We start from the raw sequence: 72089 nt of genomic DNA on the forward strand, positions 1-72089 counted from the left end.
CACTGGAGTGGTCCCTATTTTTCTACTTGCATTTTTACGTGTTTTCGAACTGCTGGTGGGCAGAAGCTGGGACGAGTAACAGGCGCTCACTCTGTTATGCGGCACTCGGGATTTGACCCGCCAAACTGCCGACCTTCTGATCGACAAGCTCAGCGTCCTAACCCACTGAGCCACTGCGTCCTTACCAGCATATTTAAAATTACACGAATTTTTATTTTCTGAATTAATGTGTTCCACAGCTATGAAAAGTCAAAATTTGCTTCAGAACATCACCATAAAAATGAAAGCGTTTGCAGGAATATTTTCCAATTGCTGCTGCAATAACTTGCAGTGCTGTCTGCTCCAGAAGGTCTCTCCCATTTTGCTACTTTTCTTGATGGCAATTTCCTCCAGCTAATCTGGTCCAAACATGCTGCAAAGATGCAAACTGCTTCTTGTCATTCATAAGAATGATGTCATTATTATTTATTTATTTATTTATTTATTTATTTATTTATTTTATTCCACTTCTACTATTTTCACAGATAACTCAAGGGGATGAACATATCCAATATACCTTCCTCCTTCTATTTTCCTTTCTCTTTTGCTACCATGATTCCAAAGTGCTCCAAGCTTGAAATCAGGCACCATGAACCATACTTTAAACAGTGGCAGCATTTAACTACTGCTTACCCTTATGATACATCCCAACATTTATATTCATTTAAAGTAAATGATACGGGTGGGATAGCACAAATATTTTCCTCTGTTTTTTGTTATCTATGCTAGTTTTTCTATTATCAGATATTGTTCTTTTGGAAACGAAGGAAAGGAAAATATTAGCCAGGTTGCAATGACTCAAGATAACTTGCATACAATTTATACCTATTAGCTTAATATACTTTATATATTTATATAAAATATGTAGCCCATAAAAATATAAAACAAATGGAAAATATGTTTTATGGAATTTATGGTATAAAAGCATGAATATTTTCATGCTTTCAGCTGGAGAAATTATGCAATGCATTGCTTAATTATGTTGTTCCCATAGGAAACAATATCATGTAACAGCACCCTCCGTCTCAGAAAAAAAAGCTATGCTTTATTTTATCAAGAATGTTAAGGAAATAAAAAAAATACCTTTGTTGTTTGATGTCTTTATTTATTTAATATTTATTAAAGAAATCAATGACTCCAATTGGACTTCAGCCTGTTTTATGGATGTTATGTTTGTTTATGTTTGTTATAATTTATTTTACCAATAAATGAATTTCATTCTCAAGTGGTAACACATTTTTCTTTAAAAGAAAAGCATATGTTTAAAGGGAAAATACGAATACCAGTGTTTTTGCATTCCATGTTGACTTCTGAATTATTGCTGTACATTCAGAAGAATATGTTCGGATGTCTTCATCTTTCTGTTTAAAAGCGGAGTGTACCACAAAAGTTGGAAAAAATTAAATGAATGAACTGCGTGTCACATCTTTCTAAGGAAGGCAGGGAATGTAAGGCAGGCAAGGTCTCTTTCACATCGGCAATGTGGAGAGCAGTACAAGCACAGAGCAATCCAAGATGGAAACAAGCTTATCTCATGCCTTGACCAAGTTCTTTGAGGACCCTCAGTGGTGCCTGCCTCAAAGGCTCCTGAAAGATCCATGATACTAACTAGAGAAGGAATCTTCTGCACACCAGTAGACATCCAAGAGTTGGCGGATTATGTGTCATCCAGTTGTTTTTGGCCCCTAACAACCACATAGATAGATTTTCTTTGTGACAATCTATTCCTAACTTGCTGCTTCAGGTCAAGAGTTGATTAGCCCACTGAATTTTTTTATTTATAAATAACTACAGTCTATACAAGTTGCTGTGGTTAAAGAACATTGAGCAAAGTGGCAGCTATGTGCTCCAGTTCACAGAGATGACTATTTGAAGTGATGTCCAGTTTAGCTTGGGCAGCAGCTTGAGATATAGATCTCCAATTCCCCATTAAATTGCCAAAGGTGTCATAAAATTAAGGTAAATTTAACATGAATTTAACTGCTTTACCCAGATTACTTTGAATGCAACAAACTATCATTCATTGTAAGGGGTGGGCTGGATGAAAATTTAACTCATCCTCCTGAAATGTGCTGATCCATCATTAAACTGAGGTTTTAGTGTATATCACTGTAGTCCTTATTGAAGATATACTTTTCCTGAATAGACCTCAGGGCAGTCCTTTTGAAGGGGGAAAACTAAGGGTCAGTTTGATTGTCTAATGATATGAAGCTTTTCCTCCCATTAAAATATAAAACATAATCGGTTTAAATTATCAAACGATTATTCATTTTGACACCCTTCCGAGCATAGAAAAACTCAAAGAAATAGTGCAAGATTGGAAGATGTGGAGAGATCTGGCCCACAGAATTGCCAAGGGTCAGACTTGACTGAGATAACATCGTCATCATTATTCATTTTCAGTAATGAATAGGGATCCTGCTTGCTGTTGGATCTCAAGAAACAGCTGTGTGTTTCTCTATGGTTTTATTATATTTTTCTTTCCAATGTGTTCTTCCATTTTAACCTCCTCCTCAGAATAAGAGTTGATCTCCACTTGCCATAAACCATTCCTGCTCTAATTTAATTTAATTTAATTTATTAATATTTCTATACCGCCCTGCTGCTCTGTGCATTTACTGTATATCTGGATTGTTGTGTCTCCTCTTCCCCACACCCCCAACAGCCAGCTTTACTAGTATGTGGCCAATATCATACAAATTAGATCTTTTCCTCCCCCCTCCTTCTTTTTCATCTATGTCTACTTAATCAAGGCTGCATGAAACAAATACATTGGGGGTGGGTGGGTTGGGAAGCAAAACATCACGATTATGTTTTTATATACCACCTTTAGTGTAACAGATTCTGAATATGTAGCATCTTGCTTATATAGCTTGAGTTCAACTGTAGAATTCCCCCCACCCCCCTCAAATTATCACACTGGATTGCTTCATCCTAGGGCTGCACCATGAAACCTTAATTCCTGGGTTTTGTACATTTTATTTCTCCTATAGAGGGCTTAATGGTAAGCCACTTTCCCCGCTTCTGTGCAACATATACACGCGCATGTAATCCCCCAATTCTTCATCTTTGGATGTCTATGCTTTTGTTGGCATAATCAAGGGGAATGGTGGTTTCATGGTTTAAAAAAGGATTACTTTAATCCAGCCATGGGAAACTTCAATTAGCTTCTTAGTAACTCTGTCTTTTTAGGATGATATAATGTTACAAGCTGTGATCTGCACCTCTACTTTTGCAAAGCAGCCCAGGAGGCAAGATAGATTTTGTAGGGGAAATGTTTCAGGTGTAAGGATCAGGTATGACGCCAGATGCTGCTTATGCACCCCTTTCACAAGACACAACCATGCACAGCAAATCATTTTACTTACCCGCCCCCCCACCGTAGAGATCAGATTCACCGTATCACCACTAATAATGGTAGAAAAACAACCCTCTGCTATTATTTGTGGCGGGGAAACATCACTTTTAATCAAGATCATTTGACTGTATGGTAGAAATGAAGTTAAAGTCTGTGCCTGCTCTTTCAATGATCCTGATTAAAGTTGTTGGTCTCTACCACTAATACCAGCTGAGTGCTGCTTCTCTATTGCTTTCAATAATAAGAGATAGCGATCTGCTTTGTTGTTTTCCTACTGTCAGTAGCGGTAGTGTACCAGCTACTAACATCTTCATCAGGATTATGACAGGGTCTTGTTAACGTTATGACGTGGAGCAATATGTATGAGCTGGATGTTGATTGGCTACCCATTTCTCCAGCAATAACAACTGATAGATTTTCAGGAGTCTGATAATATATAGACAATAGAGCACATGCCTAGATATATCCTTTTTTTTTCAGGATGATGGCAGCAATGCAGTTGTAAGGACCTGCCCCAGCGGGTCTCTTCGAGGAAAGCATGACTCTTGACTCTGTAAGATTAATCAAAAGAGCTTTTACTGAGAGAAAGTGGTTGCAGTAAAGATAGGTGGAATCTAATGGTTCCACGCAAAGTACAAAACAACTTTTCCCATTCCAAAACCCAACCCCCCCTGACCAATCCATCAGCAGCCAATACAGTGCTGCAAGGTTGTTTTGAGAGCACTGAGGTACAAGCATGTTAACAGGTCATCCTCAGGCCACAGCGACCTTGGAGTCAGGCTGGAATTGGCTGAGAGGGAGTCCATCTCGTCTCTGAAGACAATCCCCCTCCTTAATTCCCATGCAGTTATAGCAAAGTGAAAGCATGCAAAGAATGCTCCCCCCATAGCCGCCTCCTCCAACAGAATGTCAGGGCACCCAAAATGGGGACCTGATATACTCTCACCCCGAAAGCAAGGGATTAAACCTGCAAAACAAAATATAACAAAAGGGGAGTGAAAAGAGAGTATTAATAAATTCATTTGGGCTTATCAGAATATTGATTATGAAAACACTTCACCAGTCTAGATGCTCTAACATGCCGATGATCAACCCACTCATTCTGGGCTGAAGGGAAATCCTTCCATACTAATAAATATTGAAGATTTCCCTGTGCATACAGGGGGAGTCCAAAATCTCTTTAACCTCAAAATGTTGTTCCCCTTCTATCATTAAGGGTTCAGGAACAGGGGGAGATACTGGTCTATGGGGTGAAGAAATTTCTGGTTTCAAAAAAACTGCAGTGAAACACTGGGTGGTCCCGATGAAGGGACTTTGGCAAATCTAACTCTATAGTGGCTGGGTTAATAATATGTTTAATGGGGAATGACCCCACAAACCTAGGTTCCAATTTTTTGGACAGTTGAAGTGACTGTAAATAGTGTGTGGCCAAATAAACCCGGTCATCAACATGGAAAGGTTCAGGTTCAGTTCTTTTCTTGTCAGCTTGAGCCTTTGTGTGCATCTCGAGCTTCTGCAAGGCTCTTCCATACAACAGGCCAGGTTTGTTGTAATTGGGAGACCCATTCTTTCAGTCATGGCACTGTAGGGTCATCTGCAGGAAGTTCAGGCATAGGTTTAAAGTCTTGACTGGTAGCCACTTGGGAAGGGGTGAAACCCGTGCTGCTGTGTACAGAGTTATTGTAGGCCACTTCTGCAAAACACAAAAGGTCAGTCCAGTTATCTTGTTGTTAGTTTATAAAGCACCTAAGATATTGTTCCAAAACTGAGTTTGCTCCTTCACCCCCCCCCCACCCCCATTCATTTGGAGTTGATGACTGGAACTGAGTCCTTGGTTGGCACCAAGTAGGTCCAGAAAGACCCTCCAAAACTTAGAGGTAAATTGCACGCCTCTATCTGATATTATGTGGTGGGGTGCTCCATGAAGGCAATAAATATGATGCAGGAATAATTTGGCAAGGCCCCATGCAGATGGGATCTTTGGGCATGGGATAAAGTGCACCTGCTTGGAGAACAAATCAGTCACCACCCAAATCACTGTATTTCCCACACTTCCGGGAAGTTACAAAATACAGCCCATAGAGATCTCTTGCCAGGATGCTGACAGCTCAGCCACCACCTGAAGGAGCCCTGGATTCTTCCCTTGCCACCACCTGGTTGATGTGCACACAGAGCAACTGGATACATAGATTTCCATGCCCTTTTTGAGGGATGGCCACCAAAATTGCCTTTATAGCAAGTATGGTGTTTTCACAAACCCAAAATGCCCCACTGTTTTGGGTTCATGGCAGTTTCCCAGGATCTTGACTCTCTGACCGGCTGGTATGCAGAGCTTTGTCCCTACCCAAGCTAGTCCATCTCAGATCAAGCAAACATTATGGTGTGTTTGAAACCACTTGTTGTCTGTTAGCATGACAATGATTTTGTGGGGTCAGGGTGCTTCAGAATGGGTTCAGCGGAGAACAAGCGTTTGAGCTTCACGAACGTGGCTTGACATTCCATCAACCGTTTTAGGGGCTGACTAGGCTTCAGTTTATCCCTTCCTTTAGTTTTCAGCAAGTTCATAATGGGAAGGGATATTTGGGCAAATGAAGGAATGAATTGCCTGTAAAAAGTGGCAAACCCTAGGAAACTTTGCAGTTGCTTCCGAGTGTGGTATGGTGCCCATTCTAGCACTGCTCTGCAGCACAGCTTGGCAGCTTCTGCAGAAAGGTCCTCACTAGTTTCACATGTTCTGCTTTGGTCTCAGTGTAGATCAAAATGTCATCCAAATACACCAGAACCCCTTTGTATAGATGTTACATGTAGGACCTCATTAATTAACTGCATGAAGACAGCAGGGACTCCCTGTAATTCAAACGGGCCTACTGCAATGAGGTCTCTGTAGGCTACATGGAGACGGTTTGTTTCTGTTTCAGGGGTATTCATTGCAGAAATCACCTGATTAATAACTACTTTCATGTTGGGCACTTTGATAGAGAAGAAGAGATCCATTAGGTTAGAAATCCAGGTTAGCAAGGATGTTTAATTGTCCACCACCTCTGGCCAAGCAATCAAGCCATTCTGGTTGAAGAAACCAAGAAAAGGTAAGTCAGCAGCTTTATTTTATTTATTCATTTGATTTCTATAAGTTCACAATTCAAAAACAGGTATTACAATTAAAAACTTTTCAAAACAATAAAAATAGTCAAAACCAGTAAAACAATAAAAAAACCCATTAAGATGCCTAATCCAAGTACGTACCAAGTGAGACATCTGGCCTGTTAACAATATAGCCAGGTGGTGAGGCCCTTGGTGAATGTGGCACCCAGAGCTCAGGAGCATAGTCAGGTTTTTGGAAGGCTTTATGGAAGGCTTTTAGAAGGAAACAAATGTAGAGTTACTTTTGGAGGGTTTTTATTGCCAGTTTCCAGCATTTATTTCCAGTTCCGGGGTGGGGGTAGGGGAAACACCCTTGTGAAAAATGGGTTCACTTAATGACCACCACATTAGTTTAACAACTATGGCATTCACTTAATGACTGCTACAAAAAAAGGTTGTAAAATCAGTTATGGTCAGATGGTGATCCACTTAACGACTGCCACAACTTTCAACTGTAATTCCAAGCTCAATTATGGTTGTAAGTTGAGGGCTACCTGTAACAGCCTCCACATTTCCTAGCAAAAAGCCTATAAGGCAGGCATGTCAAACTCGCGATGTCACGTGACGTCACACAATGTATCGTGAGTTTTTCCCCATTGCAGGCAATGGGGAGGGCATGGTTTCGTCGTGATGCATCCGGCCCGTGGGCCGGCGGTTTGACATGCCTGCTATAAGGGATGCTAGTTGATTTAACACAGAAAGTGGATGAATACAATTCAAAATGCTTCAAAAAATATATGGAAAAGGAAAAAAGCTCTCACTTTTCCACCTGAATTGACACAGAGAGGATTGTGGTGGTAGTGAGGCGAGAAAGAAGTTCCTCCTGGTCACTTGGTTTTTATAGCAGGGGAGCTGTCATAACTGGTTAGCAAATTTGGCCCTTCCTGGGGGAAAAAAACCTCATCTCATCATAATTGTAGTGGGGTTGTGGATTGCCGACAATATGAGTGGAGAAGCAGCCGAAACAAATTTGCACAAAGAGAAATATAGTCATGTCATCTAATTAGGTAAGCCACAGGGGGAAAGGCCAGCACAGAGAAAGTGGCCTGACTCTAGTTTAATTTAGACCGATGAAAGCATGTCCAGTGGCTGAGTTAACTTGACACCCATATATTTATTGTCAAGAGACTTAAATCTTCCCTAATCATACAGAATTTAAAAGCCTTGAGTCTATTTTTAGAACACTGATGGCTGAGCTAAGCTTCTGATTGTGTTGACAGAACCAGCGTGGAAGGGTAACATTTCACTAGCACAGCAAAATTAAAGCTTATGTCTGGCTGCAGTGTATAAAAGCTGAGCTGAGAAAGTTAGTGTGGTTCAAATTCAATGCCTTGCTACACCCTCCCAAAAACTTGATAAATTTCACAGGTTGGCTGCTTATACCAATTTCAAAGAGCCCTCAGACCTCTTACTCCCCACCACTGTTTCCCCAGAGACGGAACGAAACTGCAGTATTGTATCATGTGCATAAGATCCCCAAAATAGCAGAAAAGCCACTAAAGATATTCAAAAGTACCCGATAGCTGCTTTGAAATAGGTTTTCACTTTGGTTTGTAGATATGCTTTGAGCAGGTGGTTCCTCACATAGCTTTATAGAGCACCTACTCCACAGCGCAAGAGTTCACCACACCCAAAATGCAATTCCTAAAACTAGGAGCATTTGACATAGTAGCTATCTCCTGGCCACTCAGATCTGAATGTTCCATGGAGCCCAATTGTTTTTTCAAGTATTGCACAATTGATAGCACAGTTCTGTCCACACTGGCTTGGAAATGCCCCCCAATTGAGAGCAGTGGGTCTGTCTCAGGTAAGCATGTCCAGAATTGCAGTCTAAAGTACACATCATTATGAAGTCAGGAAGAACATAGTTTCAGACAAAGCAGCTGTCGGCTATACTCTTTTCCAGACAGTACAATTGCTTATGACCACAATAGCTATAACCCAAAACAAGAGGCTAACAATGGTGATCCTTTGCCTTACCGCTATTAATAAAGTGCAAGGAAAAATAATATAACTCTGGCCACCTTGAAAGTTAGGAGAAGAAAGGCAGCTATTAAGAATATTAGAAATACGAAATAAATTAATTCAACAATGTGAGTGTGCATTTCATTAAATTAATACACTTCAGCTTTTAAAATCCAGCTATAGGATTTGTTCTATGGAAATAAAAGAGACATCTTCCATTCTCAGGATCTTTGCTGATTAACTTGTTGTGTGTGCAATAAATGCACAGTTGTTACTAATTTGATTTGCAAAATTCCACTGTGTTAATTGGAAAAGGATTTGTGTTGCAGTCGTATTGCATCATCTCCAAATAATTAACTGCCAGGAAAATGTGATTCTCACCCTAGTTGTCCTTCACTTCATTGTGAGGGCTGGGAAGAATATGTGAGCTTTAAGAGTTTATAACTGGGACATACTGGATGACATCTTTGTGTTGTCAATAGTGCCTGGCTTCATTCCATTCCATTGTTCTAATATTTGAAGTTGTTACCATGTTTCCTGAAAAAAACCCCTCAATTTTCACACCTAACACACATGCAGTGTATTTATTGTCTCATTTGTTTTTATTCTTCCTCTAATTGTTTATAATATTTTATTTTGCTTAATTTGAACTCTGGAACAAACTATGCACATTTTTCCTTAGCTCAGTGAAAATAAGAAAATCAAGAAAGACAACTAATACTTTACTACAATCATTATGTAGAATAAATAGGGGAAGTAATTTTAACAGTATACAATTTTGCAATTAATTTTAGTTTTAGTGCCTACTCATTTGTGCAAATTAAAGGATTTTTTATGATGATCACACTGCACAGCTTTTGTTATCCTCAAAGTACAGGCTGCCCCCCAAAAAACAGTGCTGCTAAATAACAAATAAATCTTTAACTATTTAAAATGCAGGATAAATTAATATATTTTTCTTCTTTCATTAATATTTCTGTTATCTCTTACAGGAATGGGAAGAGGCTTGTAAATCATGTAAAATCATCCCAGGAGAGATCTAATTTCATATATACAAGAGATTTTTTCAGTCCTTCAGATCACTAATTGCCTGTTTGTTTTCCGTATAAGGAAATAAGAATTCAACACATAAGGCTGATGTAGTTATGTTCAGTATAACATGAACTCAGAAATTATATTCTGAAAGGCATCAAAATATTTAAAATGTATTGCTCTATTTAATAGGAACTTGGGTTTCTCATCTTTAGTTATTTTCAATTTGTCAAAAACTGCCCCGAAAACTGTTATCATATTCTAGATTCATATCCAGCTATAACCTATTCACAGAATTGAGGTTTCAATATTATTCTTCATGTCTGAACTAAGAAAATGGTAAAGGATGAAGAGAAAATAGCCAATTTACCCTCAAAAATATGACTCACTCTCATGGAGTTCAATCACATAGTTTAGAAATGTCCCCAAAACTTAGAATTATACCTTATGAAGAAGAGAGACTTCTTACGGTAAGTTTATATATTTGTGAAGTATCTTCAGAATGCATCTTCATTTGTTGTTTTATTGGATTGTGTGTTGTGTGATTTTGGATTTGTTGCAGAAAACATTTCAAGACTGTTAGTGATTTGGGTTTTTATTCCTTGACTGCTTTGCATTTTAACCTTTGTGATGTTTGCAATTGTTTTTATTTTATATTATTCTGTTCTCTGCCCAGAATCACTTATTGAGATGGCTTGCCATAAAAATTGGATAAATAAATAAATTATTTCAATCAATTTATAAAACTCCCCTGGAATATGTGTAATTTCTAATCCTTAATTCAGAATTAAATAATTTCTAACAACTATACTGTTACCTCAGAAACAAGCAGGAGAAACAATTCCATAACATCCTGTGTGTTACTGACATGTAGTTTCATAAGTCTCCTCCTCAGCTTTTACCGAAAGCAATGGATATTGATAAAATAAGGCTTGATTGTGATCCACTTCAGAAACACTCCAATGATGGCAAGGTGAAGAGACAATAATCTGACAGAGACATAATACAGAATAAATAGCTCGCCATTTTACAACCATAAAATCAAATTTTCTCTTTTTTGTACAAATACTAAGAAAAAAAAAATCATGTACATTCAGGACTAAGGACAATCTCAGTTCTCAGCTGTACAGTCCTTTCCAAGGCCTCTGGATGGCGAAATGCAAGCCGGAGGTCGCCGTGCGTATCAATCTGGAGCTCCATTCTCAGCTGCAGAGGCATTTCCTTCAGTTGTCAGTGCTGCTGCCACATGGTGAGACCGTGGAAAAGCCACCCCCGAAAGTAAGACTTGGTGCCTCTTTTGGAGAAAAAAATAAAATAAGACCAGGTCTTATTTTTGGTGAAACACAGTAGAAACTATTCCTCCCCCCCTGCTTTTCTTTGAAGGATCCATCAGCATACCAAAGAATTGTTTTCTGCTGCATGAATAAGGAAAGTGCAGTCCTAGTAATAGGATCACATGATGGTCCCATTGGCTTCATGACATGATCACTGGGGGTTTGCTTTGCAACAACCCTATATGCTAATGCTGCTGAATCCATAGGCAGGGAAATTCCATTTAGTATAATGAAGCTGCTTGAATCATTGCCTTGTGCTTCAGCAGTCACTATTGAAGGAAATTGTTGCCTACCTTGTAACTCCTACACAGCAGCTTCTTCCTTCATGCTTCAATTCATATTCATCCATTAAAGGAACATGCTGATATGGCTGGGAAAAATGCCCAAAGGCAGAATTATTGGCATGTTAGCATTACATGTCATACGATTTGGAAGGCAACAGACTTTTGCTGCCATGGTGACCGAGAAGTTCTTGAGTTTTTTCAATGCATTTGTTTAGATTGTTGAGCAATTGAGCTTCTCTCATACATTTTCCTCAAACTGCCTTTGGGATAATTTGGGGACAGATAAATGTTCATAAATACATATACAGAAATGTGTGGATCCTAGAAAAGGAAGGAAAATAGTAATTAATTTTACTTTATTGTTCTGAAGGGAGGAGGGTTGCTTTTTCAGTCACAGTGTCAAGCCCCATGGGCTCGACATCATGAAGGGTGTCCGGGGAAGGCCACACGAACCGCCCGCCCACACAGCCCCGTTGCTGAACTTACCTTGGGAGCGGCATACCCAGCAGCCGGTCAAGCGCCAGACGCCACGGGCAGCCTCGCAGGACCCGCAGCCATTTCCCCATCGAGCAGCCGCTCCAGGGCCTTCAGGTGCACCTGCATCTACGGGACTAGTAAAAGGCCCCGCAGGCATTCAGGAGGGCAGCCACCGGACCTTTCGCATCTCTGCAGCTGCCTGTTCCTCGGCAGAGACGCCGGACGGGCTGGAACTGAGATTGGACAACAGGCTATGGTGGGGCCTGCGGGAGGGGATTGCCGGGCCAGGTGGGCCCGAAGGGGCTGTGGCGGTGACGCGCTGGGTGGTGGAGGGGAGCACGACAGGAGGGTTAGGGGCACACACCTACCTGATGCTTGGCAAGGAGTCAATGTGGGAGCCCAGGTGCCGGGCCGCGCGGGGAGATGGGAACAGGGTGGGATTTATCCAGAACCAGCCGGATGCTGGTTTGCATGGGAAAGGGTGGGGCTGATTACTCACACTGTATTAAAGGCGCGTTGGGGCGGTTAGCTCCCAACGCTGATTTTGTAGATACCTGGAGTTTCGTGAGTAAAGAAATCCTCGTTGTCAACTGTACCACGTTTCATCGTCTGATTCTTTCAGTGCGGACGGCCTTGACACACAGAAGCTGAGAAATCTGAGAGGGCAAGTTTGACAACACAGCAAGTAAGTTATTGACTGGCTAAGAGGGTTTTTTTTGTTCTACTCTATTGTAGACAAGGATGGATTGGCTAACATTTCTGTACAAACTCTAGGCCCACCAGCATGTAAACGTGGCCCTACTTACATCATTTGGAAGCTGAAGCAAATGTTGCAAGTAAGTCAAAATAATAATAATATCAGTCTGATATTGTAGTCTGTTACAGTTCAGTACTCTCAGAAATTAAAATTATTCTACAATAGTAACTTGAAAAAGATCAAATATCTTATTTTTACAAGTACTAAGGCAAACTGCTTAAAATGGCTAAAAATGGAGGCCTAATCCAGAGAAGATAATTGTCTTCTGGTTTTAGTTTGTTAAATCCAATCTTTGTCTGATTGCTCAGTCGGTTAAAACTGCTTTGTAAATAATTCTTAACTGCAGTGAGATCGTGCTACTCATATTGTTCTTGCTATTTTTATTACTACAGGGAATCCACTTACAATTTATTTAGTGCCTGCTGAAATTTACAATGGCGCTGAAAAAAGTGACTTACAACCAGTAGTTGCACTGACAGCCATCTCAGCATCCACACAGTCATGTGATCAAAATTTGGGTGTTAACAACTAGCATGTATTTACAATGGTTCCTGGGGTCATGTGATTGCCAATTGCAACCTTCACAGCCAGCTTCCAAAAAGCAAAGTCAATGAGGGAAGGTGGGCTCACTCAACAACTGTGTGATTCACTTAAGAACTGCAGTGATTCACTTAACAACCAAGGCAAAAAGATAGTAAAATCAAGAGCCGCTCTCATAACAACCACTTTGCTTAACAAAGTAAATTCTGATCCCAATAGTGATTGTAAGTCAAGGACTACCTGGACTATTACTGGATTTAATTTACCTCAATGTGAATTTGCCATAATTTTAGTTAAACAATTCATTTTATGTACTATATTAATTTGCTTGGATTACTTTATAGGGACAATTAGGCTCTTCCCTTACTGTACATATCATATTAGATCCATATATGTGCACTGACTTGGGAAATAAAGTGTGATGAATTAAACAAAGGAGAATGAACAGATTGGCTGCAGATAATCCAAACATTTTTGATTAAAGCATATAAGAATTTGACTAAGAATGCATTGTTTAGAATATATATGAACCAGCTTCTAAAATATTATCTGGTTGCAAGCATATATGGTTTTAATTAACTGGTTAAGAATTTTTAAAAAGCATTGGTTAGAAAATTAATTCTTATAATGATATATTGTTAATAAATGTGTAATAAATTGCAATTGGATTTAATTGGAAGACTTCCAGCTCGAGCAAAGAACTCTGTAGTACTGGGTATGATTTGACCATATGTAAACTCTTGCACATTACGTTGCTTTCAAATATTTTCTATAGCAATCAGGTTAACCTAAAGTGGTTAATTTCTACTGAATTTTTAGGAAAGTTTGCAAAATCTGACTAAAGAGAGGTTAAGAGCAGAATACGTAGGGTAGGCAGACATTGTGAATTACACCAGACAGTCCAGATTTTTTAAAATTTGCCCTTCATCTTCCTCTGCTCTCTGGCAAATATACTTTCAGAGCACATTTTTGTTTGCCTTCCTTCTGTTTCTTCCTCTGTAGGGCTGTAGGGCCACCATTAGTATCACATCTGGGCTGATGTTCAGCAGACAGCAGGACAACAATTGGTAGGTCTTTACTTCCATGCAATGGTTGTCTAGATTTTTGTAGAACAATGTCTTGTGGGATGAGATTTGGAGTCAGTAACACTTCCATGTGTTACATCCGAGTGGCCTCTGAAGAAGGAAGTAGGCAAGGTAAAAGAAACAGACCACCTTTTTCTTTTTCTTGTTGGTTGCCCGTGCAATTTTTCTTTTAGGAGCCCTGATGGCACAGTGGTTAGAAAGCAGAATTGCAGGCTCACTGTCCACGGTCTGGAATTTGATCCTGCAGGGGTCAAGGTTGACTCAGCCTTCCATCCTTCCAAGGCTGGTAAAATAAGGACCCAGATTGTTGGGGAAAATATGTTGACATTTGTAAACTGCTCAGAGTACTGTAAAGCACTATGGAGTGGTATATAAGTCTGAGGGCTATTGCTATTGCTATTTTAAATCTACAAAGATATCTCAGGTGGCCATGGCATGCCAGTAAAAAAGTCAACAATCCCACAAATGTTTCTTAGCAAGGTTTGGATAGTGAGAGTGGGAGAAGTGGGGATCACGTGAAGTACTAATACCACTTTACAATGCCTTGGTAAGGCCACACCTGGAATACTGCATCCAGTTTTGTCACCACGATGTAAAAAAGATGTCAGGACTCTAGAAAGAGTACAGAGAAGAGCAACAAAGATGATTAGGGGGCTGGAGGCTAAAACATATAGGGAACGGTTGCTGGAATTGGGTATGTGTAGTTTAACGAAGAGAAGGACGAGGGGTGACATGATAGCAGTGTTCCAATATCTCAGGGGCTGCCACAGAGAAGAGGGAGTCAAGCTATTCTCCAAAGCACCTGAAAATAGGACAAGAAGCAACCGATGGAAACTAGTCAAGGAGAGAAGCAACCTAGAACTAAGGAGAAACTTCCTGACAGTTAGAACAATTAACCAGTGGAACAACCTGCCTCCAGAAGTGGTGAATGCTCCAACACTGGAAGTTTTTAAGAAGAGACTGGACAGCCATTTGTCTGAAATGGTATAGGGTTTCCTGCCTGAGCAGGGGGTTGGACTAGATGACCTCCAAGGTCCCATCCAACTACTACTTCTTCTTCTTCTTCTTCTTCTTCTTCTTCTTCTTCTTCTTCTTTTTCTTTTTCTTTTTCTTTTTCTTTTTCTTCTTCTTCTTCTTCTTCTTCTTCTTCTTCTTCTTCTTATTATTATTATTATTATTATTATTATTATTATTGAGAGTAAACTGGCTATTGGACTTTGGGGGAGAAACTGCATGGTTCTGGGGAGAACAATCCTAAAACTTACTGAGTTGGAAGTGCACTTAATTGGTTTTAAAAAGCTCTCCTTATTGAGAGAAAAAACGGGGGAGGGAACCCTCTTTACTTGCTACTGCCCTCTATTCCTACCAGTCACTCTTATCCTTTACAACATATTTTGTTACTTTTAGCTCGATTTGAAAAATGTGGCTGATTCATCAACGAAATTAATTTTATATATTGCATATCAGTACATGTAAAAATGAAAAACAGAGAAGAAAAAATGGAAAAGGAAAAAAACATTTCTTAGGAAGTAAGCAAAACTAGCCCTATATGTACATTAGGGATATTATTCAATTAAATTAAAATTTAAATTAATTAATTTAAGAATGAAAACATGTGAAATTAAACATATAAATTAATTGTATGTTGTCCAGATTTCTAAGTGATCGTCCATATGAGACTACTAGTGCTAAACTGTTTCTTCAAACATAGAAATAGACATACAATTTCGTAATTAGAAAATATACCCTTTGTAACTTCATACCAATCTTTTTTGTGACTGTAAACACACATAAAAGCATATAGATTTAGTTAGTTCTGCTACTGCTTTCCAAACAAATAAGATATAATGCAAGAGAACATGAGAATTTATAAAAATTAATTAGTCTCCAAGAATAAAATAATTATATGAAAGTATTTGTTCAAAGTGATTGATTGATTATGTATCATCAAGTTGTTTTCAACTTCTAGCGACAACATAGATAGGGAATCACTATAGCACATGAACAAATGTTTCACTTTGAGTATCCCAAGTTTAATATTAATTAAAGCTACCAGTTTATCCCCTTGAAATACATAGTTATACAATTCACATAAAACAATATTTTAATTATAATTTAAAATCAATAGACTACAATAGATAGGTAGCAAAATAGTTGTTGAAGTGCAGGTACTATACAATCCCATTTCTTATTTCATTCCATCCTTCTGTGTCTAACTTTATGAATTATAAAACCTGTTTGTCAATTAGCAAGTACCCATGTTTCCCAGAAAATAAGACTGGGTCTTTTTTTTCCCTCCAAGAGGCATCAGGTTTTATTTTTGGGGCGGGAGGGTGCCTTTTCCACTCACCCAACCAGCCCACGTCTTCTGGCCAAAGATGCAGCTTCATTCTGCAGCTGCATTCTGGCCTGCATTTTGCAGTCAGGCCTTTCTGCAAGGCCTATGCAGCTGAGTACCGGCTGCATAGGTCTTGCATTACTGAGCTATGGATTGAATCCATAGCTTGGTTCTCGGCGGCAGAGGCCTTCTGGAAAGGCCTGTGACTGAGAATTGAGGCCTGGCTGCAGAAGATGCCCCAGAAGAAGTGGGCCAGTGAGGAGAGGCCTGGTGGCAATGGTAAGTAAGTACTGGGCATGTGGGACGGCTCCACCCCCCACCCCCACCCTAATTTGATTTTTAGGTGTGTGCCTCGCCCCCAAACTAGGGCTTATTTTTGGGTAGGGCTTATATTAGGCCCACCCACCCCCCAAAAATCAAGCTAGGGCTTATTATCGGGGTATGTCTTATTTTCGGGGAAACTGGGTATTGTGGGCCCAACTGGCAAAAGAAAGCTCAGGACCATATTGGTTGGAAACATGTGGAAGATGCCTTCGTTCTGCAGTGGATAGACAATGGCTAAAATGATTGATGATGAAGATGATGATGATGACCTGTTCATTAATACCTATTATGAGCTTATTAATTTGATAAAAATATGCTACATCTTCTAACACTAAAAGTGATCCTGAGGCACTTAGGGCTGCCAGATCGTTCGCTTTCACTCTCTCTTTCTCTCTCACACACACATACACAAACATCTATCTATCTATCTATCTATCTATCTATCTATCTATCTATCTATCTATCTATCTATCTATCTAATCTAAAGCTGTTTTAATCAGAAACATTGCCATTTTGCATATTTTGGAAAACTATACTTACATTACTACTCATCACATTTTTAAAAAATCTCATCATCTGGTTCTGCTAATCCAAGGGAAGGGCTCCACGCTTTGCCCAGATTCTTTAACCCAAGGATTGCCTCTCTATTTCTAAATTTGCATTGCTAACTTTGTATAGTGGTATAAATGTATATTGTATCTCTAGGAAAAGAGAATAACACCAAATATAGGTTTTTTTTAATAAACAAGTTTTTTTTCCTTAAAATGTTTTCAGCTAAATTAAGGTGTACTCTCCAAAGCTATGCAGATTCTGTAATTATCATGAGGACAAGTTTCCAGTTTTTACATTTTTAACGGCTGTCACCTTGAAAAATAAAATATGACTTATTATGGATTTAAAAATAAAAATCTATTCTGACAATTGGTGTTTCTTGAGTAAAAACCAAGGAAAGTTTCCCCAATTAAACCTGCAAAATGATACATAACTGAAAATAACTTTTAGGAATAAATACAAGAATGTCATCTGTGGTATAAATTGCCGGTGGCAAAACATTTATTTTAAAAGCATTAATTTTCCACAGATACTGAATTTATATGAAGCCTATCAATCTAAATCCATTGCTATTTATAATTTTTAAATGCAGGACATGGGAGATATTTCTTTAGGTATTTTCTGACAGTTGATTTGGGACATTATTTCAACTGTCCAAACAAAGGATATCTTGATAAATCAGTAGTCCCCAAAGGTTTCTTTTTCATTCTGACCAATTTACATTACACTAAGAAAAATTCATCACTATGAATTAATATTATTTACTATGGTATGGTCACATTCAGTACATCAGTAAATGACAACTCATCATCTATAACCAGGACTACTTGCTTGGGCTATCATGAACCTCACCATACCGTGTAATCTATCTGCTAAAGATCCCTCAGCCCAAGATCCTACAGGATAGCCCTGCTATAAAATGTCTTCCAAGAAGAAAAATGGATTATATAAGATCATACTAATGCTCATTTGTATTTTGGGAAAAGAAGTAAAGTTTGAAATTCAAAAAAATGTTCAAAGAAAATGTTTATAGCTGGATACATTTTCCATTTATCTAAGCTACAACCAAAACACATTGATAACGGTGTTTCCAAATTAAGGATGGTTGTTTACATTTCCAATCTATTTTTCCTCTGTATTATCCATTTAGAGAAGAAAAATAACCAGAGCTTTTAATGGATGAATTATGCTGGGAAAGAGGGAATCAGATGGGGATATTTTAATTCATAGTATATGTCCTGCAATATTTCTCAGAAATTTCTGCATAGACTGAAATCTTGGTAGCATATGCCCTGAAATATATATGAATTATTTGTGAAAACAGTGAAGCACAAACATTCAAGCACACATCCCTAATGTTGAGGATCATCAGCATTTAGAATCTATAAATGCCAATACAAGGTCATAGATTGTGCACATTGTGAGTATCTTAATATCTTTTGATGAGAAAAATTGTTGTAACAGGAATTGGCAATGCACATATATTCCATATCCTTAAATGGCATCCATGGAAGAACTGCAACATTAAACATATGGCTAACATCTCACGAGATTGCTAAACCTTATGTTATACCATAGCATCAACATTTTCTGAGCTATTGGTAGTCTTTAATTCATCCTTATATAGGAATTATCAATCACATGAAATGTCACTAATTTTAAATTTTATTTTTGCATGTCTGCATCATTATGCAAGATAAACAGTAAGAAGAAGCTGAAAAGATGAATATTTGATATGCAGGAGACAATAGGATTTAAGAAGAAAAAGTTTGCAATTTCGACTTCATACTAAAGTCATGAAGTCATGCCAGTCCAAAGTTCCAATGCAAAATTAAAACCTAAATATGCACATATTTAAGTTAGATTCCACATCAAACTGTACTGATTGTGTATAGTATTTCAGATTGCTGGAATAAATGAACAGCAAGTACCTGTTGTTCCAAAAGGCAAGATATAAATTTAACATGATTATATAAATTAAAAACTATGTTCCAGCCTTAGATGAGTTACAGATTTCGAGTTAGAAACAATGAATTTTGCAAATTAAAAGCTTCAAATGAAATAATTTTTTTCCTGCAATGTTGTTGGTCCTCTTAATTGGATATACTGCAAGTTGCATATAAAATAAATACGATCATACTGACACAGAAAAAAAAAACCAAGACACAGATTTAATAGTAGTTTTATTAGGCCAACGCAGAGATTGTTCCAGTAGTCCTAAGGGTAGACCTTAAGGAGACGGTATATAATCTCCCTACACTCAGGACCTCCCTCATATACCTTTCATGATATCTGTACCAAATCCATCTTCCTGCTTGTAATACCTTGCTTTCTGAAGCTATCTGGAGATCTCATCAATTCATATATTTTTGGTGACCTTTGAGTTGACCTTAAAAGATATTATCCTAATGTAGATGTTTTGAAAATATTTTTCTTACAGCCAGCAAGTCTATTTTTTTCTCATTCTATGTACTTAAGATTGGGCATAGTATATTCAAAATCCTTCAGTCAGCTATTAGTATAAATGTATAGATGTCTACACAGAAGCAACTCTTATGAATTGACTGGAACTTTCTTTCAAGCAGATGAACATAGAATTGCAGGTTGGGCTTTGTCTGAGATGAATATATTAACTACAAGACAGAGGATTACTTTTGTTTCTATTTTAAATGAAACATGTTGATATAGAATATAAAATATGCTAAGCAGTACCCAATTCATACATTCAACAATTGCTCCGACTAGGCTAAATTACCCTGCATAATTCTGCACAGAAGGCAGAAAAGGCTGTTCTCGTATTTATACTTTATGGTCTAAATACATGCATTCCTGTCCCTAATATTTCTTACAAGACATTTGCAGCTGATATCACTAGAAGGAAGAAACCTAATAGTGGAAAAGATCTGCATGCTATTAAAGCTTCCAACCCATGTTGAGTTGCCCAGCCAGAATTGCACCGCAGCGATTGTTCTCTTGGTTTTTATCTGGGCTAAATATGAATCATCCTTCTGACAATCTACTCGGTACTTCTCCCAAAGAGCTGCTCTGCATTCTAATTGACCTTATTATTAGGAAATTGCTCATAAAATTAGAAACTCAGAGTAAGTACAGTAAGGAATTCAGGTTGAAAAAGAATGGCACATGTGGAAACCATTACAATGGAAAGGTCTCTGGTAAGGGTAATACAACTGCATCCAGATCTCCTTCTAGAGAAGAGCAAAAAGCTGAAAAGAAGAAGCCGAATGGTGGGAGAATCTGGAGAGCGCTTAGGATACAGATTCTGTAACCTTTCTGTGTCCTTGCTAATCCCTTGAGAAGATAAGACAAACTTCAGGAGCACAGCAGCTTTGTATCAGAAAGGTCAACAGTGATTTCCTGATTTGTATTTGATTGTGCATACTGTATGGATGTTTTGTTTTCTTACTCATTTTTCAATTCTGGTGGGAAATTTTCATCTAAATATTGATTCCAGTTCATCTGCTTCCACTAGAGATGCCATTTCTTTCAATGTTATTATTTGCTCACTGTACAATGCAAGATTTTCTACTTATTTCTAACTCAACTTGAGTTTGATGTGTTATGATGACATATTTATTTCTTCCTGGCCTTTTGACTAATATCAAGTGTCTGACTATATGTAAAAAGGGAAAATCAAATAATGTTGCTATTGTTTTATATCGTTATTGTTGTAGGAATTCCTGGAAGAATCAAAACAGAATAACCATTTCAGTTAATAAGTAGTTTCCCCGAGAGGTTTAGACTTTTCTTTCTAAATGTAGTTTCTTGGGCTGGATGAGAAACAGCTTTTAAGTTTCGAAATCAGTTTCTGATGTAGCATATAGAGTAGGAAGGCTTACTTGTCAAAGGAAAATAATCTGAAATAGCACTGACCAAAATAGAGCAGTTTTGGGTTCATACAATACATAATGATCTGTATTTTAAACCACTTCAAATTGTACAGCACTGTTACAATCTCACATTCTTCACCAAATTTTGGTGGACAGATAATTAAATTGGATTTTTTGTGAATAGCACTAGAGTATCTTATATATAGTAGAATGGTGACCCTGTTTATAATGGTTAAATTCTGTACAGGTAGTCCTTGCTTAACAATTGATCGCTTAGTGTCTGTTCAAAGTTATGGAGGACTTTTCCAGAGCTACTTATGATGTTTTGTCAAAGTTCCAACAGTTGCCCTCCACAGTCCTATGATCACATTTTGGGTGCTTTGCAACTGGCTTGCATCTACAGCTATTTGCAGCATCCCTTAGTCACATGACCACAATTTTTGGCATTTTTTCCAGCATTTACTTCCAGTTTCTGATTTTAAAAAAAACACCCATCGGGTATAATGGATTTGTTTAATGACTGCTGTGATCACTTAACAACTACAACATTTGCTTAACAACCACAACAAAAAACCCATGAAATTGGGAGTGCTCATAGTGATCTGCTTAATAACTGCCACAACTTACAACTGTAATTTCAGGCTTAGTTATGATAGTCAATTAAGGACTGCCTGTATTATTCTAATTATTCTATAGCCTCAGTGGTCAATGTTCCAGAACTGTAGAAGTGTATTTTATGAGTTACCTTGTTAATATTGTTAACAGCTCCTGGTCTACAAAACCTCCTTAAGTTTATTGCTTCCTAATAGTAGGATGATCTGTTATTTTCTTTCATAGGGGCTAATTCCGGGACACAAAACTGTATAAAGCAGGAGAAGACAACTGTGATGTCTCTAAGCAATCCTTACCATTGCCAAGCTCTTTGCTTAAAACCATTAAATGGTTGAACTGGATGACTATACAAATTGAAATAGATAGATAGATAGATAGATAGATAGATAGATAGATAGATAGATAGATAGATAGACAGATAGATAAATAGATAAATAAATAATCTTTATGCCATAAGAATATCAGTGAGACTCACATGAGAATTGCAGCTTGATGCATTGCTGGGATGTGTGCCAATCTGCTCCTTCATCACTCAGTGAGACTCTTTGGTTGCCTCTACTTTCTGATCTAGAACCTACTTTCCAGTAGTGTCTTCTTTGAGGATTCAACTAAGACTTCATAACTGGGTAGTAAAGATGTAATGGATGGATGGATGGATGGATGAATAGATAGATGGCAGCAAAGATATTAAATCCCTATTTATCTCTGCTATCAACTAATGGCTATTCTATTCTATTCTATTCTATTCTATTCTATTCTATGATTTTTTTGCAGTTCATATTGGATAACTTAAATTAAAGTGAATTAGGTAAATCCTAACTTAGATAAATTTTAAGTGTGGAAGATCAAGAGATTGACAGCACCTAGATTATGCAAAAAAAAAGAAAAGAAAAAAGAAAGAAATAACACTCTGACATTCTCACTCATTTTTCCTATGGAAAAAATATTTTACAGCCAATTGAATAAAGATATGATACAAAGTAGAGTAAAATGCTGACACAATACTAATTCAAATAGGCAACATAGCCACCCCAAATCCCTTACTTCTAGTAGTTTCTCTTGAAACTGCTCTTTGTTATATTTTACATGAAGTGTATAAAGTTTACCTTAAGTCTTACAAATACCCTACATTAGTATCATATTAAGGAATCAGAAATATAAAACCTGTGAGTGCTGATAATTAATTCTGCATGATAATTGTAGCAGGTACAGTTTCTGGATCCTTGGGTTTGCATCTTTAAGCTATTCCCTCCTAGTGTTCTCTCGCTTTTTGAACTTAAGGTTGGGTCTGACAATCCATGACATTCCAGCACAATGTATGGCCAATATATACTATATAACTAATACTTGCTAATATTTATATACTATCTTGGGTTCTCTAGACTTCTGCTGATGAAAATCAAGATTATTAATAAAAGTCATTTATTAAATCTTTCAGGAAATGTAAGACGTTTTATTAAATGCCATTTAACTGAAAGAAATGACTATAAAGTTCAAATGGTTCCTATTACATCATATATTATATTCTGACAATAAGAAGCCCTCAATAAATGGAAAAAGTTATCTTTCTGTTTTTGTCATAAATTCCTAAACCATTGAATAAAAGTTTTGAGGGTGGGATGAAAATCACTCTGTCCTGAATATTCTTAAAGCTGTAAAATAATATTTAATAGTTTAAATATTTAATAGTTAATAGTTAAAACTATTTAACTAATAGTTAAAAGCTTGATGCAAAAAAGAAAAAAAATCTCATTGTTAGCAGTTTTGATACAGATGGCTATTATAACAATAAAGAAATCTTGAGAATCCTCTCCTATCAGCCTTTAGGGGGCTCACTTGAGTCTGGATATTTTTTCATTATTTATGGCAAACAGATTGAAATGTAATTTACTGGAAATAGTAATAAATGTTAATAGACCTTCAACTTGGGTCCATGGTGATGAAGAATTCTAGTCTTCCTCACATGAAACACTTTTTGTCTTAATAGGAATTAATTTTATCATTTTCTTACGTTCATGGGGGGAAAAAAATCTGTGACATCACAAGGAGGTGACAGTGACCTGATGACACATAATAAATCAACTTGCTTACATACGGGGAAAAAAGAGGTATTTTGTAACACCTCCTCTCATTGGTTTCTATCCAACCAGTTAGATCTGGCAGGAGGAGTCCTGTTTGTAAGAGAATGTCACCATCCTACTGGGACAGGAGGAAAGCCTTTTCTGCCATGGTCCCTGCCCTCTGGAACCATTTCCTCCCAGAAATTAGACTTCCCTTGGCCTTGCTTGCCTTTTGGAAGGTGCTAGAAACCTGGCATTGCCATTGAGTCTGGGAATGGGTGAGCCTGTCTCTTGGGCAGTTTGCTTGTTTACAAATGTTCTTGGCTGCTATTTTTATGTAAACAACTTATAGCCTTGAACAATGGTCATTATGTTGTTAGATTTTTAAATATTATTTTTAGTAGTGTTTTACAAGAGAGTAACATCTGCATAAATGTGGAATTATGAAAATAGAAGAAAGATTAGTGCTATTACTGTACGTCCATTGTCCTGTTCATAATTCAAAAAGAAGAAATATTTGGAGAAGCACTAATAATATTGATAAATATTGAACTTGATATTCAAATGAATGTATGGGAGATTACAGCTAAATTAACTGTTTTCCTTTTGGGATTTACTATCGCCTAATAATTTATTCCACAATCTATGTAGAGAGATTTTTCTTTGCTTTTGGTTCAAATTCTTTTCCATAAAATAATAAAATGAAGATCTGTGTTACAATTTATTATTGTTTTGCAAAAGATTATACTACGTAATTAGTACATAATTGAACCTCCTTCATTAACTGGTAAACTGTGCTGGTGTGAACATGCTCTATATCTTGGTATTTATGAAAAAAAGTAATGAAGCAGACCAGGGACAAAAACTGTTCTTCAAATTCCACTTAATTGTTGAAGCGTTCACTTTTTCTGTGAGGCTCCAGTACCCATATGTTGTATTTAATATTTGGATATTATTTGTTTCCATGGTTAGCTTTTCCCCTCCTCCTTCCTGCATAACCCTAATTAGTGATCCCAACCAATCAAGAACTGTATATTGAATATGATGACTTGTTATGCTTTTTAGAAATCAGATCTGGCAATGTGCCAACACCACTACAGAAAGCAAATGAAATCAGTTTGGTGGAGGGTGAGCAATGCTTCCTGAGTAGCTGCTTGCTTTTGAAGCATTTACCCAAAAATAATTGAAAAGAGGACTGTTTTTCAGTGCTGCTGAAAATCAGAACTTAAACCTTTCGCTGTGCTTTGCTCTGGTCTAAATCTATTCCTGGTCCTAAAAGTTCCCATAATCATCAAGAATGGTCCTGAATGCACAGAGCAATTATTGCTCGGCCTCTTGATCATACCAACATAATGTCTGGTTAAATAATGATGGAATATTAAGAATATCATACAACTGGATTCATATGTATTGTCCACAGAAGAATGATGTTACTATTGATATTTCAAGAATGATGTTACTGATGATACTCAATCCAGTTTTTATGTTTTTTTAATTGGGGAAATAAACCTTATATGCAGCTTATTAATTATTTGGGTGTTCATTAAATTAAAGCTTATTTATCTGTATTTAAAACAAGGCTTTTAAAAAGTTAATTTCATATCGTATTTTTCATTGGAAATATTTCTAATATAAAAAATGTGGCGTGTGTTATATAATACGTACGCTGTGTTATGTCTGTGTGCATGTGCATGGGCATAATTATGAGAAAATAAAAAACTATGAGGTTTGATTGTTTAATACAAAACAACAGTTGCTGGCTGCAGTTCAACACACGGAGACAGACATGCTTAAATGCCTTGAAATCAATGGACTGAGTATGCCGAACTCCAGGTTGAATGTAATATAAAGTTAATATACTAGTTGCACTATGAAAAAAGTGAGGTTGCCCTTGCCATCCACATAAGCTGAATTTTCAGAATCTTGTTTTTTAAACAGTGCTCTGAGCAGTCCCTGAAACTGTGCAAGAAAATGATTTTATTAGAGTTTAGATAAAAATATTTGATGTTTTTCGTTTTGGAGAGCACCAGAGGTTAAAGTTGCCATCTGAAGTTAGTTTATGTTTTCATATACTTTGGGGGAGAGGGGGGAATCTGCTTATTTAAAAAAAATTGAAAGGTCATCAAAGCTCACTCAATAAGGTATTCGATTGGCCTCCATTTGGTTAAAAAGAAAAGGTCTCTTAAGCAACAGAAGCTGTACAATTTTAAAGCATTCCTTGGATTTTTAACTATTACTATTCCCAAACACTAAGTTCATTTGAAAGGCTGAACAGGTTTTTGAAAACAGTCTTTCAGAGATAGTTTCATTTATCAGTGTTCCAACATTATTTTACAAAATGGTCAGTCAGTCCTGGCTCTTTTATTGCAGAGGAGATGAAACAACAGGTGCCAGAATTCCTTTTTTCTCATAAATTTCACTATCCATAGTCATTTCCCTGTTCATTACAAGATGGATAAAGAAAGGTTCAAATATTTTTCACGGAGGAGGAGAAGGAGAAGAAACAGCCACCACTTCTCAACATCTTTGGGCAATTGTAGATTAAATGTCAGTTTGTTTCAGAAATATACTGGCCCACTGTTGCTGTATGTGCTTAATTTCTGTTTTGCAAATGAGGAACAGAAACAGGAGTTACTATGAATATTATAATAATGCTGACCATTAATAGTTTTTCAATGAAAGGTTTAGAGTAGGTTTGCAGGATTCTTTGAGCAGTTTTGCCGATGAATACTTGAATAATTAATGAAGAAGGTGTTTTATATGTACAGCTGCATGAGTTTTTACCTTTCCCAAAAACAGGCTATTGTCTAAAAGCTAAAACATGTAATCATTAAAATATTATGCACACCATGTTTTTTTATCTTTTATCTCTCTACTGTGATATTTTCCCCAGTGGGACTTAATAAAATGGCCCCACCCACTAAGAGTAAAAGATGCAGTTTTTTATTCCTTGCAACAACATTCTTTTTCCACGACAGGAGGCTTACTCAAACCAGTGGACAACTTCTAAAATGAAGGATTGTCAAGATGATTGACATGGCTGCTCTTACATATCCCTTTTTGCCTGGGGAACAGAAATGAAAAGGCAGCTGTGGAATGATGAAAGAACACTTGTGTCTAACCAAACACAGTTCCAAACTCTTGGTAAGTTTTAGGCTATATCCAGATGTGAGTATGCCTTATATTGCTTATTTTTGTTATTGATTTTGTTTCTCAATGGAAAGTAATATCTATTAATATAGAGTAATTTACTACAATAGAAGAGAAATGGCAGATCTCTTTGTGATAAAAAATCAATAGAAATTAATTTCTATTAAGTGTTTTATCACAAAGAAATCTGTCATTTTTCATCTGCAGTAGTGAAGTGCTCAAGAGAGATTGTTCTTAGATTTCTACATAGTTGTCAGGTGTGAAGAAGCAGACCTACATGTGCACAGTTTGAGCTAACTACTTCATTATCTTCTGCCTATAATACAGGAATCTTCCCAGTCTGGCAGCTCTCCCCTGGGAACAATTAGATAAGGCTCAGGGAGCATAGTGATTCTAGATTTCACCTATGCTTCATCCCTCCTCTCCACCAGGCTGAATAGTTCCCAACGATATTGGAACTGATCAGTGTCTCTTTCTTCCCTCCTTTCATCTGATTGGGCCAGGTAGGTGTCATTCTGTCCTCAGGGCAGTACATCAATTTCTCTTCTTAGGTTGGGAAGTAGAAAATGGGTCAGTGGATGCTGCAAGAAGATAAGTTTCAGTTTTCAGTTTCAGATTTATTTGATTTCTATACCGCCCTTCTCCCTAGGGACTCAGGACGGTTCACAGGGCATATATAAATAACAATACAAAAGTTAAAAGGATATTAAATCAGTGCCCGATTAAAAACAACAATAATAAATACTAAAAGTCAATTTAAAACCCATATTCCCCCGTCAGGCCAGACCAGCTAATTCAAATAAGTGGGTCTTCAACCCGCGACGGAAGGATCGGAGGTCTGATGCCATCCGGAGCTCAACCGGCAGTTGGTTCCATAATGCCGGAGCGCCCACAGAGAAGGCCCTCCCCCTGGGGGCCACCAGTCGACATTCCCTGACCGGAGGCACCCTGAGGAGCACCTCTGTGGGCACGTACTGGGCGGAGGGAAGTTGACGCCGGCAGCAGGTGGTCCCCGAGGTAACCTGGACCCATGCCATGTAAGGACTTAAAGATCATGACTAGGACCTTGAACCTCACCCGGAAGACAACTGGTAACCAATGCAGCTCGCGGAGCAAAGGTGTAACATGGGAGTACTGGGAAACTCCCAGGACAACTCTCGCGGCCGCATTCTGTACCAGTTGGAGCCTCCGAGTGGTCTTCAAGGGAAGCCCCATGTAGAGAGCGTTACAGTAGTCAAGGCGAGAGGTCACGAGCGCATGAGTGACCGTACACAGAGCATCCCGGTCCAGATAGGGCCGCAACTGGCGCACCAGGCGAACCTGGGCGAAAGCCCCCCTAGTCACGGCCACTATGTGGTCTTCCAGAGTAAGCCGTGAATCTAGGAGGACTCCCAAGTTGCGTGCCCTATCCACGGGGGGGTAAAAGCTCACCCCCCATAGAAAGAGATGGAACATTTTGGATGTCCCGGGATGCCGGAATGTACAGCCACTCAGTCTTGTCAGGGTTGAGTTGAAGTCTGTATTAAATAAAATGGAGGATTTCCTTAAAAAATGTGATGCTTATAAAGTTTGAGGCTAAAATTGACCCTTAAATGCTCATATTTGTTCTTTTTCATTGATTAGTTTATCTACCTAATTGTCAATAGGATTAGAAGAATTTAAAGCACACATTTAAGAAAAATGTTTAATTGCAACTGTTATATGAAGAGTGTCCTCAATCAATTTCTTCAGTTGCTGCCAATTCTCTGTAATAATTTATTCTAAGTATCTAAACCTGTTGGACAAAGCTCCAGTAGCTTCTTGAAATGATTTGTCTGACTTTTCTTTAGCAGTGTTGATTAACATGCTTAAAGATTTATCAAAATTAATGTTTAATTCTGCTATTGCATAACAACTTTTTAATTCAAGTTGCAGTTCCATGTTTACATTTACTAGGTTTTTTCAAGAAAAATAAATATACCATCTCCCTACCCCATCTCTATATGTTATTAAAGCGATCTCTTTTTTTTCCTTTTTAAAATATTTGTATTTATACTTGCTTTCCTCAGTCTTATGCAGTAAAATATCAGTAATAAGATCAAACAGAACAGGCAAAAGCAGGAATTCTCCATTAGTGCCTTTTTATTTTTTTAAAAAATAAATTGTTGATATTGATCCTTTTGTTTTGCAAAATCTAGCTAACTATTTACATAAATGAAGTAATGTTTGATTCCCGTTGTATACAATATACAGTATTTCTAAAACATCTGTATTCCACAGGGTCAAATACTTTAAAGAAGATACCAGGGCAAGTAGGATTTTGGAGTGTTAATTGGTTCAACAGTATTTCATTTGAGCAATAAATCCAGATTGATCAGAAGATAAGCAGATTTATTTACACATGAAGTTTAATCTATAGACCAGTCATCTTGATTTAACAATGCATTTGGCCCATACAAGGCATATGCAGTGGAACCAAACTGTTTGCAGCAGTTAATAGTTCAATCATATAAAGTTCTCTCTTATATTTCCCAAAATAACTGTAGTTAGCTGAATGTGAAATAAGGTAATCTATTAGGCATAAATCTGGGCCTTGAGCCATGCGCTATAGCGGAGCAATATTTTCTTAGTAGATTTCTATATGAAATATCTTGAAAGAATTTACAAACAAATCCCACGAATCTAGGCTATCCAAAAGAAATCGGTAGCTACATCTACATGCAAATTGTATTTCCATGTGTCAGAGCAAATCAAGTTCCAAAGAATTCATACAATACACTGTAGATAGAAAGGGTGTTAATCAATTACATACCACACATATTGATTTACTCATTTTAATGAAATGTAATTTAGAAAACAGAATGTAGAAATTAGCATGACAATTCAAACACTGAAAAATTGGGCGTTGTGAATTGGTACTTTTCTAACTACAGGGACCAGTGGGAGCTCAGACCTTCCTCTATTCTTGATTTCTGTTATACGAAGAAGCTAGAGAGTGGCTGGTGGACTCAAGAGTAATCCGAAGATTTCTGCAAGCAGTTCTGCTGCCCTGAGAATTCAACAGAAGTCTGCTGCTGGCTAGTCAAATTATGTGGGCTTAAGTCCACATGCTTAACAGATTGCAGAACTCTGCCAGGTTGAGTGTCTTCATATTTTCATAGTAATGATGATGATGATGATGATGATGATGATGAAATAAACATAGCATGTCTAGGCTTAGAAGAAAATGGTGAGCTAGTCTGATAGAGAATATTTAGAATATTTAGGGAACCCTGGAGGATGAGGAGTAATCTGAACTGTTTGCATTTTGGTAAATGGATATTTTATACCTGGCCACCCATTTTGTGCAAATGTCCACAACTGGCTTTCAACACTTCAAATATGTGCAGCATTTCAACAGCTTCACTGTCCCTGTCATTTATTATTATGCCATTTGTGCTAATAACACGATTGCCTTTCTTTCTTCGAAGCATGCCACAAGTAATAGAGTAGCAAGACTTCCAGAAAAATATAGAACAATTTCGCATAGGAACCTTGCTCCCACACACCCTGGTCTTTCTTTCTGGAAATCTGCTCTATGCCATTTCTTTCCTTTGGAAACCTGTAAAAACATGCACAATCATTTTTCTCAGGGAAAATACAACAATGAATCTATGCACCATGACCAGTGATGCCAGTCTGGAAGCCCATAAATTCATTTTGAAATAAACCAAGATTCACTTCCAGTCCTCAAGTAATTCTTCACCAGCATTTAACATTTCTTGCAAAAGACCAATTATGAAAGAAATATTATGCAGAAGATTTGAACAATATTTGTAATGATGAACTAATTTCTTGCCTCTTCCCCTTTCCCTGTGTAGTCTTTTTCTTAAAAAAAAATCTGTTAACTTTGGAGACCACACAAGTGAACCTGGTGCTAGCAAATAACTCCACTGCCCTCTGACTTCATTTTAACAGCCCTCTGAGGAAATAAGGTCACAAGTTCACTGATGGCAGGAAAGACCTACTGGTGGCCTGGGTTATCCCAAACATTTACTGTACAGTTCCCAATTTATAAAGAAACGACAGCAGGGTTTTGATTTTCTTCAGAGCCGTATGAGTTTTCCATATGTTTTATATTTTTGGTTCCTACCATCATCTTCAGAGGGTTGCAAACATATGTTATGGGCCTGCCCAGTGGCCCTATATTATGATAATTATTTTAACTGCTGTTTTGAAACATCGCAGTGGTACAACCCAGAAACTTCCTCACCGGTACCTGCACAGTTGGTTGAACAAAAAAATGGATCCCCGGTCAATCAAACACATCTAATAAGGTGTAGATAAATAGATGATTTCATCACTCATAATATGCACATCCAGAGGGCAGCAAGTCACCTCAGGCTAGGTGTTGATATCAACCTGTAATAAATGGGAAAGCTGTACCTTCATGCTAGGCAATAAATGAACTCACAAGGCATGCTGCTCTAATAAACTGAAACAATACAAATGTGCAGGAAGGAAAATACTACCCACGGTGAGCAAGCCTACTCAGAAACACCTCGTAACTGCTAGAGATATAAATTAGCCCTTATAAATCTCCCCAACTCTCTTTGCCTTGACATCCATCTCCTGCCAAAATGTTATATTCTTTGAAAGAACCGTTCAACTCGATTAAATGGTTTCTCTCCTTGGGAATGTGGAAGACTTTATTTGTTTTTGTGGAGTGACTTTTTAAATAACCTTCTATAATACGTCAAACAGATGTCCTGGCTACAATTCACCTGGTGGTTGTGGCTATTATTATTTTTGTGATTACTCCTATTTCTCATTCTCCTCCTCTTCTCCATCATCATCATCATCATCATCATCATCATCATCATCGTCTCAAAGATGAGAGAAGATGTGGATCCAATGCAGTGCAAGTTCAGAAAGGAAACGCTTCCAAAGGATTCCCTTGGATTTCCTGCCCTGTGCCATAGCTTCAAATGCACGGAACATTTTGTTGCCTGTTCCAAACTGGTCTGAATGTATTCCTTGCCACTCTATGTAATGGGAGCTCTTGTTATTTCAGGAAAGCAAGTGGCCAAAAAGGCAGATCTTCAGATTTATTGAGATATTTCAGTATCAGAGTAATGTCATTTAAAAATAAGGTGGTTCTTTCCAAGGATACGGTAACTACTACTACAATACCTTTTTACCTTTTTGGAGGGGTACTAAAACCTGGTTTCAAAAATGTTGAAGCTTTTGGTAGTGCTACCAAATCTGTTGTTGTTGTTAGTTGCGAAGTCGTGTCCGACCCATCGCGACCCTATGGACAATGTTCCTCCAGGCCTTCCTGTCCTCTACCATCTTCTGGAGTCCATTTAGGCTCACGCCTACTGCTTCAGTGACTCCATCCAGCCACCTCATTCTCTGTCGTCCCCTTCTTCTATTGCCCTCAATCTTTCCCAGCATTAAATTCAGACAAACTCAGGGTCAGGACATACCACAGACAATTATGACTATATCATGATAAAATTCTCTGACAACAACAAATTATCGATGATAGTTAAATACAATGGGTAAATAAAGAGTTTTGAAAAAAGGCTCTCCCAATGGAGAGAATGGACATTAAATTGACAATCACAGCTTAGCATAAACAAACATAAAATGAGACCCCCAAGATAAAAGAGCTTCTCACTTATACTAATGAGGTCTGAGCTAGTACCGATGGACAAGAAAATAATTCTTTGGTACAGTTAGTTTGCAGGTGCTGTACTTGAAAATGGCAGTTTTCGTTTTGAGGATTATTATAAAATTGTTGATATTATAATACCTCTCACAAGTTTGTGCAGAAAACAGCTCAATTGCAGCAGTTAAACAGATTCTGCAAAAAGGAAGGACAGAAAGGGGATATAGAGGTGTTGTTGTTTTTCCTTCTTAGCCGAAAACCCCTAAAATGAGAAAATGCCTAATGAAGTTGAACAGTGGGAAATTTGGGACAGATAAAAGTGCTTTCTGTTGTAGATAGTCAAACTGAAATGTGCTGCTGTAGAATCTAGTAATGGATGGTTTTAAAGGCAAATCAGACATATTCATTTGCTTGAGCATCTTGTCTAAAAACAGAAGAGGCCAGGGTTTTTTTTAGATCATCCAGGTTCAAGGCTGTTTTCTTCAGGAGTGATCATGGCCATACCTCAACTTCCTTTAAGGTATCTGGGACTTTTCCCCTACTTATTTTTCTTCTCTTTCCCCTACCCTTTGGAACTTCTGTTACTCTTGTTTTCCTGATATTGGTACAGTATGATGTTCCAACAAGTTAAAGAAAAAGAAGAAGGGAGGGATCGGCAATAAGGACATACAAATGTATGAGTGCTTTGACTTCCGGCAACTTCTTGGCAAGATTTTGGAAGTGGTTTGCCATTGCTTCCTTCCTAGGGCCAAGAGAATGACTGGCCCAAGGTCACCCACCTGGCTTTGTGCCTAATGCAGGACTAGAACTCACAATCTCCTGATTTCTGTTCTGGTGCCTTAATCACTACACCACATGTATGTGGAAATAATGTGGAATAAGCATGTCCTGAATAATTTTTTACATGTTAGATCTATATCTCATCTTTCTTTCAACAAGAACCCCACAACAGAGAGTGGCGTGAGAGAAAGTGGTTGTCCCAATGTCATCTAGAGTGCTCCATGACTTCAATGGTTATCTAAATCTAGGTCTCTCTAATCCCTCTCCAGCACTCTACTTACTGCAGTACATTTGTTGTCTCTGTGTAAGGATGTGAATGCCTCTTTTCTTTCTAAAAGAATATCACCGTCACAGAGAACCTAGTGTAGAATATTAAGATGGAAAGAGGGGAGCAGTCCTTGGGCACACAAATGTCTCCTGTGCATGGTGATTTGAAGGTCAGGATCACAGGATTTATAGGTGCAACTTTAATAGTTTATAGTTTTAAACATTTACTTCATCTGAAAAGCTGATATCTTGGAAAAATCAGAACAGTATTAACAGAACCTATTTTATTAAGTTGCCTGTGTGTCTAAATTCGCATAAAGAACACACTTTCACTAGATTTTCAAGCATTTCTCAAAGAAAAGTCAGATAATTTTGCTGAATGGATAATTTCGTTTTACCTCTTTGATAATATTTATTTACATACACATTAAAACTCTGATGAAAAATAGAAAAAGAGTCATAAAAAGAGGCACGATTATATCAGCAGAGACCGATCACAGTGAATGCAGATTTGTATAAACAAATTAAGCGAAATATTTTCAAGTGGCGTCATCTTGGCCTTAAATATTGCATCTGCAATCAATTGAGGATGCAAAGAAATAGATATAAATTATAGAATATTGAAAAAATATCTATACTGTTTCAAGTGAAATCAAGTCTATAGTTGTTCAGATTTAATGAACATTTCTTGAAAAATTATGGGTGTAAAATTCCAAGTGTACTCCAAAACACTATTCATGTGGTTAAAGCATATTTTATATATGCCAGTAGGAAATATCCCATTTTGTGGCTTTGCAATAATGATGAACTTACTTTAAATTTTTAATGTACATTTAATTTTGAAAAGGAGTCTGTGATCACTGGGGATGATGGGAATTCTAGTCCAGTCCTCTGGAGGGGCCAGATTACCTGTCTATGCTATAGTGCTATTTACAATAATGGCACTGATGGTAGGAGAGGAATCAATCACAATTATATTTCATGGAGAAATGCCACTCTGAGGTGAGAAGCCACTGGAATTTTTCCAGTGTAACTATAAATTCACCCCAGATGATGAAATTCAAGCCTCGTTGAGTTTCTGATTGGGCTTTGGGCAAATGCCTAGAGAGTTGCATAGGGCCACTATGAGGCTATTGGCCTATCCAGATTTTAATGGCATTAAAAACGCCTGCTCTTATGGGAGTATCTGTCTTCATCAGAATTCACAAAAGCAGAACAATTGGAATTGCTTCAGACATGAAAGTGTGGCTAGTGTAGCCACTCCCACACCCCACAATAAATCATACACAGCAACTGGCCTCTGTACAATACTTTCTGCTCACATGTGGCTTGAGACTTGAAACGTGGTCAGAGATGCAGTTTCTTATAAGCTGTTATATTGGACAAATGGTTAAGGACTGGATTAGAAACAGGAAGATCTGAGTTCTGGTGCTTTCTTAGGCACAAAACCCAAGTGGGGATTTGGGGCCAGTCATTCTTTCAGTCTGTGGAAGAAAGCAATTCCTATCACTCTTGAAAACTGTATGGACTTGTTAGAGCCCTAATAAGCAGGCATATACATAGAATGAAGGCTGTTGCTAAGCACATTGATTTGTGCTTTAAATTGTAAGCCGCCCTGAGTCTTCAGAGAAGGGCGGGATATAAATGGGATTAAAAAAAGAAGTCAAGATTGATTTTACAAAGCAGCAAAAAGAAAGAAGTTGTTGTATTCCTGTTTCACCACATGAGGGACACATTTGTAAGTGGAAAGTGTATTTGCTCACTGTTAGCTTTTTTATCACTAAGATTATGCGCTGGGATGAAGCAGTCCCACTGCACAAATCTCTCCCTCCTTTAGAGGGTAAGGTACTGCAAGAATTAGAAAGTCTTCAAGATCTCTACTTGGTTTAACTCCTTTCTGATTATTCTGCTGGAAATCAATGAACCAATATTATATTTTCAGCCCACAAGTTTTCTTTAGAAGAACTTAGTTTTTCAAGCAGTGGGGAAAAAGCAGAGTTACATTTTTAAATGAGATGCCTGTAGAAATACTACTTTAATACAATCTTCAAAGTGTCTTCCTGGTACCAACATTATATGAAAATTAGAAGCCTCTCCCAATATCTGCTCAACATTGCTACTATTTCATTAAGGAAGACTTTTACATCTCCCTGCTTTCAAATTATGCCTTTTACTGGTCACTGACCAAATAAACCTTACTATAATAATATGATTCTACACATAGTTATATATTTCTGTACATTACTATATATAACTATGTTATACTTACTATACCTTACTATACGATGCAGGACTTTTTTTCTTCAGGAACTTAAGAAGCTTCTTGGTTGAGAAGCAAAATGTCTTCAAGAAAATTAAAAAACAACAAAGTTGCCTTTTGAAAAAGCACCTTTGGGACAACCATGGCCTGGATGACTGAGAAACTTCACAGACACTATACTACAGTATATGTTACAAAATTCTATGTTACTGTATGTTACTATACTATATGTTACTGAACATTACTGTACATATATACTATGTTGGGATGTCAAACTTAATTTCATTGAGGGCCACATCAGCATTTTAGTTGCCCTCAGAGGGCCAGCAGGCGAGTCACGTGTTGGGGTGGTGGTCAGTCTTTCCCAGCAGGCAGGTCATGTGAGGGGATGGTATTCAGGTGGCTGGTCAGACCACCTTCTTCTTCTTCTTCTTCTTCTTCTTCTTCTTCTTCTTCTTCTTCTTCTTCTTCTTCTTCTTCTTCTTCTTCTTCTTTTCTCTCTCTCTCTCTCTCTCTCTCTCTCTCTCTCTCTCTCTCTCTCTCGTACTGTACTGCCTGCTGGGCTCTTCTTCCACAGCCTCTGCTCCTTCGTTGATTCCTCTGCTTGCCTCCCTTTCACACTCAAACTCTCTCTTTCAGGCTTGCCCTACAAAAGCCTCTCCTATCCCCTTCTCTCCCTCAGGCTTGCCTCACCAACATCTCTCCTCCTTCCCACCAAAACCCCTCCTTTTATATCCTCACCTCCCCTTCTCCATGTGTTCACTACTGCCTGGCTGGCCTTTTCACACAGCGCTCATCAGCTGATTATGGGGTCCCTACCAAGTCCCGGCAGCCCCACATCTCCAGCTGACTCTTGCCCCAAAGACTACTTGTGGCTACCGGCCACTCCCGAGTCCGCCAGAAGCCCCGATCAGCTGGAGCTGCGTGCACCGATCCCGGGGCCTCAGCAGAGCCCCAGCAGCACTGCAGCTCCAGCTGACTGTAACCCCAGTGGGGCTTGCGTTTGAACAATGTTTGCACTATGTCCACTGTATCTGTTGGAGATTTTGTGTGGATGTTTGGGGGAGGCATGGCAAACTGAAAACATCTCCATGAAAGCAGAGCTAACCACTGTGCTAAGATCCAAGAGCTGGTGAGGAGACTGGTTCTTCGGGACCTTCAGGAAAGGAAGAGAATGAGAGATCACCCACATATGCTTCGGGTGGCTGGTGATCCCAAGGAGACCACAGAACAAAATGGTCTTATGTGGGTCTGAGGACCAGGAGACAAAGGGATCGGCCATCTGAATTAAATTAAATTAAGTTTGTTAGAAGTAAAAGGGGGAAATATAAATTTGATTTATTTAATCAAGGCTAAAGTAAAGGGTTTTGGGGTATGTTTTTTTGTGTGCAAAATTATGTCAAATCTTTGTAGATTTTATGCTGAAACCAGGATTGAAATTTGTTTATACCTAAGGGATGGAATATGGGATGAGGAAGGATTTGTTATATGTTATATGAGGTGAAGAGTTATTATATTTGTCTATACTTGTGATAAAGATTGGAAGTCACTTCTTAATTTTTTTAAAAAAATCCTTTCCTTTCCTTTCCTTTCCTTTCCTTTCCTTTCCTTTCCTTTCCTTTCCTTTCCTTTCCTTTCCTTTCCTTTCCTTTCCTTTCCTTTCCTTTCCTTTCCTTTCCTGCACATTTTAGTCTTTGTTTCTATTCTATTCTCTTTTTAAAGTTTAATTTATACTTGTTTTCACTATTGTAATCAAAATTCTTAATAAAACTTATATACAAAAGAGATATTTAGTGTAAGGATGACTCTGTGCTGTTGCCAAGTGGAGGACGTCATCCATTACATCCTGTCCTTTCTATTATGAAATTAAGGGGAAAATACTGATGATAAACAGACTTACGGGTTTGACACTAAACTATTGCATTTCTCCTTGTGGATGTGATTCCAAATGTTAGTAGTCAGGTTGCTGTCTTTGCCGTACTTTCTTTTAAACTTAGAAAGTTTTAAGCTCTTAATTTTAGTATTAGTTCCATCATAACTCCCCTACATGCCTTTTCTTTGCTATTTTTTGCTTTCTATTTTCCTTGTTATTTTACTATTTTCTATTTTCTATGTAATGTTGTTACAATTTGAAGTCACAACAATAAATCTATTGACTGAGCAGAGAGTTATATAGCTATGTAACCTTTTTTCCCCCTGACAAGGTATTTCAATTAGCAGATGGCAGATGATTTTCAGAATGAGGGCAGGAGCCCCTTTAACCATCATTACCCTATAGTCTCAAAACATGAGATGTTTGTCCCATTTGAGCTTATTTACCACTTTCTATTGAGAACATCATGTTCCCAGTGAAGAAAAAATAACTACACACATACAGAAAGCAGCATAAGTCTTACCTCTGCTATTTAGTTTCCTAAGTGAAAGGAATTCAGTCAAGTCCTAAACCAAATCAGTCTGAATTAGAAAGACATGGGAAGTATTTTAACATGCATGGTCAAATCTGAAGTATCAGAATGACACCAAGTCACCAATGGTACTTGCAAAATGTGACCCCCTCCCCTCCGAGGTCTGTCTTTGTGTATAAGAGCGTGCCTCAGAAGAGAAACATATAGGGGCAATGAACATCAGTTGCACTGTAAGGATTAAACTATATACAGTAGTACACCTTATACTGTATATGAAGCATACTGTATATACTTTTCTCCTCTTTATTTATTTGCAGATTAAGATTAAGGAGGTGAAAAATTAAATCTATTCCCTCAGGTGCATCAAATCTCAATTAAAAGTATATCATGAAACTTTGCATTTTGTTTACTGGAGCTTACTCTGAAAAGGAGTACAAAGTTGCAATGAATTTAAGTTCTGGAGATTTCATAGGATCTTGTGCAGTCAAACGACACAATATCTTGAATGCGTAGCATGCAGCTAACCTCTGTCTCCATCCATCCATCCATCCATCCATCCATCCATCCATCCATCCAGGGTGCCCACATCCTTGATACAGATGTTTGTGAGTTTAAACCATCCCCTCCAGCTTCTTGCTTTCCCCAGTTTACACATTCTGCACGTAAAAATCTTTTCTAATGGAAGAATCAGCCACATACTATGTATCCAATGTATTATGTGTCTGAAATTTAAATTACATTGACCTCAATAGAACACAGCAGCTTCTTAGTCATACTTTCCCCTCACAATTCCCATTTTATCCTACAGTTTCCATTTTGTCCTACCGACTCCTTCGATTTAGTGGTTTTTTTATAAGGAAAGGAAGAGAGCAGGGAGTAATTCAACAGATGCCCTGAAGACAATTAAACACCGCTTTTTCAAGAAGTGCTCCAATATTATTACAGAAGAACAAAAACATTTTTTTTAAAAAAATAGTTCAGAATAAGTTACACTTTTGGTTTCCTAGCGCAGAAATTAAGACTCTTATAGCACATTGAAAGTAATGATTGTGACATAAAGTTTGGTAACCTAAAGTCCATTTTATTAGATTATATATATGGTAATGAATGATGACAGTACAGAAAATGGAGCAGGAACACTAAGCAAATTAAGAAGTAGAAAGTGGCACAAATGATAGCTGCCAATAGCTAATAATTTAACTATTTCTGTCTGTTCTCACTGCAATTCATTTTCTTGGTTCTCAGTGTTTATACCCTCATGCCAAGCTTCTCTCTGTGTGTATTTTATAGTAGTTAATAAATAGATCCTGTTGTATTGTTTTCTTTGTTTCTGGCTGCTGTAGTGACATTTTCCAACAAAATTAAGAATTTAGGCCAACTTTAGGAATAATTCAAAAGACCAATCCATATTGTCATTTTCTAAACAAACCTCATCCCAGCACAAACAAACATATGGTTGCTCCCAACATGCCAGATAAGTTTATTATAATTTAAAATATATTAGCATTGTTGACAAATTGTTGAATCTGTACCTAATGTTACTGAAAAATACCCATTGGTGCCTTGTGAATTGGGTTCAATTAATTCTTCAAATCAAATTGATTTGGAAAGTCAGATTGATAGAATTCCACTGTTGAAATCAATGCCAATGTGCTGATCATATTTTCTTATGTTCAGAGGAGTCCAGACCCATTCAGAATGTTCATTCTGTTTTAAGACATTGTGTATTAGAAACAGCACTGAATCAGCTCAATGTAATGAAAATTAACGCAGCCTGAGCATTATTTCTAATATGGCTGTCTGGCTTCCATGCAATTCCATCCTTGGTCATAGCTTAGAGAAGCTGCTTGAATGGATAGTCTTCTTATGTCTAAGAGAAAAGGCATCAACTCAAAAGATCCAGGATGACATGTCATACCTACTATCTAATACTATCACTCCTTCTCTCTCCACTGTAAGAATAAATATGAAGCGCCTTCATTGTGCCCCAAAGCTGAGAAGAGTCAGTGCAGTTGCTATGCTTGGCACAAATCAGCTGTAGCAGTTAACTAACCCTGGACGTTTGCTCAGTTGTGACAAACATTTTGGCTTTCCAGAACTGCTTTAATCTTTTTGGAAGATTTATGTTTGCTTTTGCATCAATAATGTGCCCACAATAACCTATCAGGTTTTTGAAAAATTAGCATTTTATGCTATTGGCTCTTAACCCGTATTCCTCTAGGCATTTAAAGACCTTTTGTAGGGTTTCCAGATGTTTTTCATCACTTCCACCTGTCACAACAGAGTAATCCAAATATGCTGAATTTCTTAAAATAAGTTGCAAAACGTGGTCTTGCACATGTTGCCAGATAGCAAAAGCTGGAGCATTACCAAATCATGAAGTGCTACATTGGCAAAGAACTTGGTTATGGGATGCAACAGCCTAGATATCTCAGCCACATTTTGTCATATTTTATTACAAATACTGGATTGTTTTCATCTTCTGTGGTGGCAGCTTCTTTTCCAGTTGTTCAAACCAATGTCTGTACTGTAGCCATAAAATGTCTTTTCTTTATCTTTCTTGGAGACCTTTCTGCTACTTGGGTTGTCCCTCTGTGCAGACAGGTTTTTTTTGCAATTGCCAAACTTCACCAGACTGTAGAGTGTTGAACAAAAGCTCTATTCTGGTTGCAGCAGGTTTGATTAAAAAACAACAACAACCCCAATATCTAGGATGGTATGCTCTGAAAATAAGATGACAGATCTTTTCATTCTTCAGTAGAAATGCTGAAACTGTCCATTATGTAAAGTGTTTCAAGATGAGAAGATACAATGCCCAAATAACAAAGTCACAAAGATTTCTGACCAATGAAATAAATAGATGACTATGACCTCATTCCAGTAATTGCCTTGGAAACTCATTCAGGATACAATCTGCGTTTCTTATTTCTCCCTGCCTTCACAGGTATATTTAATATTAAGGGAGAAATAGGCTAGAATGCTTTTAGAACCTAATCTTCTAGATGGAAGAGGATTTGTTTTTTTTTACAGTAAATATGAAGTTTCCTTCAAATCCAGCTCAGCCCCTGATGAGCTCATAGACTTTGTGTTATTTCCTTGGCATTTACTGTATATGGTTTGCCATTGCTTTGTTCTTGGATTTATTTACTTTTTTAAAAAATCCCCCTGGTATTTCCTGATGCTCCTCAATAGACATACTAACAAAATTCCACCCTGCTTAGCATCTTAAGATTAGCCAAAATTGGCTAAATGCAGTCAGTGACAGGAACTTTATTAGTCCTGTCCACAGGCACAGCAAAAACACAGGCTCCAGGACTGGCAAGGTAATGTCCCTCAGCTCTCCTTCATTTCAAGCTGGATTAGCATCTGTCAGAGAAAATAGGTAGCTCTTATCAGAATTTGTTCTAAGCCTCCTGGAGTCATTCAGAGTGAGTTGGGAGGCTATATAAATGTAAACAAACAAACAAACAAATACATAAATAAATAAAATTCAGCTTGCACTTTCTCTTTTCAGAGCTTTTACATGATAAAATCTTACTATGCACCACACTAATTAATTAATTGCCAGTTGTTCATTTATTTCTTTGGTCAGCTTCTGCATGTGTCTTCTCCTTTCTTCTTTTCATCCTTGAACAAGTTTGTGACACTAACAGTAATCTTGTATGATAGCGCTGGCTTTTTATGGCCTTTTGAAGTGCCGGTCCTAGTCTTCCAGATATTTTTTATTATTATTACACTGACTAGTGTAATAGCAAATCTACAGTAATTCATGTCAATTCTTACCTATTTAAAGTGTTAAAAGCCAACTAATAATCAACCCATAGAGAAAAACAGTTTTTAATGAAAAGTGATCTGTGGGTGATTCAAAGACATATTTGGCATTATAAATCAATTACTCCCAAATCTTGAGAGATAGTTTGATCTAGTGGTTAAGGCATCATACTAAATCAGGAGACTGTGAGTTCTAGTCCTGCCATAGACACAAAGCCAGCTGAGTGACTTGAGTCAGTCACTCCCTCTCAGCCCTTGGAAGGAGACAATGGCAAACCACTTCCAAAATCTTGCAAAGAAAATTTCCAGGACTTGCCCAGGCAGTTTGACAGGAGTCACAAGTTGACTTGAAGGTATGTACACACACACAATCCTCCAAAACCAAAACTCAGATCTTATCTTTGCTGAAGTAACTATTAAAGTATAATAAGGAAGACATTCACTGATTATGAAATATACTCCACATCACCCAATGGACTCCTTCCTGAGTAAAAATACTTGCAATTTTGCTCATGTCTGTTTTGGAATGTAGATTCACTAAAACTATTTAATTAATTTGATTTTTTTTCTCTTTCTCTTTCTGTTTCACAATTAATAGTTCCCATAAAACAAAAACTGGAACTTTTCAGTCATGGTCAAATAACTTTGCTTGTTGAAGTTACTGTCCTCGTTGCCTCATTCAAAAATTCTGATCAGTTTTAAAATGGGCAAGTCTTACATTGGCTAAAAGTAGATTTCAACCTGTACCTCTCCAGTCTTGTCTGTCTTCATTGTGAGGCAGGACAACGATGAGATGGCAAAGTTCCCCTCACTAGAATTCTGGTCCATGGAACATAGAGTAATAGGCTTGGAAGGGACCTTGAAGGTCTTCTAGTCCAACGCCCTACTCATATATGAGACCCTCCACTCTTTCAGATAAATGGCTGTACAGTCTCTTCTTGAAAACCTCCAGTGATGGAGCTTCCACAAGTTCTGGAGGACAGCCATTCCACTGATTAATTGTTCTCACTGTCAGGAAATTTCTCCTTGTTCTAGGTTGGATTTTTTTTTTATGTTCTTCCACCCATTACTTCTTGTCCTGCCCTCAGGTGCTTTGAAGAATAGGTCAACCTGTTCTCTGTAGCAGCCCCTCATTACAAGAAGACTGCTATCATATCACCTCTAGCCTTTCTCTTTGTTAGACTAGACATACCAGTTCCCTCAATCATTCATTGTATATTATTTATTATCTTTGTTGCTCTTCTTTGTGTTCTTTCTAACATCTTTCTGTATTGTAGTGACCAGAATTGGATGCAGTATTCCAAGCATGGCCTCAGCAGTGCAGTACATCCAGGTTGTGCTTGTCAACATATATTCCTGTCCTTCAGAGTTAAAAAAGAAACATGTGCTCTACTAACTTTGTCTTTAAAAAAGGTGTAGCTTGGCTTAAAAATGTGCCTAAAACTGGAGTTTAAAACATAGAGTGATACTAGAAACCTTAATGAAGCATAATAGTTCTGTTTCCCCACCAATAGCCAAATCAGATCCAGCGGGCATTGGCCATTGTACTTTTCTAAAAACTAGATCTGAGAATTATTTGGTCAACTTATACAATCTCTCTCTAATGAGGTCCTTTGATCTGTTTATTCCCAACTTTATATCTTCCTACATTCCCCTCAGTCTACACCCGGATCCCATGCTATCCCATAATAAACTATGAATTAAATACCTGATTAAGGGCATTTCAATTTATTGAATACATTTCATGAAAAAAAGACAGAAGAAATGAGAATGATTTATTTATAATGTAACATTTCAAAATTAGCAAACCACTTAGATGTTTTTTTTTCTAATTTGAATGGGAAGATTCTTCCAGATGTTATAGGGCCCCAAAGCAAATCCTGAACAACATCAGAAATGCTAGCTAATGGAACGAAACAAAATTAAGCTGGGATATCCTTTGAATTGCTCTGTTTATGATATTTGCTATCAAATATTTATTATTTGGTAACTGCTAGTTCTGGTTTATATTAACATAATGTTGCCATGTTTTCACTTGGAATATATTTGCTGACAAAGAAAATGGAGAGCTGAACTGATTTCCCCTCTTAAAGTTACTGGGGATTATGGGCATTTGCCACCAGAGAAGATGCTGAGCAGATCTATTTCAAATTTCGGAAATGGAAACCATGTCTCTTCAAAATAGATTAATTTATCAAAACTGTAATGTAGTGGGTCTGACGCAAGGAAGAGACGCCAGCCGGAGTACGAGTTCAGCTCTTTATTGTGTGTGTGGGGGGGTTCGTACTGAAGAACAAGGGCTACCTGGCCTTCTTATATACCTGGCCAGGTAGGCGGCTAGCAAATGGGGTTGGCCCTAGGTTTCCCGCTGAAACTGGGTTTCCCGCCAAAACCGTCCAGGCCAACGCCCCCTGGTGGCTGCTGCTATGCAGAGGCTGTACCTGGATACATAACACCCCTCCCCCCTTAGAGAAGAACCACCTGGTAACTCTAACACAACATAACTATTTACAACACAAATGATGTATGCTCGTGCATGGATGTCACTTGCACACATAGTCCTCTAGGTATGCAGGTGTCCTGTGGGGCCTGGTGGATCATCTGGGTGTGGCTACTCCCTGGGCCATCCTGTCTGGCTCGCGCTGTTCTTGCACTATGTTGGGTCTGGCTGCCAGGTTCCTGCCGTCAATGATGCCCTGCTGCTGCAGGGCTGGTTGTAGGAGGCCATCTTCCTCTGGTTCAGGGTCCGTGTGGTTTCCCGTTGGTATGGCCTCTTCTGGGGTGTGATTGTCAGGTTGGGCTTGTGAGGTGTACTCAGGGACCCTTCCTCTGAGCTGGACTATATGATGCCTGACATGTCTATCCCCCTCCACCCCTATGATGTAGGATAGAGGGCCCGTTTTGTCGACCACTGTCCCTGGAATCCATGTGTGTCCTGCCCCATAGTTCCTTGCCCAAACCAGGTCCCCTACGTTGAGTACCCTATGTGATGTGGGCCTGTCTGTGTCTGCTGCCACACGGTCAGGGTGCAAACGGTCAAGCTTGGTAATGAGGCGCCGTCCCCATCGTAGTTCAGCTGGGCTCTTCCTGGTGGCAACGCATGGTGTGGTGTGTTGGGTGAGCAGGAATTTTGCCAGTCTGTGATGCCGGTCCCCGCTGATGATGCGCTGAAGTGCGTCCTTGGTCGTCCTTACCATCCGTTCAGCTTGCCCGTTAGTCGATGGGTGGAAGGGCGCGGAGGTGGCGTGTCTAATCCAATTCGCCTTCAAGAACGCCTGGAAATCATTAGAGGTAAACTGAGGCCCGTTATCTGATACAATGACGTCGGGGAGGCCGTGTGTGGCAAAGAGAGCTCTGAGCACCTGGACTGTCCTAGCCGAGGTCATGTTTATTTATTTTATTTTATTTTATTTTATTTTATTTTATTTTATTTTATTTTATTTTATTTTATTTTATTAAATTTATATACCGCCCTATTCCCGGAGGACTCAGGGCAGTGTACAGGGAGGATTAAAACAAACATACAAAAATTAAAATCAGATTAAGACAATTATTTAAATGAGGTCCCTGAAATTTAAAACTAAAACCCAATAAAAATTAAAACTCCTCAGCCTGGGCCAGACAGCTCAAAGAGCCAAGTTTTCAGGTCCCTGCGGAATGAGCGAAGGTCGGGGGCAGTCCTAAGTTCCATGGGGAGTTGGTTCCATAAGGCCGGCGTGCCCACAGAGAAAGCTCTTCCCCTGGGAATAACCCGCCGGCATTCCTTAACCGGCGGTATCCTGAGAAGGCCCTCCCTGTGGGAGCGCACGGGACGTAGGGAGCTTGATGCCGGCAGCAGGTGTTCCCTCAGATAACCCAGACCCAAGCCATTTAGGGCTTTATAGGTCATCACCAGCACCTTGAATCTCACCCGAAGGGCAACCGGAAGCTAATGCAGCTCGCGGAGTAGAGGTGTTACATGGGAGTATCGGGAAGCCCCCATCACAGGGACTACCTCCAGCCACTTGGAGTGGCTGTCCACTACCACTAAGAACAGTTGGCCCTGGAACGGTCCCGCATAGTCAATGTGGATGCGGGACCAGGGTGTGTGTGTGGCCTCCCACCTGTGTACTGGTGCGTGGGGCATTTCTGGCCTGGATCTCTGGCACATGTAACAGGCCTTGACCCGTTCCTCAATGTCCTTGTCCAGCTCTAGCCACCAGAGGTAGCTTCTGGCCAGTGCCTTCATCCTAACCATCCCCGGATGTCCCTCATGTAAGGATTCCAATACCCTGCCCCGGACTGCGGTGGGGATGATGACCCTGCTTCCCCAGAGGAGGCAATCCCTGTGCATGGAGAGCTCGTGACGCCTGGTGAAATAGGCCTGGAACTCAGGCCCCGGAGACTTGTCCTGCCACCCTGTGCAAACCCATGAGTGTACCCTGCTCATGATGTTGTCAGTGGCTGTGTTGCTGGCAATGTCCTTGGCATGAACTGGGCATTCTGGTAATTCCTCCAGAGCTAGGATCTGCATTGCTGGTGCCGGGTCTGGTTCAGTGGTGTCAAGGGGTAGCCTACTTAAGCCGTCTGCGTGGCCCATCTCCTTCCCTGGCTTGTGCACCAGCTTGCAATTGTAAACTGCAAGGAAGATGGACCACCGGAGCATTCTGGGAGACAGGATTTGGGGTGTCTGCTTGTCCGTCGTGAACAGGCCCAGGAGTGGTTTGTGGTCCGTGTAGACAGTGAACTCCCTGCCATACAGATAATCGTGGAACTTTTTAATTCCTGCCACGATTGCCAAGGCTTCCCTATCAATTTGGGCGTAGTTCCTTTCTGCTCCAGACAGCGTTCTGGAATAGTAGGCAATGAGAATTTGAGCCCCATTAGGCTCAAGGTGACTTAGAACTGCGCCCACGCCATAAGGGGATGCATCGCACACAATGCATATGGGCTTTGTTTTGATGAAGTGTGTTACTGTGGACTTGTCAGACAGGAGTGCCTTTAATGCTCTAAAGCTTTTATCATGGACGGAAGTCCAGATCCATGCTGCCTTTTTGTCCAGTAGCCTGTGAAGTGGCTCTGCAATGGCTGCCTTGTGTGGGAGGAATGTATGATAGAAATTGAGCAGGCCCAGGAATGCCTGTAGCTCTGCCTTGTTCTTCGGTGTGGGTGCCAGTTTGATTGCCCTCACCTTGGACTCTGTGGGGTGGATTCCCTTGGCATCTACCCTGAATCCCAAAAATTCTATGGAGGGAACACCTATGCTGCACTTCTCCCTCTTTAGTTTGAGGCCAGCTGTGCGCAGCCTGGATAGTACCTTCCTCAGCCTACCAGCCAGCTCTTCTGCTGATGCTCCTGCAATCAGGACGTCATCAAAATAAGGGCAGACACCTGGGATGCCCCTGAGTGTTTTCTCCATAATTTCCTGGAAAATGCCAGGAGCTACGCTGATTCCAAACTGCAGCCTGTTCACCCAGAACGCTCCCCTGTGAGTTACTATAGTCTGCATGTCAGCTGTTGCCCTGGTAACCTTGAGTTGCTGGTACACCTGCGCAAGATCGAGCCTTGCAAAAATGGCACCGCCTTGGAGGGAAGCGATAACGTGGCTGACCGTGGGGACCGGGTAAGCGTGCGGGTTTAGGGCATGGTTCACCGAGCACTTGTAGTTGGCGCAGATCCTTATCTCCCCGTTGGATTTGAGCAGGGTGACGATTGGGGTTTCCCACTCCCCCCCATCTACGGGCTCTAAGATTCCCTGGGCTACCAGCTTATCCAGTTCGCACTCGATTTTGTGCTTGAGCGCGAAGGGGACTCGCCGCAGCCTGACCCTAACAGGGGGAACGTTCGGGTTTAGCTTGAACGAGATGGGGGGCCCTGTGTACCTGCCCAGCATCCCATCGAAGACATCTGCGAACTCTTTGCAGACGGCCTTGACGGCGTCTCCCTGGATCCGGTGGATCCCGGAGACTGTGATTCCCAGGACCTCAAACTAGTCTAGGCCAACTAGGCTGGCTCTCCGGCCCTCTACCACTACCACCTCCAGGTGCTCTTCACGACCCTTAAACCCCACTGAAACGGTAGCCTCCCCCCTTACCTTGACCGGCGAATTCTGGAATTCGGTCAGGGTTAAATTTGTGGGCCATAATTTAATCCGCTGCTTGCTCCGGCTATTGATATAGTTAAGGGTCTCGTCTGAAATGACGGAGACCGCTGATCCGGAGTCAAGCTCCATGCTGAAAGGAATGCCCTGCAAGCAGATTGTTAGTCTAATTTTTTATTTGAGCAGCCGGCGGCTACCCGTGTGGTGGATGGCCAGTCTGCTCTCAACGTACCCAATTCGTAATTTGGTTGGGGTCCCAGTACCTTCGAACAGCGATTCCTCCGGGCGCAGCTCATGGATTTCTTCTCGGGGGCGGCGACTATGACAGACCGCGGCTATGTGGTCTGTTTTCTTGCAGGCCCGACACGTGGCCGACCGGAACTTGCAGAGGCTGCGCACGTGGTTCCCGCCACAGCCTGTGCACTTCTGTGAATTGGGGTTGTTGGTTGCCGGCTTCGGCTTGTCTGGGCGTCTGCATCAGTGATCGGGGGTCGACTTCTGCCGGAGGAGGTCGATGCTCTGCTCGCCCTCCTCGTCCTGGGCTGTGGCAACCTGCTGGTGGATGCTGGCTGCCTGGCTGCCGGTTCTGGTCTCCTGGACTGCTTGGATGGCCCCGCAGGCCGCTTCGTGGGCCAGGATGGCGTCCTCGGCTTCCTGGAGCGAAACCTCCTCTTTTTTGAACAGGCGCTCCTGCAGCCGCCTGTCTCGTAGGCCACAAACCAGCCTGTCCCGTAGCCGCTCCTCTAAGTTCGAAAACTTGCAGGTGACAGCGGCTTCCCATAGGACAGTGATGAATTCGGCTCCGGACTCGTCGGGATGCTGGTCCCTCCTTTTGAACTGTGACCTCGCAGCCAATTTGGACCACCGGGGCTGGAAGTTGCCGTTGAGCTTGGCAACGAGGTCCCGGTAAGAGACGGTATCGATGGCTTCTGGGGCGAACAGGTTCACGGCGATCTCTAGGAGTGCGGGTCCCCCGATGCAGAGCAGGGCTGTCACCTTTGCACCGTCCTCCGAGATCTGGTTGAACCGCATGTACAGCTCGGCATGCACCAGGTACTGGGCCCATTTCTCGGGGTGGTGGGTGTCGAATTCGCGGGGTTGTCTGGCCCATGCCATCACATGGTTGGTTGTGGGTCTTGAGTCACGGTTGTGGTGACCGGCATTGGTCCGGGTGGCTGGCGGTCACGTTGGGGGGAAAAGGAAGGAAATTGCCTCTTCCCTTCAGCTCGCGGTGCATTCCCCCTAGTGACTTCAGCTCTTCTGTCGGCAGTATCCCACCTTCGTCGCCACTGTAATGTAGTGGGTCCGACGCAAGGAAGAGATGCCAGCCGGAGTACGAGTTCAGCTCTTTATTGTGTGTGGGGGGTTCGTACTGAAGAACAAGGGCTACCTGGCCTTCTTATATACCTGGCCAGGTAGGCAGCTAGCCAATGGGGTTGGCCCTAGGTTTCCCGCCGAAACTGGGTTTCCCGCCAAAACCGTCCAGGCCAACGCCCCCTGGTGGCTGCTGCTATGCAGAGGCTGTACCTGGATACAAAACAAAAACCAGATTAGGTTTATCAAAACAGATTCACCCACCCCATAAATGTTTAATAAGTGGGCAATATTACAATGCTAATATGCATCTAGGAGACATGAGTACAGTAATGAAGACAACAAAAGACAACCCTGCTTCTTTTGAGGACAGAAAATGAAGAGCCCATTCTGTACATGATGTGGCCATTAAACAGGGTCTGCCAATTCTTTTTGAGGATCGAAGAATAGTGATTCTCCAGACAGAGGTCTCAAAGTGGTTTTCCACAGTCTCCCTGCATTCTGACCAGTTTCCAACTTGCCATTTCAGCCCTGGACACCCTATACCAGGGGTAGGCAACCTCGGTTCTTTTATGACTCATGGACTTCAACTCCCAGAATTCCTGAGCCAGCCAAGCTGACTCAGGAATTTTGGGAGTTGAAGTCCATGAGTCATAAAAGAGCCGAGGTTGCCTACCCCTGCCCTATACTCACTGCTAGCTAAATAGCAAGTCCAACGCCTACTTGCCTCAGCCCTGCCTCAAGTGCTCAGGGCTCAGTCCTCCATTGTATTTTTGTTCTTTATGGTACAATATATTTAAAAACCTTTTAAAATGAGGGAGATGGGAAGGCCTGTGCAAATGGAGCTATAATCATTATTTGATTCACCGAAAAACATGATTGTCCCTAGTGTTAAAAATGAAAAGGTAAGGAAATATTGTTCACTTATTGTCAGTCCCTACGTTTTTTTAATGCTTAGTCAGTGGTCTTAGAGAAAGTTTGAAAAATATAAGATATTATGTCTGTGAGATTATTAGAACCTTTAATGTTACTATTTCAGGCATGTGGAGTATTTGGCTGCTTATGGTATGGTTTTCAGTGACTTATAACTTACTGTTTTAAAATTTACTATTTAGTAATATAGAAGAAGCACAAATGGCTTCAGAAAGATGAACAGAATGTTAATATTACAGAAAATTTAATCAGGGTGAAAGGAAACATAATAGGAAAATTTCCAGCAGCTACGAATTTAGAAAGAAAGGAGTCAAAGAATAATGGGAAAAGTGTGTGTGGCCTGATTCTCTTTATATTTATGGTTTGTCTTTTACATTTATAGTTAATTATTATTTTTATTTACATGCCATTATTAAAGAAGCCAGTGATATTCAAAACAAGATTTGAAATTGAAATATTGAAGAATTGAATTGCATATTTAATATGACTTCTATTTAAATGGGGGGTACAGAAGCATATTTGCATTATTATATTCAGTATTGGATTGGATTTTAATTCAACTGCCCTAGCCCAGAAACCTAACATTCCAAAATTTTCCAAACATGGTTCTTAAAAAAGCCATAAAGAAAAACAATTTATCAGCAATTGTAGTCAACTTCTTTATATTGTTTTTATTGATCTTTAGAAAAATCTATTCTGATCTAGGATATTTTAAGGGAATAAATCAGTGTTTGTATGTTTTGAAAAAGATTTGGAAATGTGCCTCAGAGCTTACACAGTTCTGAATTTTTCTGCTGCTCATCAAAGCAGACTAACTTTTTCAGCCTTTCATACAATCTGGGTTAAAGGATTAAGCTATAATCAGGGCTTCATTAAGCCAATGTGGGTTTTAAGCAGTGGCTTTTTTTTTTTGCAGCCCTGCATGGCATCTTGAAAAAAACAAAGGGACCTTTAGCCGAGGGGTTATGTGGTTGTATGAAGTCTGAAGTAATTCTTCAGAATGATTTTTTAAAGTATAATGCTGTGTGTCTGGGATACCCTGAAAGGAGAAGGAAGGCTAAAGAATTAATGGAACACAAGCATTTCCACTTATTACTCTCACTTTTATACTGTCATTTATATAAATTACTCTCATTTACATTTAAACTTTCTTGGCCTTCTGGCAGGCTGTTAAAACCTAGCCTTCCCTTCTATTCTACAGCAGGAAATTAGGAAACCCCAATATACATTTTAGCTTTTAAAAAAAAATTCTTATGAAATTGTCATATAGTACCTTGGTTATTATATTTTCTTTTCATTGGATTACCTTAATTGGTGATTTTTTTAAAAAAAACTGCACGAGCCAATCAATGCCAGTTATGTATATAAGATGGGCAACTATATAAATTGAATGCAAAATTGGTGAAGTTGTCATGTATGTGTCACAGATAAAGGAGAATGAATACTGTTAAACAATTAATATTAATAACTCTAAGGATTACAACTATACAATTAGACTATGTCACAGGAGCGATAAAATGTGAGGAGGTAGAAATACCACCTAATCTTATAAGAGTCTTGTTGATATGGGAGTTACAGATTTTAGTTCATCCTATTAAGAGGTTTTAGTAGTGGAACTAATTTTTATATTATTATTGCTAATGAATTTATTTTCACACAAAAACGTAGACATGATTTCTGCTTTTTGTTTTATGTTATTTTTGTTGCTTCCTGTAATTTGTATGTGTGTTCACTCTGTTAAATAAATTATTTTGTTTTACATTAAATTATGATTTTGCTATGATGCTTGGGCACATAAAATATTGGATACAATTAATATATTTTGGTCTATGAAATAGAAACCATGAAAGTTTCACCGGTAGGGAATTAATTTCCAAATATTTGCTTTCCTACATATATGATGTGGAATATATAAAAGTATCTCTAGTGAATCCACCTGATTAACATTCTTGCACAATTTTTTTATTACTGTGGGAATCTCTCATCAGAAATTATATCTGTAGGAAAGAGAGTTACTCAAGTCCTCTTTGAAAGGTTAAAATAGATTTGAGGTACAGGGATAACTAAACTTTGGAACGTTATGAAATTGAAACACCTAAATCTGTTTTTCCAGAGGAGTTTTTTGTCACCTGGAGAAAAATTGCAAGAAAGAGTCACAATGAAAAGTGTTTTTTTTTAAAGATATAAAATACATTGCCAAAGTTCAACAGTTCTGGATGACTTACTATAGTTGGGTAAAAACAATCCAGGTGATCATTAGGTGGCCACAAAGAGAAAAAGACAACCTTATTCTTTTCTGCCATCTAGTGGTCGGTCTCTCCAAGCCTGAATATGGTAACCCTATGGTATTTGACATCCTGATAAGACCTGAAAATATTTCACCATTACTATCACTCAAACAACAGAATGCTCTTTTCACAGATTCCTCCTTTTGATGTCATTAAATCAATTAAATCAATTCAGGATTAAATTCATAATGAGGCTATGGGAAGAGGAATAATGCCATTTGGAAGGCAGAGATATTTGAAGTATCAGTAAATTAGAAAGTAACACTGTTCCATCCTGAATGCCATTTTTATCTCTCTCTCTTTTTAGATTTGTTCATCCCACTTTTATTATTTTAATAAATAACTCATGGCAATGAACATACCTAAAAATCCTTCTCCTATTTTCTGCAGAACAACTTCCTCCTTCAACGAGCATATCTTTTTCCATATCTCTATATTTTTAAAAAATCTGTGATGATGATCATACTTCACTATTCTAATTTTAAGTATATTTATTACATTTCTAATTTATTCTTTCTATTCTTCTTAACCTCAGATCTCTGTTAAAATATTAAATATGTTTTTTCTACCATTAATGAAAAATACAAAGGGCTCATTTAACTAATAACTTCCTGTGGAGTTAGAATATAATACTAAGCAAACAAACAAACAAAAACAAATTAATGCTAATTGTCCTTTCATATTTTTTTGAAAAGACTGTGAAAGAACTACTTATTTCAGCCTGCGGTTGGACTTTTAGCTTGGAAATTACTTGAATTTCTTTGAGTTTATTTTAATGAGAAGCATATGCAAATGTTTAACTTAATGAAATAAATTAATTTGTGTCAGGAAATGTTACATCTGACAATTAACATTCTTTAACCAAAACAACAACAACAAACCAGGGTCATGGTTTCTTTCTTTGTTTATTATTTGGAAGAAGAAGAAGAAGAAGAAGAAGAAGAAGAAGAAGAAGAAGAAGAAGAAGAAGAAGAAGAAGAAGAAGAAGAAGAAGAAGAAGGAGGAGGAGGAGGAGGAGGAGGAGGAGGAGGAGGAGGAGGAGGAGGAGGAGGAGGAGGAGGAGGAGGAGGAGAAGGAGAAGGAGAAGAAGAAGAAGAAGAAGAAGAAGAAGAAGAAGAAGAAGAAGAAGAAGAAGAAGAAGAAGAAGAAGAAGAAGAAGAAGAAGAAGTCTAACCCAGGGGTAGGCAACCTTGGCTCTTTTATGACTCGTGGACTTCAAGTCCCAGAATTCCTGAGCCAGCCATGCTCAGTCATAAAAAAGCCAAGAATGCCTACCCGTGGTCTAACAAATGACAAAAAGCAAGGCCCTCTCCTAGGTAGCCTAGATACTGCAAGATTCACCAAGCACACGACCCTGCCAACCACAACCTGCAGGCCTTGAGACAGAGATGAAACAAGCTGATGAAGAAGAAGTTGAAGACCGCCACATGTCTGAAATGGTTATTGGACTAGAAGACCTCCAAGGTCCCTTCCAACTCTGAAATTCTATGCTCTATAATAACATACATCTTAAAATACACATGGAGGATACACTTGGGTGCCCCTTTTAGGGGCAGTAATCAGAGTGTCTCCCAGATCAGACCAAACCCTTATGCCGAGAGTACCACAGTTCAGTAGAAACCTCTTGTTCCACATGTTTCTTTTTAATCTTTTGACTGACTTGCTCACGCTCCTTCTCAGAAGCCTTAGGCAAATAAAGGGGAAAGGAAGAACTTTGAAGAATTTGAGTTATCCATCAGAGGATCACGTCCCATCCAACGTGACTGAGACAGTTTCTGCTGCAGGCTGAGATTTGAGTCGTCGGTCTTCCTTCTCTATTTTCTTAACTACAGAGACCATGGCCACACAGTGAAAACCTTTTAATAAAATAAAATAATAAAATAAATGTGTCCTCTCAGACTATGCTCTCTCTAGAGAGGAACAGACAGCTGGGTAACAGAGAAGAGAACAGAGCTGCAGAGTAGTTTTCCCCACTCCCCAAACATTGCTTTTCCAAATACCCACATAGTTTCTGAGAGAGTCTCAGTTCACGCATTATGTGTTACCATCCTATTCTTTCTCTTAGAATTGCGTGTGTACGTGTGTGCTTACTACAGGTTCCTTTTTCAGCTTAATCCATTTCTCTGTTCCCCCAAAGTAAAATAGAGGAAAGAGAGAGAGAGGAAAAAATATTCGTTTTCCATCCTGATGCGACTCTCCCAAGAGTTAAATCTACTGGCAATATCTTTATTTATTCTGGATATGTCATTGTTTTGTGTTCCCTCTTGAGGAGTGAAAATTCCAGTGTGATGCTAGAGCAGGACAATTTTTTTTTCTGATTCAAGACCACCCTTGTCATTTAAATGGCATTTTTGGAGGCAGATTTTGAAAAGTACATGATTATAAAACAAAGGCATTCCATAAAGAATAAAAAAGGAGCAAAGAAACAGAGAGAGTAAAAGGCAGTCTCTTTTATTACAATTAATTAATTAAAATAGCATAGTAACTTAACCAATGCTATTATTCTTCAGCTTTATGTAGTTCCTCTGGAGAAATTCTGCTTTGAGGAAAGTGTACTAAGATTTTCATCTGACAGATTTTGCTGCACCTCCATTTCTTTCTAAAGGTTCACAACTGATTGAGAAGATGTCTTTGCTTTTCCAGGATATTTTTTTTCTTGCCCTACCTGCATGGACCAATATAAGAAATCTGCCTAATGGAAGGGAATGGGCATCTCACACCCAGAAATCTTGCTTTTACAACAGTATTGGTATCCATACTCATACTAGAGCCAGTTCGAAGTAGTGGTTCAGGTACGGGCCTGGAAACCAGGAAACTGTGAGTTCTAATCCTGTCTAAAGCATTAAAGTTGGCTGGATGACCTTGGCCAACCACTCTCTCTCAGCTCAACCCACCTCACAGGGCTGTTGTTCAGGGGAAAATAGGAGGAGGAAGAGTACTATGTATGTCCCTTGCCTTATTTATAAAAAAATAAAAAGGCGAGATAAAAATATTTTTTAAAAGTAGTCATGCACACCATCTCTGACATTTTTCCTGTTGTGTGGTACATTAGAAAACGTAAAACAAAATTAATTTGCTCATATTTTCTATGAAGACCTGATAGATATGTAAGTAGCTTGTTCACGTGGATTTTGCACTTGGGTTAATTTGTGGACTTCCTGAGACTGAAAATTGCAGTAATAGTAATATAGAACACATAGCATAGTTGGCCTATTGAAGAACTTGGTTGGCAAGGGGGCACTGTTAGACAGGTGGTGGGGAAAACCAGGAAAGAGCAGGGGAAATGGTGGAGAAGGTCAGATCTTCCAGTGAGCTGCTGCAGGAAGCCATCCAGAGATATACAAACATTACCAGAAGTTCTGGACTTAACATTTTAAGCCAGTTTTGCTTTAACTTCACGACTTTAAATGTGGGGGTCCTGTGGTAGATGACTCCATGCCCACCACAAGCCCCTCAAGCCACGTTATGTTAAATTCCTATTTTGTGAACTCATTTTTGCCCTTTCTTCATGACGTTTGGGAAGGGTGAAGGATGAACATGACAGTTGTTTGCTCCCTTAGGCCTCCCATGTCCACTCCCACCATTTAATCCTCCCTGAAGACATGAAAATGTGTAGGCACAGATAAACAGCACTGCCAAAATCCAACAATTTTGCTCACAATTTTCAGTGGTCTGTTCTAAGATTGGCAGGGTAGAGCAAATGAGGCTTTATGGGTGATGCTCAATGAACAAGCTATAGATTGCCCAATCCTCCATAGAGACTGCCCTGTCCTTCCTCTTTAGCAATTGCGGATGGTTGGTCAACAAAGCCTGGAGCTGCCAGCTGCCTTGTTTTAGCCTTTCTGAGAACAGTGTCAGTGCCACAAATTGACAATTTAATTTTAGGTGTAGGGGAACATGACTGTTCCCCATGACAAAGCCAATCATCCCTTTTCCCCTAATGTTTTGGAGGGGATTGGAACTGTCTGATATACTACAAGCCATGTCTATTGGCATAATAAAATGTGGGGAGATATACTAATGACATGGAAAAACATTACAAAAGAAGACAATGCACACATTTAAAAATGTGAGGGCAGTTGTTAATAAGACAACTAAGCACGATAAATTATTCCATTGACTCCATAAATATATACCTATTTTTCATCACAATTTCACTATTCATTCAAAAGGCTGCAATCAGGCTGATCCCTCTCAAGGGTCATGCTGATTTCCTCTTCCCTCCCAAACATATCACAAGCACATGTAGCACAAAGGACAATTTATGGAGGATGAATGGCCCAACTCTGCATCCTTTCAGCGATGCTCAATCCTTTTGCAGTGCAGTAAAAACTACATATCGAAACCAGAATTTTATGAAGGATTTTGAAATCCCACCTTCAGTGAGCTAAAAAGGCCTCCCCAAATTCTGACATTTTCAACTGGTTCAGGCTTTGCCAAATTGGAGCATTGGCCTAACTTTTGTAGCCATAATTATTTCATATCATAACTTCTTTAACAAGAGTTAAATAGTGGTTAACTTTGCATATTTTAATTTTTGCATGCTAGCAACTATTTTTAGTTTATGCATTTACATTTTAAAAAACTCTTTGTAAATTCACACATTTATAGTTTTCTGTACAAAATACAATATATTTTAAGGCTGTGCATACTTTGAAAGTGATTTGGAAATGCTTTAGGGCCCAATTACTATTTATTAAAGCATGCACAACTTTGTTAAGGCTTCTGTAAAAGCCTGAAAAGTTGTGGCTGCTTTAAGAAGCATGCATTCTGATCTGGCCATTCTTCCTTCCTTTTAGGCTAATTAGGAAACCTCATTTTCAAATTCTAGAGCAAATACCAAGGTTGTTTCATTGGGATTAGTATGCCAATCATTGCTAAATTGGAACAAAGGTTTTCAGGAGCTTCACCATTCTCATTTGGTTACTTTTTATATAATCAGCATAGAATCTGGCCAAACAGATAAATAATGGGGCTAACACTGAATGGAATGAGAAACCAGAGATCCCCATTTTGTTTAAACAGTGAGAAAATCTCTGTCGAAAACCTCAGTAAATGTGAATAAAACTATAGCTTATTCAATAAGAATAATATTTTGGATTTAATGGGCCTACTGCATTTGTGCAGAAAAGGAAAGATCATTATATTGTTGTTGATGCAATGAGAATAGGGCTTCGTTCAAACATATGTTTTTGCAATGTCCTGTCAATCCTCCCAGGTAAACCAGACAGGAAACACAAGTAGACAAACTAATTCTATCTTATTGTAACACTACATTAACAGGACCTTGCAAGTCTGAAAGTATAAACTTCCTGCCATCACTTTTAGCCATCAGAACAATTAGGGTGAGGCCTTCCTAAGTTTCTTTCTCTGCCCTTTAATCCACTGAGGGCTCCTGCCTCTCTTGTCTGATTGTTTCCTAGGCGGCATCTCTTCCCTTCATTCCCCAAGGTCATCCACACACTCCATTGTATGTTCTAAAATAATTATGGGGTGCTTAGGTAGGTGAGGAATAATTATATATAGTAATTTGACACAGTTTGTAATATTTTCAGATGCCCATATTATTTTGATGCCTAACTTATATATGGAAATAAACAGTGGGTAATTGATTTTCTGAGTTGTTCTTTTTGCTAAGAGAATTATTCTCCAACGTTGGACTGTACGGTCCAATTACTCAATGGAATGAAGACCTGATGTTACTTGTCAGTTCCTTACAAGTATAGACTATCTATGGATAATATAATGGATAGGTTTGTCATCAATAAATTTTAAAAAAGCAAAAATACAAATACAAATTCTGGAGTGCCAGCTTCTGGGATGGCAGTGACTACTAGATAGGCCAGCCCTTTAAGGTAGGCCTGGTAAAGAAGCAGACTCCATAAGCTTCAGTGAAATTATGTTTTATTGAGGTAGGCTATTATAACAGAACCTAGAAAGTCAGACTGTGTTTTCCTTTCTCTCCCTCCCCTGTGAATTAGGTTAGAGGTTGGACTTCTTTCTCACGCTTTGTCTATTTCCCGAGCTTTAAACATGTTTTTGTTTTCATAACCCTTCTACATAACGGCTGCAAGATAATATCCGTGGCTCTTCTCAAGGTAGCAGTAAAGATACAGGGAAAGTTAACTCTTTTCCTATCATCTAGTGGTTCTCCAGAGTTTTACAGCCCAAGTTGGTAGAGTGATCATACAATACCAGGGAAACAGGGTAGCAGAGGTTGTATATTTAACAATATCTTCTTTCATTGTTGCTTTTCATTGTCTTTGTGTCATGAATTTAATTTTTACACCTACATCCATCACTTTATGAGCCTTGAATGCAGATGGAGAAGTGCTGTCTAGGGCTCTCAATAACTTTGAATCAGATACCTACAAGTCAGTCAATTTAAAATGTGGATTGCAGCTTTTTAAACACCAAAATCATTAAAAAAAATCCAAAGACCACAAACTGAACTGCAGTTTGTAGTCTATGGGAAATCATAGTTTATTTCTCTTTTGTTAAGAGTAAACACAGCTCCTCTGCAATGCTGCCATCTAGTGCATTTATCAGGAGTTGAGAGGGGAGCATCTCTGTCAAATAATATTTGTGCAAAGGTTAAAAATATAATATATAATTTTAGTGGCGATATTAAAAAACAAACAAACTGAAGGCTGGCTTTTACCGACTGACTTATCAGTTAATGAAAAGATGCTAACTGATCAGCTTTCAAGAAATGAAACTCTATTTGTTTTATATGCTGTGTGAAAAATCTAAAGAGAATTTGGAGGATTTGGAGCAGGGGTCTTCAAACTTGGCCCTTTTATGACTTGTGAACTTCAACTCCCAGAATTCCTCAGCCAGCAAAGCTGGCTGAGGAATTCTGGGAGATGAAGTCCACAAGTCATAAAAGGGCCAAGTTTGAAGACCCCTGATTTGGAGGATAAGAGAAAATGCCCCTATAGTTGAAAAGTCCCCCAGTCTGCTGAATTGTGAATGTTTTCTCTGTTCTGTCCAGTGGAAAAAGAGTTTATAGTAGTGTATTTGCTCCTTTCTTCTGTGTTTCTTTGGATTAGGTCTAAAGTAACATTGGAAAGGTTGGCTTATCTAGAAAGAACAAAAACTGACTTTCTGATACTTTCTTCTCCTAAAAACGTCTGGAGCGCTGGGTGGCCCTTGCCACAAGAAGTACGAGGAGTGACTCAAAAGGCTACACGGAAAAGAGGAAAGCAGTAAATCACAACCAGAAAGAATTGGCAAGATAAATATCTCACATTAGACACTTTTCAATAAAGCAATCTCCACAAAACGAGGAGTCTCTTTCTTGCCTTTTAGAACTCTTCAAGGATCCTGGAGAGTTTCTAGCTTGCCAACCTATGAAGGAACTGAACACTCCCTCTATCCCTCCCCCCCATTTCCTTCCCCACAGGTGTCTCTCTCCACCTGCAACTACAAATGCATGATCGTTCTCTTGTTTACTTTTTACTCCAACTTTTATTTCTCTGATTTTCATAAGAAGGTTGTATATACTATACATAGTGTATGGCTTGGGATGACATGGGATGAGAATCTTATCCTATAAATACTCCCCTCCCCAAATCATACAAAATTTTGGAAATTATCACAGCCATAAATATACAAGCCATACAAAGGCAGTGATGTCTTGTTTCAGGAAAATTTGTTCCAAGTTATTGGATTACAGCTCCAGTAATTCCAATCCATGCAGCTAGACCACACTGTTTTGGAATTATTGTTAGGAATTGGTGTGCAGAGGTCTCCTTGTGCTAGCAAAGAGTTGCACAGACAAGGAAGGGTACTGAGAGCAGTAAGAGTCACACAGTAACCACAAGAGTACACTGAGTTGTGAGAAAAGAAAGTATTTTACTTTTGAGTTGGTGTAAAAACAAAAATGCATGGTCAAAAAGAAAACAGTCCAGGTCATACACAATAGTAACAGTCCAAGGAGTATTCCTAATACAAAGTCTTCTTACTGGTCCAGAGGTCAAATACACAGTTCAGGTTTATCACAGTAGTAAACCAACAGTACAGCAAAACAGTAATAGTAGAGACAGCAGTGAATTCAAAGAGAGAGAAGCTACATTCCTAGCTCCCTCTCATGGCCATGAGAACACTTACACACCCATTGGCCAATTAACATCTTAAAGTCACAACATCATGGTTTATATATTTTCAACCCAACTATGTAGGCTATCACCATATGCCTAACAATTATGAAACTTGTAAACTAGTCTAAGACACATGAAGGCTACCATGCTGGTGAAAACTAATCTAAATGGATACTTAAATATTTGGCTTTCCAAACACTGCAATAAATCAAAGCCAGCAGACTTCCAAACCATTGTAGTGTTCATTAATTCAGACTCAAAGTTAGAGCTTCACTCTCACCTAGTTTTGTTATTACTTTAAACTACTAAGCTTCCTTATTTTTGCTGTCTTTAGAATGATTGTCCCTGCACTGTAGCTGAGCCAGCCTTAAGTACCACAAAAGCACCAAGTTGATTTGGGAGCAGTATAAATGCTATACATGGAATTGCTCATAGTAGAACTAAATCTAAATTTGGTTATCCAAAGTTTCCCTGCCACTATGCTGCTTCCCTGCTGTACTAGTATTTTGAACAAAGACTGAAGTCAGCCATCACTGTCAGATAAAAACATTCTAGCTTTCAATGATTTTTAGTTACAGGAATAGTCCTCCAACAGAGAGAGACATTTTTTGTTTGGTGAACAAAACTTCCCCTTCTCTCATTCCATGTTGCTTGAAAAATCTCTCCCCCAGCTAGATCTTTAAGGTTTTAGCCTCCAGGGCTTTTAATATCCCTCCTTCTTCTCCAAATCAAACACAAAGGCAGTTAAAATGTGGAAAATTCAGGAAATGCAGAACACATCATTAAATCATCTACTCAGGAAACCTTGGCAATCTTTATTTCAACTCATATAATGTCCATTATAAATGAAATCTGTATTTTAATTATTTCCAGTTTGGAGACTCCCAATGTGTACTGTGAGGCTGAAACTCTTCGCCGATTTTTTTTTAAAGGTGGTAGAAAAGAAGAATGTTGTGGCTAATGTGGAACAGTTGCAAATTATATTCCATATTGCCCCAAGCAAACATCTTTCTTTTATCTTTAGAAAAGAACAATTTATTTTTCCCGGCAGTACAGCGTCTGGACTCACATTCTGTTTACTCATGAGTTCTGACAGGTTTAACCATAGCAGCTTTGTGAAACAGCCGCTTTCTGAGTTGTGCCTCTTTTTAAATTCCTGGACTAAAACACAGAATGATACACTGGCCTTTCTTTTGTAGGGTGGGGCTGGAGAAGCAAACTATTGATATATTTTATATTTTGCATAGCCTTTCTACCTAGAGAGGGTGCAAGAAGAATGTTGAACTTTGACACTCACTCCTTCGTTGCTTTCGGCATAACATGGTCATCAGCTTAGATATAATATGTGTTGTGGCTTCGAACCTGTCATGCTTGCCAAAGTGTTTCTTTGTTAAAGCCATGCTCTGGTTTCAAACCGTGGAGGGGAAAATAATTTTAAAAAGGTTTAAAGCCAACTTCAGTAAGGAAGATTTCTGTAGGGAACATCTCTTTTAGAATCAAAATATTGCAGTTGAGGTAACGTTTTTTATGGGATTGTGTGTTGCAGTGTTGAATTTGGGAACCCCAAAACAGAACCTATCACAAGCAAGAGGACACTGGAAGAGGCTTCACTTTTGGTTTGCTGGCTACTTTCCTTCTGATTTTTTTTTAAATGTATAAGGAAGGGAAGTCAAAGCTGGAACATCATTTGGCAAAGTAGCCCAGGAGAAGATTTTGAAAGGGAAAATAGCTAGCTAGAAGCAACATTTAGAATCCCTTACCCAGTCATCTCTGTTTTTCTAGCATGTGCCCCCTTCCTAAGTATGTAATCAGGACACTGAATTACATTATTCAGGAAGATACAAGCTTTTTCCTTTGATAATGTTTACCTTCCTGATTTGCTTTGTGCATAGTTTTCAGTATTAGTGAATCATAATTTGAAAGGTATTATTTTGTATTTTAGCAAATCTCGTGGTATGTTCATCTCTAGATTGAAGACAAAGAGCAAAAATGAGTTATGTTCTGTAAATGCACTTACATGCTGTCATTCTTGGGAATGCCAAATCATACTTGGTTGGGACCAGGGCTTTTTTTCTCATAGAATGCTCAGAACGGAGTTCCGGCACCTTTTTTGGATGGAACCTTGTAGGGTAGGTAAGGCGGGTTATATGACATGTGTGAGTTCCGGCACCTTTTTCTTTTACAAAAAAAGCACTGGTTGGGACACAAGTGCTGGGAAGATCAGAAGGAGAATGACCCATTAGAATAACTCTGCACAGATGCCACCACTGCTCACTCTGAGATACCAGCAGCTTCCTAGTCCACCTTAATGTAAAGATAGGAGAAAGGGATTTACAATTTGAACCTTGGGACTGTTCTTTGTACAGCTTGAATCCTAGCATTGCAGTCACCACTTTTTTCATTATTAAGGGAGTTTCTAGAATACCTCTCCACATACAATATAAAACTGTATTAATCTTTATAAGAAAAGACTTAATTACTTAAGCAGTTTTTTACAATAAAAACTATTTTGGATACCTAGTGAGTTTAATTTAAGCTCTGATACGTGAATAACACAACAGTGGTGACAGTCCTTGAAAGTAAAATATTTAGTTCCTTATTGGAAAGCGCAACACTCAAAATTGTCCCAAACCACATTGCTCCTTCTGCATCCTATGGCCACACTTTGTATCACCAAACTGGCCACTCTCCATTCCTCCAGAGTAGTCTCAGACATGAAAGGTCGTTTCCAATCTCTCACGTGATTCATCCTGATGGTAGAGGATGGAAGAGTCACAAGGGCAAGAATTGCATGCAGGTAGACAAGCAGGATGCAACCTTGAATTCAGGTAATAGAATGAACAGGAAGAATACCCATCTAGGCCATTACTTCCCTTAGTTGAATCCACTAAAGCTAGATCTTGGATCAGAATGAGTTCTCAGATTATGTTACCTTCCAATGACAGTTTGTATGGATGGAGTCAAAACTAAGCCTTACTACATGATGTCTCTTACCCATCCCAGACTTGGTCTTAGTATTATTCTAAGAACCATCAATTTCCCCATTCCAAACAAAAGTGTTGCAAAATAATTCAGGGAAGTGGAAAAGATGAATGCTTGACTGAATAAATGAATTCATGAATGCTTGAATAGTATATGAAACAAACAAAAGATACAAAATACATGTTTTCTGTTACTATAAAACATATAAAAGTTAGTTGTAAATACTATTATTGGGTGAGCTGTGGTGGCACAGTGGTTAGAATGCAGTATGGCAGGCTAACTCTGCCCGCAGTCTGGAGTTCGATTTGATGGGCTCAAGATTAACTCAGCCTTCCATCCTTCCAAGGTCAGGAAAAAGAGCCAGATTGTTGGGAGCAATATGCTGACATTGTAAACTGCTCAGAGGGTGCTGTAAAGTACTATGAATCTGTATATAAGTAAGTATTATCGTTATTGCTGTTATTAGTCTCATAAGAATACATATTGTAATTAAAGACACATAATACACAAATCATAAGGGAGACAGAAAGAGAGATTTATTTATTTATTTATTTATTTGGATTTGTATACCGCCCTTTCCCGAAGGACTCAGGGCAGTTTACAGGGAATTAAAACAAGAAATACAAAAATTAAAAAACAATTAAAAAGATTATAACAGTCCCTGAAAGAGTAAAAACCCCAATTAAAATTAAAATTAAAATTCTCAGCCTGGGGCAGAGAGCTCGAAGAGCCAGGTCTTCAGGTCCCGGCGGAATGAACGGAGGTCGGGGGCAGTCCTCAGCTCCACGGGCAGCTGGTTCCAGAGGGCAGGCGCACCCACTGAGAAGGCCCTCCCCCTGGGCGTTACCCGCCAGCAATCTTTTACCGGCGGCACCCTGAGAAGACCCTCCCTGTGGGAGCGCACTGGACGAAGGGAACTTGATGCTGGCAGCAGGTGTTCCCTCAGATATCCCGGACCCAAGCCATTCAGGGCTTTATAGGTCATTACCAGCACCTTGAATCTCACCCGGAGGGCAACCGGAAGCCAATGCAGCTCACGAAGTAGAGGTGTTACATGGGAGCATCGGGAAACCCCCATCACAACTCGTGCGGCTGCATTCTGCACCAGCTGAAGCCTCCGAGTGGTCCTCAAGGGCAGCCCCATGTAGAGAGCGTTGCAGTAGTCTAAACTACTGCTTTGTTTTTCAACTTAAAATTAAAATTATTATTATTCAGTTCTCCCATCTAAATGGTTCATGTATTTTGAAGTAAACTGAGCCAATATTTCTCAGGAAAATGAGAAAATACAATTATCCTTTTGCTTTCTTATCATTTTGCCTCAGTCCAAAAATGCATTATCAATGACATAGGCCTATTAAATAAATATTAAAAATATTTAATACATTTAAATAAAGTATGGTAAATAAAATATATTTACATACTTCAAGACAAAGATTGCCTAAAGATGTATATTTTCTGAAAAATTATACTCAGAAATAAGTTTAATGATACATTATCACCTGGATATAAAAGTATTAGCAGCTAAATGAAATATAACAAGCTTATCAATGAACTATGAAAAAATTTCATAGTTTCAGAAATTATTGATTTATACATACATACACTAAATAAGTATATTTCTGATATTTACTGGAACTGCCTGCCAACTATATTTATTTATTTATTTAGTTAGTTAGTTATATTTATATACCGCCCTATTCCCTGAGGACTCAAGGCGGTTTACAGGGAATTAAAAATCCAAAATACAAAAATTAAGAACCAAATTAAAAAATATTAAATTGACCCTGTACTCAATTAAAAAGAACCCCAAATTAAAAATTTCTCCTCAGTCTGGGCCCGAGAGCTCGAAGAGCCAGGTCTTCAGGCCCCGGCGGAATGATCGGAGGTCGGGGGCAGTTCTCAGCTCCACCGGCAGCTGGTTCCAGAGGGCAGGCGCTCCCACCGAGAAGGCCCTATCCCTGGGTGTCACCCGCCGGCAATCTCTTACCGGCGGGACCCTGAGCAGACCCTCCCTGTGGGAGCGCACTGGGCGAAGGGCGTTTGATGCCGGCAGCAGGTGTTCCCTCAGATATCCCGGACCCAGGCCATGTAGGGCTTTATAGGTGATAACCAGCACCTTGAATTTCACCCGGAGGGCAACCGGAAGCCATATGGAGAACTACTTGAATAGCTAATTTTTTGTTGATACAATTCTTTGAAGTTTAAAACCTCGAAATTTCACATACTAAATCCTAGCTTAAAATATTAATATATCACAAAAATGGCAATAATAAAATGAAGTCATACCTGATCTTCAGTATATGGCCCCTTGACTTTGCCATTTAAGAGGATCATCCATATATGTTCAGTTCCTGTTTATGAATGGGTTGTCTATTGATGTAATGGAAAGACTGATCAATATTACTCCATGTGGTCAAGATTTAATGATAGATTTAAAAATTAAGCTAGTTTTACTTCATTTTTTTTCTTTTTTCTCTGTTTTTTGTGTTTTTCATTTTAATCTTCTTTCTGTTCTTTTCAGTTTTCTTTTCACCAAATCCTAAAGCAGTAATTTTAAAAAACACAGCAAAAATAGGTACTGTTTCTACTCCACCTGATTAAAAGAAAAAGTTTTGATTTACTTCAATCATAGCTAAATAATATGAGTTAATTTTTCTACTATGCCAGTATGCTACCCATACTAATACCAAGAATATGGAGTTATAGTTTTATCTTTCCAAAATTTGATGACAGATATTCTAGATTAATTAGCATGAAAACAGTCAGGGCCTAAATGTTAAATCCTAATTTAATTCTGAAAAATATTTAATTGTGGACTCAAATATTTTCTATTTTGTGATCTTCCTTTCCAACAAAATGTCTACCATACCACAAACATACATATATACATACATGAAAATACTTACTGAAAGAATTATAAAAAGGTTTTAGCCCCAGGCATGGCTCAAAAACTTCACTAATTGTTTTTACTAATGATTTGTGACAGGACTACATAAAGGACGTTGATCCCATTGAAGCTATTGGATCGTTTGTGGTCTTTAGTGTCATCAACAATGGTATTCTTCTGGATTGTCTTCAAGGAATGGGCAACATTTTGGAGTGGTTCCTCTACTTCCTGAACAGGCAGTTCAAATTACTGTGTATTAGGTGAAAGAGGTATGGTATGCCTCAGGGCTTGAACCTCTCTCCATTTTATTTAATATTTACAGGAAGTCCTTGGGACAAATCATTCAATACTCTGAGATATGGTATGGTATCCTCAGTATACAGATGATACCCAATTATACATCTCTACCCCAGAGCAAATGGGAGATGCAGTGCAAGTCTTGACCCACTGCCTAAAGGCTGTTAGGATTGAGATGGAGAAAGATAGACTGCCAAATGTTAATAACAACAGATGGCTAAAGAAGCAAGATTCACATGACGTCTTCTTAATCAAGTTCAATACTGGGGGGGAAAGCTTAGCTTAATGACTCTTCGAAATAAGGATATTCTAGTCTCCATTTATTAGTGAGTTCATTAAGGCAGAGTCTCTATGTGTTGTATTCCTTCATACAGATTTCCTAATAGGCAGATAAATTTCAAAGGTCCAACTGTTCCTCATCCATTATGTGTTGAAAACCTCATTCTCTTTCCTGGACCCTGAGAATTCCCACATACAGGCTGGGATTCAATCCAAGCAAGAGACTGATTCCAGGACAATATAATATTGTGTTCTCAATGGGACTGAGCTAATGCATAATTGTCAAGGATCTTGGGCTCTCAGTTCCTACAAGAACAGTAGGCAGATGCTGTTTCTATGGGGGCTTTTAGACAACTCTTGCAACTTGCAGGTTGTGACTTCTCCTGGAAGCAGTGAAGCCACATAAGTAACCTCCTGTAATATGTAGTAATGGAACTGCTCATCTTGAAAATGAAACTAGTACAAATAAGCAGCCTGTGTACTAATGAAAACAATTCAATATTTCTTCATAACTGCAGTTCTGCAGGAACTACATTGGGTGCAGGTCTGTTCCCATTTGCAATTCAGTGTGCTGGTTATCACCTTTACAGTCGACATAGTATACTTAGATTTCATTAAGGCATTTGACAAAGTAGACCACAATCTACTGCTTGGTAAGCTAGAAAAAGGTGGAGTAGACAACATCACCACCAGATGGATTTGAAGCTGGTTGTACTCAACGAGTAGTCCTCAATGGCACTACATCCACATGGAGAGAAGTAAGCAGTGGGGTGGCCCAGTACTCTTCAATATCTTCATCAATGATTTAGATGAGGGGATAGAAAGGGAACTCATCAAATTTGCATATGACACAAATGGCAGGAATAGCTAACACCCCAGAAAACAAACTCGGGATCCAAAAAGATCTTGACAAACTTGAACAATGGGCCCTATCCAACAAAATGAGTTTCAATGTGGAGAAAAGCAAAGTCTTACATTTAGGCAGGAAAAACCAAAGGTACAAATACAGATTGGGCGATACCTGGCTTAAAAACAGTAACTGTGAGAGGGACTTTGGAGTCCTAGTGGACGATCACTTAACTATGAGCCAGCAATGTGCAGCAGCTGCCAAAAAAGCTAATACAATCTATGCCTATATAAACAGAGGCATAGAATCAAGATATCATTTTTATATCTTAGGGCCTGACTATATGTGAGACTGTTGGCTCCAAGTATAATTTGCTTACCCTAGACATGCTTTAGAGAGTGCTTTCTGAGAATCACCTAGTCATGTCCACTGCCATTTTAGCTCTGATGAGAATGGAAAAAACTATGGGGCCCAGATGAACTCACAGCTGTGGCACTCTCTCCCTCCTCCTCTTGTGTGTGTATATGTGTGCATTAGCATTTTTGTAAATGAAGGGAAGAAATCTGCCAGTGTGTATTTGCTGACTGCATTTACATCACATTGAAAATGCTTTTGTGTTGCCACTCTCCCAATTCTTCCAGCCCTGCTCTTAATTCTGGAGACAAAAATATCCATTCCACTGGGGTTAATAAAGATTTTGAAGAATTCTGTTGAAAAGTCCATCTTCCCTGCCAAATTGTTAGGTTTCTATAATGTCCATAAAATAGAGCATTGTTAAGAAAAGTAATCATAGCTTTCTTCTAGCATCTCATATGACTTGGCTCTAGCCTTCCTTTGTGATATCTCTAGGCCTGTTTTGTACATGAATGTTGTTTTCTTATTTCTATCCTCACATGGAAGAAGATTTGAAATACTTCTCATGCTAAGCAAAGCTTTATTATGTCGTAGAATATTGATTTGATCCGGAACCAAGATAATGGCCAAGCATGGGTTTGGAGTGAGAGGAAGACATTCCAGGGTAAAAAAAGCTTCCAGGACAGGATGCTGAAGCATAAAGGGCCAGGATGGAAGCCTGGCAAAACTGGATTCTAGAACATTCCCCCAGAATCCTTTGCCACAAGCAGGTAGAGCTTTCTCAGCAAAGAGTCTGTGTGGAAAGTAAACCCTGAAGATAAAAAAGTGGAAAAAAATGCTAAGGAATCTTTGTTTGACTTCTAATAGTTCATTTCTCAGGGGCATTTGCCATATATTTTGATATTTTTCTTCTTCACATTTTTTCAGAACAAAACTCTCTTGTAAGAGATTGTTGAGGCTCGTATCATTTTCTGCTCCAGTCATGCAATTCAGGCATACAAACTCATTCCAGGTTTTGCATGCAGTTCATTTTTCATATCCCCCTTTTCAAACTTGTTTACGTTAGTTTAGCCTTCATCAAAATGCTGTCTTAATTAAATCTGAAAAATAGACATTTGACTTTACTTTAAGCAACGATTTTGGTCTGCTGTTGATATAAAGGTTAGATATACAGAACAGACGTATGCATTGTATATGGATTGCTCCTTCATTTTAAAAAACATCAATATTGCTTTTTAAAAAAACCCATATTTTTAACTATCATTTCTATTAGTTGACATGATACTGATGCATACAGTACATCTACTGTGACTTCACTAAGTACATAAAAATAGCCTCTATTTTTCCCTGGTCTCTAATAAAAAGTCTCCTTGCTTTAAGAGATCAGGTTTGGCCCTATTACACTTTCAAAACATAAGAAATATCAGGGGTGTCAAACTTGATTTCATTGAGGGCCGCATCAGGGTTGTGGTTGACCTTGGGTGGGGGGGTGGCATGGCTGGGGTGGGCATACCACGGATGGGTGTGTTCAGGATAGGCATGGCCAGCTCAATTCTGCTCATGTCGGGGGGCGCATGTGGTGGCCCTGGTAGGGTTGGGGGGGATCCATTGTCTCCAGATGAGGAAGGCGAGACCAGGGCAAGAACCATATCCTTGTTCACCATAGGAGCCTTGCTGTCCCTCTCAGGCCATGCGGAGAACCCCCAGTGATGCAGGATGCCCAGAGCCCAGTTCAGACTTTCCCAAGGGGGCGCCCAGCTGCACTTACCTCCTCCTCAAGGCTGCTGCTGATTGGCTTGCTCTCCTTGGCCAAGTTGCTCATGGTATGTGCGGGAGGGCAAAATGTGTGTGTCAGAGGGAGACCCACTCCCTCTCCCTGTAAGGCTCAGCAGTTAAAGACACTGAGCTTGTCAGTTTGAAAGCTGACAGCCCAGGTTCAAGACCTGAGCAACGTGCAATGGAATGAGCTCCTGTCATTCCCATCTCCCTTTAGCCCTTTAGTTGAGACTTTAGGCTCTTCTATCATAAATAAAAAAAACATTTTTAAAATCTAACTCTAACTTTCTTTTTTGCCAACCAGGCTTCCATATCAGTGCCTTTAAATCATCAGATGAATCTCTCTTCATTCCTGTGCATGTTACTTGAATCAAAGGAGACCATCTAGTTATCCGTTTTCCAAAGGAACTGGCCCATTTATAATCATCAAATTGCTGTCCTGGTGGCTCAAATCTCCATGTTTGCTTTGGTATATTTTATCTTCAATTCGGTCTGGTCTTCTTCTTTCTCAAGTTTCATCTGGTTTGAGTGAAAAGTCATGTCCACTGTTGTAGTTGTTGTTTGGTTTTCTAGGTTTTCAATATTCTGTAATTGTTGATCTTTAGCACCCTCTGTCTTGGTATTACTTTCTTCTGCTTTTATTGCTTTTTGGGTTGTAAGTTCTTTAATTGCAGTCAGGGTTTGGCTGTCAAAATTCTCAATACATTGTACTTGTTCTTTAAAATCCTCTGTTTTGATATTAATTTCTTCCTCTTCTCTTGCTTTTTGAATTGTTAAGTTCTTTAGTTGAAGTCAAGGTTTCATTTTGTAGATTTAAGCTGGCACCTTTGTCTTTCAGTCTGGATTTAATTATCTCAGTGGCTTCAATTATTTTTTCAAGTATAAGCTTATAATGAGCCGAAATTTGTTGGTGGTACTCCTCCATTTCTAGGGTAGTTAAAGATAGTCCTTTAGTAGAAGCTATTTTTAATAAGAGTCAGTAAGTGTTCACCTCCACTGTTCCTAAAAGGCAGTTTCACCGCCCAGCTGTTTCAGCTTTTTATCTCTTTTAGATAATACCAAGGACAGGTCTAGGCTGTAAGCAGGTCTCTTAGTCAAAGGTATTCACTTGCTGTACCAGGCTTTGCCACAAGATGTCCCCAATAGCATTTAGAGTCTTTTTCAAAATCCAAATTAGGCTTCTATCCAATTTAAATTCTTTTTCAACTTTTTTACAAGTAGACAAGGTAATAGGTCCCATAGAAATAGGAACTTTTTGGGACCCCAAATATCCAGAAAATGCAAGTCCAATTATTTAGTTGTTCTTTTCAGGGCTTTATTTCCCCTAGGTAGTCAGACGCCACCATTTTAGAGTCGGGGGGAAGGAGTTTGAAGAAGCTTTTTACAGGAAAATACTTGGGATACAAAGAAGGTAGGATCTCACTCAATTCCTCCATGGTGCTTTCATTGTGCTTGGTGGTAATTTTGGCCTCGGCTGGTAGCAGCTTAGTGATGGGCCATGTTGATGGCTGATCTTTTCCCTGTCGGTCCGAAGAGCAGTCCCGGATCAAACAGAAGGGCTGCCACCATTCCACGATCAGTCGGGGGGTCCTCATCACGTGCATCGCCCCTCCAGGGCAACTTCCAACCCTTTTCAGGGTGCCCCGGCAGGAGAAAACCGGACAGCGGAGAGAGCAATCGCCCTGATTTTCCGCCAGCGCCACAATCGCAAACCGGAAGCCCGGGTTTTTATAAATAACATTTTCAGTACTTAGCAAACAGCATAATGTCTGGGTTCATATGTTTTAAGAATAAAAAACAATGAGTAATAATTAATTATCATAATATGTTAATTAATTGCTTGATGGTCTCCTTCTTGCTAATATACATTCAAAGTTACATATCACATTTCTTTCTCTCTAAGTCATTTTTCTAGCTATTGAGAAAAGTTATCCCATGTG

Source organism: Vipera ursinii, assembly GCF_947247035.1.
Source record: "Vipera ursinii genome assembly, chromosome: 3".
NCBI classification, from domain to species: domain Eukaryota; kingdom Metazoa; phylum Chordata; class Lepidosauria; order Squamata; family Viperidae; genus Vipera; species Vipera ursinii.